The following is a 72,089-nucleotide window of genomic DNA, read 5'->3' as shown; positions in this document are numbered from 1 at the left end:
AGCGACTGTGAAAATGGGGACAGCTACAAGCCAAAGGGCACATCACCTCCGGGCACGATGTCACCTGGGTAGGGACTGGTGACCACCAAATCATCAGGGATGGCAGCCACATGCACCACAGTCACCACCGCTGCTCCGACCACACCCGCCACAATGTCAGTCTGCAACATCCTCCCCAAGGATCAGCCATCCGAGGCTGCCGGAGACGGTATGGTGTCTCCATCCACCCCAACAGTCACTTGCACCACTGGCAGCATCTACGCCGCCTGCACGACCATCAGCACCGCCATGTGCACAGCTGATGCCATTCTGTCAGACGTCAGCCCCATCCCCAGTGTGCATTCATCAGAGTCTGCAGGTGACATCCTGGACCCTGGACATGCCACTTGAGATACCACCTCCAGCACTGACACAAACCAGCAATTGGCAGCCTAAGTTGCAACAGGATGGAGTGTGGCTCTGCCTCCATGGAGTATCATGCTACCTGTTCCGGGTACATCGCGTAGCTGTGACTCCCAGGTCAACATGCCACACCCCAGGTGCAGCATCACTGGGCAAAAAGCTCCTTCCAGAACCAGTGGAGAAAATCATCCACTAACACAGTCCTTGGCAGGATGAAGCACTCTGGGCACAAAGCCCCCTCCAAAACCAGTGGAGAAAAACATCCACTAACACAGTCCTTGGCAGGATGAAGCACTCTGGGCACAAAGCCCTCTCCAGAATTAGTGGAACATGTCACCGACTTGAGAGACTGTGGCTTTGCACTCCCCAGGACCAAGCAGTGGGCAGTGCACCCAATTGAGAGAATTGAGAGACTGTGGCTTTGCACTCCCCAGGACCAAGCAGTGGGCAAACCACCCACTTGAGAGACTGTGGCTTTGCACTCCCAGGACCAAGCAGTGGGCAAACCACCCACTTGAGAGACTTGAGAGATTGGGGCTTTGCACTCCCCAGGAACAAGCAGAGGGTATGGAGCCCCCTCGAAGAGCAGAGGCGTCGTATCATCATCCGGTGAGGTGCCCCTCCTCCCCTCCCCCTGAGGTGCCTGTTTTTTTATCGACCTGATTCCCCTGCTATGTTCTCTCCGTTTTGAGGCAGGTGTCATGTGTGGGCTTCGTCCATTCTTTTTGGGACCACTGGTCCACGGACATATCATTTGACAGTGTATGGACTTGTGTACTTGTTGTAAATATTTGTGTATACTGCTTATCTGCTGTTCTCTTGGGCTATCTGATTGTTCGAATATTACACTAGTTAAACTCATTTCATTTGGTCCTTGCGTTCTTCCAGAGGGTGACGGGGTGCATCTGTGATGTTATTGGATATGTGTGTGTGCATGTTTTTTTTTTTGTGGGTGGGGGTTAGGGGTGTTGCGTTTTGTGTGTGTGTGTCATTCTCTTTTCCCTTCTCCCCTCCACTGTGTGCTAGGTGCAGTACTCACCATGGTCGTAGGCTCCGCCGCCTTCTTTCCACTTCATGGTGTATTGATAGATACAGCAACATGGGCAGGACCTGTATTTCGGACTCCATGGCTTCCTGGTTCTTCGTTGAGTGTCGAGAGGTGAGTGGTTTCCCTTCCAAAGACTGTTTCCGCTCTGCTTTTGATAGCGTTGGTACCGCCCCGGAAAATCTGGCGTATTGGTTACTTGTAATAGTGTGGGCGGTACATTGTCTTCTCCCTGTCTGTTGGCGGTGTCCGCCGTGGAGTTTGTTGCTACCGCCATGGTGGTCGGAGTGTTAAAGTGGCTGTTTGTGTTGGCGGTTTCCACCATGGTCGTAATTCCATTTTTTTGACCACTGGCCTGTTAGCGGTATTACCACCGCTTTATCACCAACCTCCAGGGTTGTAATGAAGGCCTGTAACTTCAGTTGATATTTCAGTAATCTTTTGGACATTGTACATGCCAGCCTTTTACCCTATGTCTATGGACACTAACTGTTCCCTTTAGATTCTCTGTTTTCAGATCTGTGTGCCCCATTCTGGCTCCTGCTTTATGTACTGCTGCCCACCAAAGGTCATCCTGTAGTATATTTCACAGAACATATACATTGCAATGCTTTGATAATGTTGTACTAATACATTTGAGATTCATTACACTGACTCCAGTATGGTATTTGTTTCAAGGGTGTTTATTTTTGTGCCAATAAGTATAGGGGTATGTGCAAGGGGCTTGGGTGATGGTGGAGGAATGCCCAGTTAGAGTCCAGTCTCTTGGTATCATAGGTGCATTGTCCAACGGGGCATATGAGGGCGAGCAATGGCAGTTCAAGGTGGACTGGGTAACAGAGTGGGACAGAAGGGTGACAATCAGGGGGTCTTATTTCCTGGCGGGAGTCTTGGCAATGTTCTCTGTCTTCTGCCTGGATCGCAGGGACCGTGTGCAGGGTGGTTCTCCTTCTGTAGGGGGTGGGGTGCTGGTGGTCTTTTGGTCTTGTGGCGGGGCCTCCTGTCCACTAGCGCCGCAGAGGTGGAAGGGTGTTCCTCGGTTTGGCTAGTGTCAGGCGCCCTTTGTTGTGCCACTGCCTCCCTCATGGTCTTGCCCATGTCAGCCAGTACCCCTGCAATGGTGACCAGGATGGTGAATATTTTTGTTAGGTCCTCCCTGATCCACATGTACTGTCCCTCCTGCAGCCGCTGGGTGTCCTGCAATTTGGCCAGTATCTGGCCCATGGTCTCCTGGGAATGTTGGTATGATCCCAGGATCCCTGCAAGTGCCTCGTGGAGAGTGGGTTCCCTGGGCCTGTCCTCCCCCTGTCGCACAGCAGTCCTCCCAGCTTCCCTGTTGTCCTGTGGCTCTGTCCCCTGAACCATGTGCCCACTGCCACTGACCCCAGGTCCCTGATCGTCCTGTATTCGTGGGGTTGCCTGGGGTCCCTGTAGTGGTGGACACATTGCTGATTTACGTGTCCTTGGGACAGTGGCATGGGCCCGGTGGGTGGTATCTGTGGTGATGTTTCCTGAGGGGGGTGGCTTTGAGGTGTGTTGGGACTGTGGCAGGGGAACCGACTCTCCAGAAGTCCCTGATGGGCCAGGTTGGTCATCCTGATCCAGGCGTGCAGAGCTGCTGTCATTACTGTGGGCCTCTTCTTGGGGGGGCTAGATGTAGCTGGCACCTCCTCTCCGGTGATGTTGAGTAGAGGTCCTGTTGGAATGCAAATGCATTGTTAATGTATCTGCGTTTGCCATCTTGTGCATGGGTGTTGATTGCCTCTCTGATTTTGATTTCTCTGTCGGCTTGGCCTTGTGTGAGTGGTGATTTTTTGGGCTGGGTGAGTCTCTCTATTGGGCATGCTGTGGTGATGGGTGCCCATGCAGATCTGTGAGTGATGTCAATGCATTGGTGGTGCATGCAGGGCTTAGTATTGGGATGGGTGGGTTGTGCTAGTGGGGCATATGTGAGTTGGTGGAGTGATGGGGTGAGGGTAGGAGTAGGAGTTTGTGATGGCATGCAAGTAGGGGGGGATAAAGTAGTAAAGATGTGACTTACCAGAGTCCAGTCCTCCTGCTACTCCTGCCAGGCCCTCAGGATGCATGATCGCCAAGACTTGATCCTCCCATGTTGTTAGTTGGGGGGAGGAGGTAGGGGTCCACTGGCAGTGCTCTGTACAGCAATCTGATGTCTTGATACCACAGAACACACCTTCTCCCGTAGGTCGTTCCGCCTCTTCCTGATGTCATCCCTGGTTCTTGGGTGCTGTCCCACGGAATTGACCCTGTCCAAGATCCTCTGCCATAGCTCCATCTTCCTTCAAATGGATGTGTGCTGCACTGTGAATCGAATAGCTATGGCTCTACCCGGATGATTTACTCCACCATGACCCTTAGCTCCTCCTCAGAAAACCTAGGGTGTCTTTGGGGTGCCATGAATGTGGTGTGAGTGATATGTGTGAGGATTTGTGGGGTGATGTGTGGGGTGATGTGTTGTTGGGTATGCTGTGATGTGCGTGAATGGTGTATGGGTGATGGTGTTTTGAGGCTCTGATTGAGTGGCTGCTCCTGGCTTGTCTGTCTCAGTTAGCTATCTATAAATGTTGTAAAGGTGTGTTAATCTTCACTGTAGTTATTCAATAGATATGTGCAACTCATTTTTCGAACAAGTATTATCCATGGTGTCAACCGATGGCTACAACTACCATGATGGCCTGTTTTCCGATCTGCAAAACAATAGTGCAAAATAATGTTGCTCCACTTACCTTTATGTCTATATGCGTACACATCTCAAAACAAATTGTGTATTTGACAGTCACCATGTCATGCTATGGACAAAAACTGCCACATGGGAATCTCAAGCATGTTGACACCTTTTCATAGCTAGCTTAAAGTGATCAATCAATCAGTGTATTTGTAGAGCGCACTACCACACGTGAGGGTCTCAAGGTGCTAAGGGGAGGTGCTGCTACTGCTCGAATAGCCCGGTTTTGAGCCGCTTCCCAAAAGTCAGCAGGTCTTTGGTCTGTCGTAGGGGCAAGGGAAGGGTGTTCTAGGTCTTGGTGGCGAGGTGGAAGAAGGATCTGCCTCCGGTGGTCGCTCTTCAGATGCAGGGGACAGTGGCGATGGCGAGGTCGGCTGAGCGGAGTTGGCGGGACGGGGTGTAGAAGGTGAGTCGTCTGTTGAGGTAGGCTGGACCGTTGTTGTGGAGCACCTTGTGTGCATGGGTGAGGAGCTTGAAGGTTATCCTTTTGTTGATGGGGAGCCAGTGTTGGTCTCTCAGAAGGGGAGTGATGTGGCTGTGGCGGTGAGCATCGAGGATCAGGCGTGCAGAGGCCTTTTGTATGCATTGCAGTCGTTTGAGTGGTTTGGCCGGGGCTCCTGCGTAGAGGGTGTTTCCATAGTCAGGTTTGCTGCTGACGAGGGCTTGGGTGACTGTTCTTCTTGTATCTGTGGGGATCCATCTGTAGATCTTGCAGAGCATGCAGAGGGTGGTGAAACAGGATGAGGAGACAGCGCTGACTTGCTTGGTCATGGAGAGTGTTGAGTTGCGGATGATGCCTAGGTTGTGTGTGCGGTTGGTGGGTGTTGGCGCTGCTCCCAGAGCGGTCGGCCACCAGGAGTCGTCCCAGGCTGAGGGGTTGGTGTTGAAGATGAGGACCTCCGTCTTATCTGAGTTCAACTTCAATTTGCTGTTCCTCATCCATTCGTGACGGCCTTTATTCCTTCGTGGAGGTTGGATTTGGCGGTGAGAGGGTCCTTAGTGAGGGAGAGGATCTGTTGGGTGTCGTTGGCGTAGGAGATGATGTTGAGGTTGTGCAGCCAGGCAACGGGGGCAAGCGGGCCATTTAGACATTGAAAAGTGTAGGGCTGAGGGACGAACCTTGGGGAACTCCGCAGATGATCTTGGAGGCTTCGGAGTGGAAAGGGGGGAGGCGGGCACTCTGGGTTCTGCAGGAGAGGAAGGAGGTAGTCCACTCCAGAGCTCTGTCCCAGATCCCTGTGTTGTGGAGGCGTGTGCGTAGGATGCGGTGGCAGACGGTGTCGGAGGCGGCCGAGAGGTCCAGGAGGATGAGGGCCGCGGTTTCACCGTTGTCAAGCAGGTGATGTAAATGCTCACATAATTCATAATCTTTTAAATCCAAGATTTCTATCACTGTGATGTGGCATGCTGAATAGAAATTGTACCCATACATAATGTATTTTGCACTGTACATATGATGAATAATTACTTGAGCCTAATGTTTTTGAGCCAGTTACTCTAATCTTCTCATCACTGTGTTGGGTGAATGTCTGCTACATGTAATAACACTTTTGCATTTGAGGACATCTCTACAGTGCCAGTACTGGAGTTGCCAGCTGCTTAAATCAGCTTCTATGTGTAAAACAATGAAATTCACAAAAAAGCCTAATCAGTCTATCACTCAGTGTTTACTTCTTTAGGTTGTCCCATTTGTAGATAAAAACACATAAAATGCACAAACTCTATACTAATTACATATTCGCTGCATCCTTCTCTGGTGCAAACACCTGGGCCAGTGGATCACTATCTTCCATCCAAGACACCTCCACTGCAAGCCAGGAACAAGCCTTCAGTGAGGACTCCACTGCTGCAAGTCTGGATGATCGGTAGCCAGCTGGTTCATCTGGTATGTCTGTCCAGATAGATCCAGTGAGTCACACTCAGCTCACACCTACACCTCCCACCCCAGCTGCAACACCATATCAGCATGAGGACTCCTCATTTCCTGGATACTAAGGAGACATAAAATAAATCCTGTGCCCCCAGTCCAGGCTGCTGTTGAGCCAGAACCAACATCAACACTACCTCCAGTTATGCCAAGACCCAGTAGGATGGGGCACACTGCTTACAGGGCACAGAGTAGTGGGGTTAGGGGCCATGGGAGAGGATCACTAGGCTAGCCACATGAGGCCACTGGGGTCTTTGTCAGCTACACCACCATTGACCAAATCTTCTGACCAAGACAAGATAGGTCAGGCTGTAACTGAGCTCCAGTATATCAAGGAGATACAGATGGAGCTCATGGTGGAAATATGCAGCCACAATGAAAATATGAGCTCCCTCACGGGGGTGCTTTACAGCATCTGTCCCCTGTGAGCAGGGATTTTCCCATTGCATCTTCCCCTATCTGTGTTCTCTCTATATCTGGCCCACATACACCCCTGTCAGCCACAGACAAGGAGGCCCTGCCACATGAGGAAGCTGCTCCTCCCACCCCAGTCCATGCTGCAGTGCTCCCTCCTCCTCTCCAAGAGGACGGTCATCCAGGCCACCAGTAAAGGATGGCAAGACCACCACCACCACCTCCAAGAGGCGCAGATCCTAATTTCCTATAGTGTGTGTCTACAGTTCATTCTGTGGACTATTTCAGGGATACATGTACCTTTTCTGAGGATAGTTGTATTTTTTACATTGGACTCCAAACGTTTTTTTGCTCTACTACCATACCTTCATCCACAATGAAAGACATTTTTTGTTAATTTTTTCAGTTTTTGATTCTCCTTTCTGTTCTTTTGTCTCATGCAAATAAATTATATGGACACTCGCTGCTTGTTGGATTTATTGTGGCATTTCATTTGTCATCTCTTTCTTTCACCATCATATTTCAAATCTGTTGAACATTTATTTGCAAATGAAAATTATAAATGACAGAGATAATTTATTACCCATTTCATTTAAACAAAACCAGTTCATAATGTATTGGGAACATTCATAAGTAGCTAACAAGTCATTGAAGAAATCAGAAATGAGATTCTCAAACCATGCCTCCACGATCTTGACACCATAGAAGAAAGGGAATATTCTGTGGGAACAAAAAAATAGACACACTATCATTGATGCATGGCCTCAGTTGGAGCCATACATCCTGCCTTCACAATATGAATCCTACATCAATAACACAAATAGTCTACATCATGGCAGTAACATCATTTGAAGCCAAATGACCATTAGAGGACACTTTGGCAGTATCTGGCACATTGACACAACCACCATTCAGTGGTGTGCTAAAAAAGTTCTATCAGCTATGAGGAGACCCATCAACAACTAGCTCCACTGTACATAAATTGAAGGTTTAGCCCATGTGAAGGAAAAACAATAGGCTAGGGCTTGCAATACACATGTGGTTTCAGCGAGTTAAGTGGCACATATTTCCTTGATGGCACGTCACACAAAAAACAGGTCTGATACAACCTCCTGAACTTCCATTCTATCAGAGTGCAAGTTGTCTCTGCCTCTGTACAAGATCTTTCCATCCTAAGTGGTCGTCTGCCCCAGGATCCACACATGTTCACTTTGTCCTTTCCGAACAGCAACCAATCACTGTAAATGTCACAACTTTGAAATGTTCAAATGTAGATGACATGGTGAAGGACCCTGAAACAGAATCACAAGGGATAATTAATGATTGCACATATTACATTTAACTCAAATGACAAGTTAGGAGGACCAACATACTTAACACAAGCAAAGTTACTCCATGTCAATAACCACAGTAGTCAATTTAGGGAGACTCTGATTTACTAATATCTTTGCCTTGGGCTTTCCAAAACTGACCACTCCTACCGAATTACTATTGAAAACTGATATGTTCCCTATGTCACAACTTGTTTTGAATTTGGAGATTAAAAAATGTAAAGGTATACTTATGCTTGATTAGGAAGTGGTCAATCACATCTCCCCCCTCTGCAATTTATAGGGATGTTTCATCGCAGGGCAATGTTGTAGAGCATGCAACAGGCAATAATGATTTGGCACAATTTATCAGATGATTAGAGGAAGGCTCTTGTCCAAGCACCTAAACCAGGCCTTGAGGAGCCCGAAAGCCCACAAATCCAGTATAGTTCGCCTATTCAGCTGAATTTTTTAAATTACGTCCCTTTCTTCCATGGTGGCAAGGTATGGAAAGGGCCAGAACACCTGAGGCCCTCATCTCCTACTCATCCCTGGGTTCAAAGGTTTGCGTGTATGGAAAAGAAAATATTAGCTTACATGATCACAACATACTTTGAACATCAACACACATATCAAAACTTGGTAACATTAGGAATTGTATTGTTTAATATATGTACACACATTGTGGAACTTCAAAAAAATTTTTTCATTTTCTTTTTTCTTATTTTAATTATGTGAAAATTATACATTTGAAATGTATTATTTACACATAACATTTTTTGTTCAATACTGTCAACGGATTTATTACTCCCCCCACAGCACTTTTGATATCCCTCACAGTCACCGTTCACATTTGACTGTGCCATATCTTGCCAAGAACAGTGCCATTCACATCTGACATTTATTAAATACACTAGCCTCCATTTTGAGTGCTGGTGGCACACTTTCAATTGAACATTGCACAGCTTCACGCCCTAAAATGGTACCTACCTTACCTTGTGGTCAGGACATTGGGTACCCGATGGCCATTGGCGGAAGTTGACTGCATAGTAGGTGGTATGCTCCATTACGGTCCCTGCCATAGGCTAACATGTGTGATGGCTACGCACAGAAGCCAATCGTTGTGTCCATCTCTGTCACGGATCGCGTCCACTGTGTGATTGTCTGTGGCATATTGAAAAAATGCTCACTTGTCTCCTAACACTGCAGTGAACAAGACCTCCTCTTTTTTTTGTTGCTGTTACCAACTTCTGGGAGCCAGAATGCCAAGCAAACCTACCTTCAGTATTGAGGAGCAGAAGCTCCTTGCCAGGGAGGTCCTGTCTCTGTTCAGCCAGCTCTATGGGTCTCCGGAGGAACAGGTACATGTCTGATTGTGATTTTTTTTTTGTCCACAGCCTAATTTGTTCTTTTTGGTTCATGGGTGAAGTGTTGTGAGTGGAGTGAGCTGAATAATTTTGCTGGAGACAGAATGGTGTTTGCACTGTTCGAAATGTCTGTGCATGAGAATGTAAAGTCACATGAAAGGGGATGCTGTTACACCTGTCCATGTAACTTACAGTTCCAGTTTCATCAGACAAATAGCAGACCCCTTACTACCAGTGACTAGTAGACAGTGTACCAGTAGAATAAGTGACAACAAGCAGCCAATATCAAAATCATAGTGGTTTTAACAACCTCAACATCATCTCATAAACCGACAGCACCCAGCTGATCCTCTCCCTCACCAAGGACTCCGCCAAGACCAACCTCCATGAAGGAATGAAGGCCATCACCGAATGGATGAAGAGCAGCTGCCTCAAACTCAATTGCGACAAGACGGAAGTCTTCATCTTCTGCTCCACCCCCTCCGCATAGGATGACTCCTGGTGGCCTGTCATTCTCGGAACCACTTCAACTCCCACCGACCATGCACACAACCTAGGATTCATCTTGGACCCTTCATTATCCATGACCCAGCAAGTCAACACCATCTCCTCCTCCTGCTTCAACACCCTCTGCATGCTCCGAAAGACCTACAACTGGATACCCACCAATACCAGAAGAACAGTCACCCTAGCTCTCGTAAGCAGCAAACTGGACTACTCAATGCCCTCTATGCAGGAACCACGGCCAAACTGCAGAAGAGGCTGCAACGCATGCAGAATGCCTCTGCACGCCTCATCCTGGACACCCTCACCCACTGCCACATCACAGACCATCTGAAAAAGCTGCACTGCCTCCCAGTCAACAAAAGAATCACCTTCAAAATCCTCACCCACGCTTACAAATCACTGCACAACACCGGACAAGAATACCTCAACAGACGACTCTCCTTCTACACCCCGACACAGCATCTCCCCTCTGACGACCTCGCCCTTGCAACCATCCCACACGTCTGCAGAACTACAACCGGTGGTAGATCATTCTCACACCTTGCCACCAAAACATGGAACACTCTTCCCACCCACTTGCACCAGACCAAAGACCTCCTTACCTTTAGGAAACTTCTCAAGACCTGGCTGTTCGAGCAGTAGCAGCACCTCCTCCTCTTCTCCCCCTCCCCTCCTCAGCGTCTTGAGACCCTCATGGGTGAGTAGTGAGCTTTACAAATTCCTGATTGATTGATTGATTGATTAAGTGGCAGTAAATATTTTACAGTGGAGTTGTCTGATGCTGTCCTGTCAGGTGGGATATACAGCCCATGTTGTGCAATAGGATGCTCTGTGCAGTTTTATACGTCATGGTGCACATATAGGGAAACTTATTTCCTATGTTGAAAGTTCAAATGCCACAGGCTCTCAATTATCCACACAAGTATGTCCCATTCCTACACACACTTGTTCATACATTACTAAATCCCTGCTCTTGCTGACACATAGCTGCTCTACGTCACTGTATGAGATGCAAACCATGGGTTCTGACTCTTTGGAGTTTAGACTTGAAGACATTGTAGCTATGCATGGGGTTATGTGCAGGGATTGTACAGGTTGTTTAGGCTGTAGTCACTCACAATGATTGTAAGTAATCAGCAGTGTTTGTCACAACAGGCACTGTTTCATTGCCCTGACATAGATGATGTTTAGGGCCTAAACTGGCAACTCTTGAAAGACAGTGCTGAGGGTGTTCAAATGAACACTGCAAATCAGTATTTCCTAGGAACCTCTAAAATGTCTAGGAAAAAATGAAGTTACTGTTTGGTGAATGCATTTTAGCAATGTTCCAAAATTGTGTCACAGCACAGCAGACTGAACAAATCACAAAACAATGTCTATTCTTGTTCTTTTCTATAATCCATACAGGTCAATGCCAAGAAGGTATGGAGGTCCATAAGGGGTGCAGCCTGCATTATCAGAAGAGGTGAGAGGACCTGCGATGCCAGAAATGCAAGTCTGCAGAAGGCCCGCTCAGGCAGGTCTCCAAACGATCCAAGTGGGTGTGCTGCACCATGGCCCCCTTAATGACTCCCAACCTTGTAGTGGCCTAACTGAACCTTGATGAGCAGTTGAGGGCGTAAAAGCAGCATCAAGAGGATAAGTTATAGTCTGTAGATATTTTTAAATTTCCAGCAATGTTGCACGGAATAAACAGAACTGTTGACACCCATCGGATGCACCTGAGGTTTTCTGGAGGTGTAAGTTAATTAGACAGTGTCTGATGCTGTGTCTGGTGTATTGTTTTGTGCTGAAGTTTGCTACTAGATCCCTCATTACATGCCAAGAACTGCTTTGAGCAGACATAATGGCTGCATGTGAACAAAGGGGTACCTCCATTTTCTCTGTCATGAGGGGCAGTTGGACCAAGCATGCTCCAATAAATGATTGGGTCAGGTGGGATGTTTCATCACAAAATTGAGTAGGGTATGTAGACTCTATTACTGGTGACATCACAAACTGCACACTTATGATGCAGTTGATTGATCAGACTTGACAATGAAAAGTTTGTGCTATGAAACAATAATAATGAGCATGTGCTCCAAAAGGACTGGAAACATGAACATTGGCATCATTCCTAATCTGCAACATGTTTAAAACGAATTTGTTCAGCCAATTTCTATCCAGTTCACGTGGACAGTGGCGGGTTGGCATGACACCTTATTCTTTCTAATGTGCATGTAAGGAAGATTGGGTGAAACAAAGTGAAATTGTATGCAAATTGTATTGATTGCAACATATAGGAATTTATACTCATTGGTGAGAGAGTTCCAGGTCCCCCCAAACATTATTTTGGCATCCTTAGTTTTTTTCCAGATGAGAAATCAATGATGGTAAGAAATGTGATACTTAAAGGGATATTTGCTGATGGAAGGTTACATCACATAGATATTGTGGCATCCCATCTTGAGAAGTCAAATTCAAGCCCAACACATAGCTCTTTGAGATATGTAAATCTATTGTAGCTCTGTACTGCAGTCGGTTAGAAATGTCTCATGGCATATGTCTTCACACATTCTGTCGAAGCCCGTTGTCATGGAGGGGAGTACAAGAGGATAAGAGACAAAGGCATACATGATATAGAGGTTAGCATGGGGAATTTCTAGACTTGGAGCAAATGTTGTGTGACCAAAGTTCATGTCCAATTGCATTTTCACAGATACCCTCAAACTGTTGTACCTGTCTTTTCAGCATCATCTGTGCAAGGCGAAGGAGACAGTGACACTTCGGTGGGGAAGAAGCTAGCCACTGTGCCTCCAGTGTGGACACCATGGACAATGAGGGAGCCAGAGGTATGGAGGGTGAGAGGGCTGGAATGGAGGCCTAGAGTGACTCTACATTTTCTTCAGAGGCCTTCAATGAAGACAAGTCCCTAGTGATGTTGGACCCTGAAGCAACTGTTATACCTGTTTTGTTTTCCATCACCCACTTTCCTATCTCTACCCTCCCTCTTTCTTCCCCCCCAGTTGGCCTTAGTCGCCCCCCTAAAAGGGATGGCATCACCTTTGCTGCAGACACCTCCCCACTTCCCCGGTGTCCCAGGCAGCACTCAGTCAGGAGGCCATCAATCTTTTAAGGATGATCGCTGTATGCCAGACCACATTACTGGATGCCATTCAGGGGCTGGCGGCCAGATTACCCCGGGGCTGGCTTACCTAGATGGCAATCATGATGCCCTGTCCGGCCTACATTGGTCATTCCAGAGTCTGGCCACTCTTTGAGCACAGCCTCCCACCCACCCTAGCCTTGTTCCCAGATTTCCATCCCTTCCCAATTCTAAAGACCTCCACCCAGCCCTATTCCAAGCAAACTCAAACATTTGCATGCACCCACTACAACAACCACAAGCAGCACATCTTCACATCAACATTGCAAAAAACACGGACACACACATGCAGATACCACACAGCCTACCACCACAACCACCACAAGCATACTCACAGTTAGCACACCCACCATGACACAAACATACACACACCACCAGCACAACTGCAGACACCACATCCACTACAACACAGGCATTCACACTCAAGACCAGCATACCCTCAGTCAGCTCACCCACCACTTCACCAACATCCACACACACCACCAGCATGCACACCACCAGCACACCCACTGTCAGCACACCCACCACTATACTAACATCCACACATACCACCAACATACCCACAGTCTGCACATTACCACTCACCAACACCCAAACATACAGCGCACCTACAGAAACCACAACCACACACATCACCTCCACAACAGACACATCCACACACACATGTACTGAACACAAATGCCCACACTAACCCACCCAACAGACACCCGGTAAGAAACACACATTTAAACATGCAGCACATACACCAAACCCCAGGCACCCACACCTTCATTGGATGCATGCACAACAGACACAGCCACTCTATCTACCTCCCAACCCAAACTATCTGCCAACCACCCTACCCATTTTCCTATGGAGAGCCTACTTTTTGCTCTGGCCCTGATGCCTTCACATCCTAAACCATCCCTCTCAAATGTCTTTCTACCCCAACAAAATCTCACAACACCCTATCCGCATCCCACCCCACCCCAACCCTCACAAATGTAAATCTACCCCCCCAAACGTCTTTCCATCCCTTCCAGATCCCAAACTACCCCTTCAAAATCCCAAATCTCCCCTTCCAAATATCAACCCACCCTCAAGCCCAAACACACTCCTCCAAAAACCAAACACACCCCTGCCACACCCAATAACCTACTCCCAATTGCATAATTGAGGTGTCTGTCAGCTCTATGGATGCCCCCTTCCAGAGAAATTGTATTTTGGCAGTGACATTAGGAGGTACGTTGTGGGCATGCACTCACACTGAGGACTACATGCCTAGAGTCTTTTTGTTCTGTAAAGTTTATTTCTTTAGAATATGAGAGAATCATCTCCGTTTATAAACCATTTTAATTTTTATAGTACCTTTGTCCTGGCCTTATTTAATGATTGTTGCTAATTGTTCGCTGATTATGTTATTTTTGCTTACCTGTATGCCCTGCACTTAGTCTTATTTGTGACAGTGACCAGCACAGTTTGTGGATTTTAGCTATTTTTTAAATACATTAGTGTTGTACATTTGTGAACCACATGTTAATTTTGGTGCAAACATTCATGTTGTTACTGGACCCTTACACCAAAGTTCAATGTGTTTCTGTTATTATGACTGGAGAATGCATGTGTGTTTATTTTGACATGATATGTCACTGATATGCACATATGCATCACACAGGGAATCTGGCACCTTACAGTTAAATGACATCTAATGTTTGTGATATATTGAACATACCAAGGGTGCAGTTTAGAGGTAAGATTGGTTGTACATTATGTGTACACCCACTTGTAGCATGTTGTAGTAGAATTGCTACATTATCAAGGGATTGTTTAGTTCCTATTGGGTATAATGTTTCAGTTAATGTTTCAGTTTTATTTGGGAATTATTGAACACACCTGTCTTGACACATTCATTTTTGTGATTGCTGTGACTGTTTGTGTAGGTGTCCATTGCCATGAATACAGTTTGTGCCAGATTGGTGAGTGTTACTTATATCTGAAGGTCTGTTCTGATACATTTTCAAAACACAATATTATACACATAAGCATTGTGCATCATGTTGGTGTTTGCCTAAAATATATTTACATGCACAAGTCCAGTGCTACTGTGAAGCAACAATTCAGAGGATAGCCGGTATAACCATGACTTTCCTTCTGCTCCCGCAATGACAAAGTTCATTTCCATCTTGCCCATGGCCCAGGAGCAATGGCAGGACCAGTACGAGTGGCAGGAAATGAGGAACCCTTAAAAATGTGAGTTTTATTCTTTTACCCTTCACAACCTGCCAAATTAGGTATGGAGGTTCAGCCACATTGTGATTGGCTTGGTGGGAAATGTGGTTGGTGGTCTCCCACCAGAGGCTTTTGCCTATGGTGCTGTTGACTTGGGTGGAGATTCTTGGAAATGATGGCAGACCATCAACAGTCTTTCGACTATGCTCCCGCTAACATCTAAATAGGGTGGGCAGGCCATTATGGTGGCAGACAGATTTTCAGATGGAAAAGCAACAGAGAGACCATTATCGGCAAGATCTAAATAAGACCAATATAAATATAGATACATATTAACTCACACATTCCTTCTTGTCACCAAAAGGAATCCCTCAGACTCTTGTGATTGCTGCAAAGCCTTTATGAGGAAATTGGCTCCTCCCATCACATTTCACTCATAGCCTTTATCAGTGGGTCAAAGAGTGGAGCAAACACATAGTGAATACCATAAACTTTGAAAAGGGACAAATCCACTCATACGGTCCCACAATGTCCAAAACAGTGGCCACCATTTTAAAGTGTCCACAGTGCCATAGCATACATTTGATAATAGTTTTTTGTACTAAGAAACAGCAAATCAAAATGATAAGAAATTTTAAAAAAACAATAATGATAATGATATATATTGCACAATTCAATCTGAATCTGCCAGATGCCAAGTAAATTAGCTAAAATAAAACATTAATTACAGACAATTATCGGCCTCAACCAGTTTTCTGTTAATGACTCAAAACAACTGCACCTCTTGTATAAATACTCATCAAAATACTCATCAACTACAGTTCTATAGAGAGCGACAGCCATTCTGTCATGGCGATTGCTGATAGAACATTAGTCATTAATACCCTATTGCAACATATATTATTTAATGAGAAGTGCAATCACATTTGTTATAATTGTTTGTCAAATAATAGTTATGCACAATAAGCTTTAGTACATATTATGAACAGCACTGCTTTGGAATATATCACACAATAAAATCACATACGTGCGATCCAATACCTAATAAATCAAACATTCAAGCCCAAGTGGGCAATAATAATGGCACACATCAAACCAAGTTGTAATTAAAATATATGAATTATAAAGTTGTTTAGCTGACAACATTCATATCTGGTCAAGTGAAGATATCTAAGTGAGAAGAAAAGAAAATTAAGAAATAAACTGTTAAAGCAGGTTAAAATCCTCCACATTCTAAAAAGATAGAAAGAAGAAGCATACTTCTTATTATAACACAAATTAATTTTGCCCAAATGCTCTGCCGATCCCTCATCAGACTTTAAACCTGACAGGTTAATATATGGCAGTAAAGAATAAATCTTGACTCAAGCTTCCGTAGTTTGTTCTCTCTGCTACCCCCTCTTATGTCAGACTCAATACTATCCAATACTCTAAACTGGAGTAAGCCATTTTGGAAAGGCATGTCCACAAAGTGTCTGGCTGCTGGTTAAGGTTTATCATTGCAATGAATTGGCCTGATGTGTTCCAAGTCTCGTTTTTTTGCTTTATGTATAGTGCTACCGGTGTACATCTTGTTACAAGGGCAAATCAAACAACAAAGATAATATTCTGAGGTACATGTCAAACTCTTTCTGATCACAAACTCCTTAGATGTATTCTGAACAGTAAATCCGTAAATATTAGAACTATTTTTACAGGCCTTGAAATTTCTGCAGCAAAAGAAGCCACATTCTGAACATGAACTACTGTTTGGATTTATCTCAGTAATCAAATTCTGATTAAGGTTGTCCCTTAATGAGCGATTCTTCTCACAAATAATCTGTGGCGTGGAGCCCACATACGTGCATAATATCTCATCAGTTCTAGGTACATATCAGTATTTCTTGAAAGTCCTCCTGACCATATAAGATTGGTTAGAAAATATTGTTATGAACCTTACTTTTTCCTCTGGATACACCCCAGAAGTCTCATTTGAATGTAATCAACTTTGTCTAACAACTTGATGAACTCTATTTCTAGCTTGTTGAATGCTTTTATGGCCATCCACCTTTCCTGAAATCCGAGCTCCAGTCTCGTCCTTTCTACCTCAAAGGCTTCAGGTGTACTACAGTTTCTCTTTGCATGTAAGGGATCTCCATATGGAATGCTGTAAAACAAATTGAGAGGGTTTGCACTCATTGCATGGTGGAGGTTGTCAGACACTGTCTGCTTCTGAAATAGCTTGGTTTCAAGTTTATCCTTTACAACAGATACTTCTAAATCCAAAAATTCAATGGTAGCCTTAGTGCTATGCCCCACAAAGTGTATATTGTACTCATGGTCATGAATGAATTCCATAGCTGATCTTTCATAGCCCTTCAAATTTACAAAACTATGATCTATAAATCTAGCACAGAGCACTATGCATTTCTCAGAACTACTCACATTGCTGGCTACCTGCTCTTCCCACCGCCTCAAGAACAAATCTGCATAGTTGGGAGTGAAGCACATGCACATGCCATTGTGGTGTCATGGGTTTGCTTGTACAGCGTGTTGTCAAAAAGAAAGAAAATGTTAATCAAACAGCAATAGATCATGTCAGGAATCATCTTGGTGTGAAAGATAAAGACCAGGCCTTATAAAATGCCTACAGGCTACAATCCCTAGGGCATGTTTTGTACAAACGTACAATCTGCTGACACCTATAGTGACCAATGTGTACTCGTCTTCCCACTGGACACCACTAATGATTGTCAAAAAATGTCTGGTATCCTGGATGTATGCAGGTAATGCTGAAACAAAAGGTCTCAAAAAATGGTCAATATATCTTGAGGTATTCGCTAACAATGAACTAATTGAGGACATATGTCACCCCAGGAGGTTGCTCGCATCCCTGTGGAGTATATGCATCAATACTGGAATTCTTGGAAAATCACACTTGAGAAAGAGACATTGCCCCCATTCTAGCAGACCCTTCTCTATCAATTCTGATAACATCTCCCCATAACATGCATTTGCTCTAGTAACTTAACTCCAACTCGACACCTTATAAAACATTTCGGCCCATATTTATACTTTTTGACGCTAAACTGCGCTAACGCAGTTTAGCGTCAAAAAGTTTTGCGCCGTCTAACGCCATTCTGAAGCGCCATGCGGGCGCCGTATTTATGGAATGGCGTTAGACGGCGCAATCAGACCGGCGCTGCCTGGTTTGCGTGGGAAGAAACCACGTAGACCAGACAGCGCCGGCGTAGGGGGAAAATGGCGCATGGGCGTCTTAAAATGGGGCAAGTCAGGTTACGTCGAAAAAATCGTCTTAACCCGACTTGCGCCATTTTTTAACGACGCCCATCCCCCATCAACATGACTCCTATCATTGGAAAGATAGGAGTCATGCCCCCTTGCCCAATGGCCATGCCCAGGGGACTTCTGTCCCCTGGGCATGGTCATTGGGCATAGTGGCATGTAGGGGGGCACAAATAAGGCCCCCCTATGCCACCAAAATAAAATATAAAAAATAAAAAATAAAACTTACCTGAACTTACCTGAATGTCCCTGGGGTGGGTCCCTCCATCCTTGGGGGTCCTCCTGGGGTGGGCAAGGGTGGCAGGGGGGGTCCCTGGGGGCATGGGAGGGCACCTGTGGGCTCATTTTGAGCCCACAGGCCCCTTAACGCCTGCCCTGAGCAGGCGTTAAAAAGTGGCGCAAATGCGCCGTTTTTAGCCACGCCAACTCCCGGGCGTCTCTTTTGCCCGGGAGTATAAATACCACGTAAAGTCCTGGGAGTCATTTTTTAGACGGGAACGCCTCCCTTGCATATCATTAACGCAAGGAAGGGGTTCACGCTAAAAAATGACGCACATTCCGGGAACTTTGGCGCTATTCGCCTCTAACGCCATAGTATAAATATGGCGTTAGTTGGCGTTAGTTTTGCGTCGAAATTGCGTCAAAAAAAACGACGCAATTTCGGCGCAAACGGAGTATAAATATGGCCCTTCATCTTGAAACTGTTTAACCATTCCAATAAATATTTCAGTTTGGATAACACAGCTACATTGCTTTATTGTCTGACTTGTGCATCACTATGTTGGCATCTGATTTTAAATACTCCAGTAAATTGTTCTGCAATCAAATTTCTTTTGGTCTACATGATTCATACATGATTTTCTTCAATTCCTTTGTGACTCCTTTCTCAAACACATCTACTGCATCACGTTATCATAGGTAAAAATGTAGACCTAGCTGTGAAACCACTGGGGCATCTCAAATCTAGGTCCATCTCCAAATTAATCAAATTCAAGAAAGGATCCTCATGATATGTGCATGCAACTTCAAGGAAGGACAAAGTATGCAATAATGCCACATCACCAATACGTAATTCCCTAATGGTAGGGGTACTACAAATGTATGATTGTCTGCTATGATACAATTTTTTAAATTTTAATCTTCAAGTGAAATGGAATAAATCAATTCTACTGTTCAAATAGTCTGATAAAGGACAAAAGGATAAACCTAATGAAAGTAAATCAATTTCCTCATTAGTCAAAATCCAATCCGTAAGATTTACCACATTCATGATGTCTGTTGTCTTCCCCTTGTCATCATCCCTACAGAGGCTTTGTTCTTTTTTCTATACTTTGCTCCATTCTGAACTCTCTCCTTTCTTGATTTAAGAGTTGAAATTCCTCAAGAAATTTCTTGTGAGATCATAACTGTTCACCCTGTACAAGGGTTGCATCAATACATTTGCAGCATTGCTACCTGGGATACCACTCTACCCTGGCTCCGATGCAGACTGGATGTTACCTATTCCATCAGGTGGTACCTTCAGAATCTGTGATTCATTGTGTAAATTATCATATTTCCTATTGAATATAAGTACCCTTCCTGATAGATAATCTTTATAGTCTCTCACAAATGTTCTCTGTTTCTTGTTCTTAATCTCCTTTTCAATTTTATCCAGTCTTATTTGCAAGTTCTTTGTGAAATCTTCAGAGCATTCTTTCAACAACGTTTTTAAGTTCATGACCTAATTTCACAATTTCCTCTAAATGTTTGACTTTATTATACAGGCCATATTTTACCAGTATTCGCATCACTGTAATTAAGCAGCTTTTTGAATTAGTAGCACATTTCTCTAACACCTCAGGATCCTCATAAGTTGGAATTGTGAATATTCTCAGCCCTCTCTGGGCCCTTTCCACATCTATATACTTTTTAAATGACTCAGCGTCCCACCATTTGGCCAGTTCTTCTTAAAATAAGGTTTCTCCAATTTATAAATTTTGAGTTGTATATTTATACCACTGCCATTATTTGTCCTGGCACTGAGAGCATCCATGTTTTGGACAAAAACAATGTATTCAGTGATTCCTTCCTTCTGGCTTCTACAATCAAAACCATCATGTCTTGAATTTAGTCAGTTTCCAAAAAATATCTTATTGTGGTGCAAATCAGGTGCCACCAATGAAAGCATGTCTGCTCTAAAATACTAGCGGCTCTGCTGCCTACAATGCCCACCCACCTTGCATATACTAAAGATAATAATCAAAATGACACTCATTGCTTAATCTGATTGCCCGCATTCCGGGTCATCCAAATTGAAAGCGGTCTTCATTTTGGCCGTGTAACTGGAGCAAAACTCCATACAGCATCAGCTCCTACTCCACCTCCGGTATTATTGTTGGCCTCCATTGCTCCACTTAGTTTTTTCAGCAATGTTGTCTGTTTGCATCGTTGTAGTGTTCCTGCTCAACACGCACTCCCTGTCTTTTCTAGCTTTGTTGAAAAGGAGTTAGTGTCTCTCTTCCAGAATGCTTGCTGACCTCTGCGACTCCTCTTGTTTTTTCAGTGTTAGTGTCTGTTTGCGCTGCTAAGGTGTTATCGTCTGGATGTGCTTCCTGTACTTCACAGCTTTGTAGAAATTGCAGAAAATGGATTCGGTACCTCCTATTATGACGTGTTTGCTAACATAGATGTGCTGTTAAAGGTGTGTTGTTGCTGTGGCTAGCCTTAGAATACTTGGAGATTTTGAAATCACCAACTTTCACAGAAAATTCTTGGACTACTCCCGCAGCTGTCTGAGTCTGGCTCTGGTCGTCCGTAATATTAACTCACATACTCATCCTCATCAGCAAAAGAAATCCCTCAGACACTCCTGGTCACTGCAAAATCTTTATTAGAAAATCATCTCCTCGTTATGTTCTAGGTCAACTATGACATTACTGATGATACCTGAAATGGCATAATTGATGACATCACTAATGGTATCATTGATTACATCATCCAATGAGTGCGCTAGTTTATTTTATAATTTACATAGTGGTGGGTAACTGCCATATCACTTTTCCACCATTTTTGTTTACAGCCTGTGTCGAGATTCAGTGTATAAGTGTTTACAAAATACATGTGCTTTTAATGTATGATATGTTTGTAGAGGTAATGAATATGTTATAACTCTTTGTATTGAAGAGTAAATTTGTGCGCAAGTGTCAGTTGATGACTTGTGTTCAGTTTGCTCCACACAAGTTTTTTTGGCTCTGCAGAAAAAGTTTCCAATTGGGCAAATATTTGATGTAGTAGATACTAAGGAGGCTGGAGATAATGTGGTGTTAGTACAGCCAACAGGCTGGCGGTACTTACCGCCACATTATGACATTGGTGGGTTGGCTGAAGCCAACCTGCCAATGTGCCACTCCGACGGCCATGTTGGTATCAACCGCCGGGCTGGAGATAACAATCTTCATCCAGGCAGCTGCTATTGTACCGCTGCCAGTATCATGAGCCTGCCTACAGCTTTCACTGGCAGGAGGTGCCCTCCCCCAACACTCCCCAGAACCCCCTTCATCCACACTCACCCTCCCTTCCAACCTCCCCCATACACACACACACACACACACAGACACACACTCATCCACACAGACATAAACACATACTTACACCCATGCATTAATTCATTCATGCACACATCCACACACACATCCAAACATACATGCAAACACGTATTCACATTTCCATTCATACATGCACTCACACACATTCATAAACGTCCCCACACACCTTCATACATGCACTCACACACCTTCATACACAGACGCACGCAAACAACACTTAACACCCACCCACATTCACACACGCACTCATACAAACATGGACACACACCCCCACACACACAGAACACCCCCAGCCCCCCCTCCACTGTTGGAAACCTGATTTACCTGCATCCAGGGGTTCTTCCAGCAGGGGACGGGATGGGGCGCTGCTACGGCTAGCAGCGCCCGCCAGCAGAACACTGCGGCGGTCTACTGGCGTGGCGCTGCTGGTGGTAGCAGCGCCACCTTACCACCATCCACCAGTATGGCCACAGCTGGATTTCCGCCCTTCTTGTGGGGGAAATTCGGCTGTGGTCATATTATGGCGGACGGATAGTAGCCACAGCAACGGTCTTTTGGCGGCTATCGCTGCGGCAACAGTCTTTTGCCAGCTATCGCAGTAGGCGTTTTTTACCGCCATTGTCATAATGGGGGCCTAAGTATTGTAAGCAGCCTTGAGATATTAGACATAATCATCTCAGCATGGCAATTTCCACATAGGATACTAACCTATGTACATGTGCTCTCCATAGACTAAACAGTGTTAACAGTACACACTTTTCTGGTCATTCCCACTTCATTTCTCAGTGTAGGTTCAGTGACTTTCAGGGGTTTGATACAGATAATGACTGCCCGTAGTAGGGCATTAGTTATATAATGGGGCATAAGTAGCTGAAGGAACTTGGTTTTCCCTGAACAGTTGTAGGCAGATTGAACACCTTGTGCAGGATAGGTTACCCTTTCATCTGCGATTCATAGTCAATAGGAACTAGGTTAACCATGAAGTGTATGGTAAAGGGTCAATTTTGCACATAACACAAGTCTGCTTTATCAATGGGGGTTGTATGTATGATAGCAGCAATAATGCTTCACATTATTCTGAACTGTTTCGCACTTGCTTTCATCGCTCTAATCTTATACCCGTTTATAGATCAATGTGTACAAAAGAAGCTTAGATGATGTAATTAATGATGTCTTCAGTGTTGTCACAATTTACGTTATAGAACATGTTATGAGTGATGTAATATGTGAGGTCATAAGTTGTGAGTTGTGCATTGCGGGGGCAAAAGATATAGTTAGCTCTGCTGGCTATAACTGGTGAATTTGTGTGTATTTTTTAGTTCAGAGAATTAATGTTGTCCCTGACGTAGTCACCTAACTGTTTTTAATTAATTTTTAGAGTTTTTTTTTTTAATGTAAAGTAATATTGTATTACCATAAGTAAAGCCAATCCCACAAGGCCAGGCCCTGTAGCAACCACCCCCTCCGCAGCACCTTATGTTTACAAAGGAGAGGGGGGTCATGTGCCCCCTCTCCCCAACCCTGATGAAGTCCATTAGGGCCTAGGGACTGCAGGGCCTTGTGTTTTTTAAAGGGGAGGGTGGCCAAGTGGATCCACCCAATCCTTATTGCGCCCTGGGGTCCCATTCCCCAATGTATTTTTTTTAAAGCGCAGGGGGAACCAAGTGGACATACTTCCTGAGCCTTATTAGGCCTTCAGGACCCCAACCCCCATATGTTTAAGAGGAGGAGGCCACACAGCCCTCCTCCCAGAGCCTTTAAAAGGCCCTGGGGACCTCATCGCCCAGGGCAGTGTAAGCCTCATTAAGCCTACCTGTGAGCCCAAAACTTACAAAAGATGGTAGGAGGTTGTGCAGCCCCTCTTCTCAAATCTCTTTAGGCCCTTATGACCCCACCCCCAGGGCTTTTATGAATTACAGCTGAGGGGAACCACATAGCCCTCTTCCCTGAGCCTTACTAGGCCCTGGGGACCTCACCCTGTAGGTCATTCTTTTTAGATTTAAAGAAAGGGAGCTGTGTAGACCCCTCCCTAAGCCATTAATATGTCATGAGGACACCCTCCCTTAGGGCCACTACTGAAAATAAAGTGGAGGGGCAATGCAGCCTCTGTCCCTGAGCCGTTATTTGCCCAAGGCCCCCATCCCCCAGGGCAGCCCAAATTGCTTAAAGGTGGATGCCCTGGTGCCCACCCAGGACACCCACCATACACTCACTGGGGGTTACTAGGGGAGCTCCAAGTTCCCTGCAGCCCACGCCAGATTCTTGCATGTAGCAGGAGTTGGCATTGCTGCCACCCACAGGGAACAGCTACTTATGCTGCTTGTTCTGGGAGGGAGCAATATTTGGAGCTGTTTCCCTCTGTGCATCAGCGAGGACAGAGAAACATATCAAAAGTCTCATCCAAACTTCCAGGAGAATTATCAAAGCTGTCACTAGCTGGGAGAAGACTTTGGCCTTCATTACGACCCTGGCGGTTGGCGGTAATTTGGGGAAAGGTACTGCCAATAGGCTGTCTGTACCTTTTCCCAAATTATGGCATTGGCGATTTGGCTCAAGCCAAACCGCCAATGTACCACTCCATTCGCCAGGGTTGTAACAGCCACTGGGCTGGAAAATTCGGTCTCCAGCCAGACAGCCATCACAATCCCACTCTCTGGATTATGACCCCGCCTACTGCCTTGGTTTTCGTGGCAAGCGTAGCACCACAAAAAACATGGCAGTAGGCACTGTCAGTGCCAGGGAAGTCCTTCCTAGGGAATTCCTTCCCTGGCACTGATAGGGGTCTCCCCGCCCTCCTCCCCCTCCCCGGAGTTCTCCCCCACCCTCCCCCTCACTCTCCTGCCCCCACACATTTACACACCCACACGCACACACATACACACTCATACACACACGCATACCCACATCCACCCACTCATGCACACATACACACCCACACACTGCAACACATGCCAACATACATTGTCACACACACGCATTTACAACACACAACATACACGTACACTCATATTCATACACCTCTCCTGTCAGAGAACCCGACTTACCTGCTTGCAGGTGGTCCTCTGGCAGGAGACAGGATGCAGCGCTGCTGCCAGCAGCAGCGTCCGCCAGCAAAACACTGCCAGGACGTATCATTGCTCATGGTACTGCTGGCAGCAGTCACGTTGCTACCGTCCGCCACCATGACCGACGACGGAATACCACCAGCCTTCTGGTGGTATTCCGTCAACTGTCATAATACGGTTGGTGGCTGGTAGCCACGGCGACGGTATGTTGGCCTTTGTGTTTGCTTCCGAGTGGCACGAGAATCAAAAATGCTCCTGGCAAGTGACAGCAAACACAGGTTTCCCTGCCTGCACTGAGACAGGCCCCAAAACTGCTATGTACTTGGTGTGGGCTCACAGGAACATAGCTAGGGAGCTGGCCCCTTGAAATAGGATCTCTGGGGCAACACAAGGGTCAGGGACAGGGGGTTGTGTGGCCATCTCCCCTTAAATTATAAATAGCTGCTGGATGGATGGGTTCCCCAGGGCCTTTTAAAGGCTCATGGACGGGGCAGCATGACCCCCTTCACTTTTTGAAGCATTCCAGCCCTGGGGATGGACTCCCCTGTCCTATAATGGCTTGAGGAGGGGGACCATGTGGCCTTCCTCCTCTTTAGTAAAGAAATCGACCCTGGGGATGGGGTCCCTGGGGCCTCTGGAACCCTCCTCCCCTTCTATGCAACTTTCAACCCTGAGGTGAACACCCCAGGGCCTTTAATGGTCCAGGGAGGGGTGCCACATGGACTCCCTCTGTTTTTTTCATGATTTTAGTCCTGGAGGTGGGCTCCACAGAGCCTATAATGGCTCAGGGGGGCACACGACACCCATCCCCTTAGTGAATACATCCCCAGAGACGGGTTGCCCAGGGCTTACAATGAAACCCTGGCCACCATTTTGTTTTAGTTTTTTTCCATCCCACTGTAATCCTGTTATATCACTGCAAAAATTGCCAACTTTCTCCCTGCCAAGATCGGCCTCATTTTAATCTTGGCAGAGGGGTTACTCTGTCACAACAGTGACAGAGAATCCATCCGCTGAACTCTAAATCCCAACAGGATATCCTTCACTATTGTGATGGAGTAACCCCTCCGTTCAGATCTAAATCAGGCCCTAAGTCCCCGAGTTCTGCAATGGCTGCCAGCAACATTTTTGTCCTGCTTCTACAGGGAATCAGAGTGCTTGTTCCTGCAGAAGTTTGACTTCTGCAGGAGAGAGATGGCCCAAGGGAAATAAAGCTCCCTGGGCCAATCAGAATGCTCCATTTTTGAACTGGCACTCCTGCAAGAGTCTCTCATGCCTCTTGTAGAATGAGCTGTCCAGATATACAAATATTTTTAGCACTTAATTTTTAAAAACCTATGGAATGGATATACATCAAATAACCAAATACACATTCTGGGTACCAAGGTTGAGCTATAGCTGTAGAAAAAGGATAGAGATTTAGGGCATGATTATGAGGCTCGGGGTCCAAAGACTGCCAACCTCGCAGTGGCTGTTGGACCGCCGCAGATGTGGTGATGTAACTGCTACATTAGTAGTTTGGCAGGTAGACACTACAACCTACCACCGTCCCCACCTGGATCTCAGATCCTGATGGGCTGACGAGGCTGCAGGTTGTGATGAGCCAGGGGGGCACTGAACTCCACGTCGCCCTGCTGATTACAACATTGTGCTTCGTCAACCTGTTCATGGTGATTCAACCCCTACGAAAGGGCTGGTGGAGAATAAGTGCAGGGGGTCACAGAGGGGCCCTTGCACTTCCCAGGGCAGTAGCACAGTGCACATTTCAAGGCATCAGGGATGTCACAGCCAATGCTCTCCATTGTGCTGTCCAGAGTGTTGTCTGCCGTGCTGAAACACATGCGCAGCTACATCATTTTCCATCAGGTGGAGTATTTTCCCACAGTGAAAGGTGACATCTATGTCCTGGGACATATCCCCAAAATCATTGGTGCAATTGATGGTACACATGTGGCATTTGTCCCCCCACGCAGGAATGCACAGGTGTACAGAAACCGCAAAAGCTACCATTCCATGAATGTGCAGATGGTCTGTTTGGCAGACCAGTACATCTCCCATGTGAATACCAAGTATCCTGACTCTGTGCATGATGCTTATATTTTGAGGAATAGTAGCATCTCTTATGCGATGGGGCAACTCTAGAGGCACCGTGTGTGGCTAATAAGTGAGCCCACGTTCCCCACACAGTTTAAATAGGTGTCCGGGTATGGGAGAGTCCCTAAGGGTTGGTGTTTGTCTAACAGTTGTCCCTCGATATTTGCAGGTGACTCTGGTTACCCCAACCTGTCATGGCCACTGACCCCAGTGAGGAATCCCAGGACAAGGTCAGAGGAACACTACAATGAGGCAAATGGGTGAACTACGAGGATAATAGAGCAGGCTTTCGGCCTGTTGAAGGCCGGTACCTCCATCTGACAGGTGGCGCCCTATACTACTCACCGAAGAAGGTGTGCCAGATCATTGTGGCATGCTGTATGTTGCACAACCTGGCTTTGCAATGCCAGGTGCCTTTTCTGCAGGAGGAAGTGCCAGATGTTGGTCTTGTGGCAGCTGTGGAGCCTGTGGACAGTGAAGAAGAGGAGGCAGAAGAAGAAGATATAGACAACCGAAACAACATCATCACGCAATACTTCCAGTGAGGCACAGGTAAGAGACTGGCACTGCTCCTCTCATATCAGACTACAGTAGCACATTGCATGATTCTGCCTTTTTATCTCTGTGTATGGACCCTGACAGTTCACTTTGGCTATCCATTTCACAGATCTGGGTACCACTTTCTGCCTTCTGCTAGGTTTACTGCTGCCCAACAACTGTTGAACATTGGTATGTGAAAATGAACATTGACATTGCTATTTTTCTGAGAGGTTGCAATAATACATTTGTGAAAGTACAGACTGACTCCAGATTGATTTATGATTCAAGGGTGTTTATTTCTGTGCTAATAAGTGGAGGGGGCTGTGCAATGGGCCTGGGTGATGGTGGAGGAATGTCCATGGTGGAGTCCAGTCCATTGGTATCACAGGTGCAGTGTCCATGGGGGCATAGGAAGTGGTGTAATGGCAGTTCAAGGTTGTCAGGGTGACATAGTGGAACTGAATGGTGACAAGCAGGAGAGTCTTATTTCCTGGCGGGGTCTTGGCAATGTTCTCTGTCTTGTTCCTGGATCTCAGGGACAGTTTGTGGGCTGGTTCTCCTTCTGCACGGGGTGGTGGTGGCCTGTTGGTCCTGTGGCGGGACCTCCTGTCCACTAGCGCCGGCTGAGGTAGAGGGCTGTTCAACGTTCAGGCTAGTGTCAGAGGCCCGTTGGTGTGACGCTGTGTCCCTCATGGTGTTGGCCATGTCTGACAGCACCCCTGCAATGGTGACCAGGGTGGTGTTAATGGACTTTAAGTCCTCCCTGATCCCCAGCTACTGAACCTCCTGCAGCCGATGGGTCTCCTGAAACTTGGCCAGTACCGTGCCCATGGTCTCCTGGGAATGGTGGCATTCTCCCATGATGTTGGAGAGTGTCTTGTGGAGAGTGGGTTCCCTGGGCCTGTCCTCCCACTGTCGCACAGCAGTCCTCCTAGCTTCCCTGTTATCCTGTGTCTCTGTCCCCTGAGCCGTGTGTCCACTGCCACTGACCCCAGGTCCCTGATTTTCTTGGGTTGGTGGGTTTGCCTGGGGTCCCCGTAGTGGTGGACACACTGTTGATTGACGTGTCCTGGGGACAGAGGGATGGGCCTGCAGGGTGGGTGCTGTGGTGGTGTTTCCTGAAGGGGGAGGTTCAGTGGTGGTTTGTGACAGTGGCAGGGGAACAGACTGTCCAGAGGTCCCTGATGGGCTGGGCTGGTTATCTTGATCCAGGCGTGCAGAGCTGCTGTCGTCACTGTGGGCCACTTATGTGGGGGGACTGGATATGTCTGGCACCTCCTGTCTGGTGACGTTGGGTAGGGGTCCTGTTGGGGTGTAAATGCATAGTTATTGTATATGTGTGTGCCATCTTGTACAATGTGTGAACTACCCTCTACTCCTGTGCTTGGCGTATTGTCTTTGCCCTTGTGTGATTGGTGATTTTGGGGCCTGGGTGAGTATCTGTACTGGACATGCTTTGGTGATGGGTGTCCGTACATTGGTGTAACATGCAGGCCTTGGTTTTGGAATGTGTGGATTGTGATAGTGGGGTATCTGTGGGGTGTGAGGGTTGAACTAGAAGTTTGTGATAGCATGCAGGTAGGGTGGGGGGATATAGTAGTAAAGATATGACTTACCAGAGTCCAGTCCTCCTGCTACTCCTGCGAGGCCCTCAGGATACATGATCGCCAAGACTTGCTCCTCCCATGTTGTTAGTTGTGGGGTAGGAGGTTGGGGTCCACGGCCGGTCCTCTGTACTGCTTCCTGGTGTCTGGATACCATGGAACGCACCTTCCCCCGTAGGTTGTTCCACCTCTTCCTGATGTCATTCCGTGTTCTTGGATGCTGTCCCACTGCGTTGACCCTGTCGACAATTCTCCGCCATAGCTCCATCTTCCTTGCAATGGATGTCTGCTGCACCTGTGATCCAAATAGCTGTGGCTCTACCCGGATGATTTCCTCCACCAAGACCCTGAGCTCCTCCTCAGAAAACCTGGGGTGTCTTTGAGGTGCCAGAATGTGGTGTGGGTGATGTGTGAGGTGATGTTTGTTGTGCTGTGTGATTTGTTGGTGTGTGTTCTTTGAGGTGCGTGGATGTGTACCTCTGGATTCTGGTGTTGTGTTTGCTATTCTCTCTCTCTCTGCTTCTTCCCAAAAAATTGTTGTAAGGGGTTGTGGGTAGTGTGGGTGTGTGTTTTATAGTGGTGTGAGCGTATGGTGTGTGTATGTGTACCAGGTGTGTGTATTTTGAATTGTCCAATGTGGTTGTGTTTTGTAAATGTGTGTGTATTTTGAGCGTGGCGGTGTGTACCACCAATGGATTACCGCGGTTGAATGACCGCCACCTTGATTCATGGGTCGTGATAGTGTGGGCATATTCCTGTTGGTGTGACGGTGTAGGTTTTGCTATCGCCAGATTATCACTGACCTATGGTGTGGCGGACTTGTGTGGGTGTCTGTATTGTGGCAGATTACGAGATGTGGGTCGTAATACCTGTAGCGGATTTCCGCCGCGGCCACGGTATCTTGACGGCCGTCCGCATGGCAGTAAGCAGGATTTACCGTCACGGTTGTAATGAGGGCCAATGTCTTATAACAGATGAATTAATAAAGATTTGATTTGAATAAAGATTGAACTTACAGATAATTTGAATTGTAAGCAATAGGGAATACAACTTGTTAACCCTTTTAATGAGTAGTGGTTCTTTTTGATTCATATGGTTTCTATTGTGGTTTCATAAAGTGTTTATTTTGTTTATTGATATTGATTACTGATTCAGTGGTCACTGCCTGACCAGGATACTACATGTGATTCAAAAGTTTCATCGACCTATACGCATCCCCTTGTAAGTTTACTTACTAAGGACTGGGTGCACTAGCAGTTATTGGTAGCAGCTTGATGGTCACTTTCCTTGGAGAACTAGTTATGTAGTGATTATTGGTTATGGTGGTAGTTTAAGTTAGGGTTAGTTCATATTTTCTTGAGATTTGAATTTTGTTTTTCTGAAATGGCAATTGTAGCAAAGATGATGTACTCGTAAGCCCAGAAATGACTTTTCCAGATCCTGGATCCTGCTAGAAAAGTTTAGAATGTTCTTGGTGTTTTGAGATAGTATGAAAGTGGTAGGTTGCACTGGCACAGGTTTAAGCAAATTGCAGGTGAATTGTAATGTATGTGAGATAAGTAGGAAGTATGAGTACTCCAGTTGAGGTTAGTAGGAGTGTGCGTACTCCGTGGTATGAGAGTAGGGAAGCCGTCAAACTTCTAATGTGTGTGGCACTTTGTGCTAAAATATTATCCACGTTGTTGGTGGTGATGTACAGACCCTGCGTGGTCTAAGACTCCCTAGCATATAGACAAGTGTAGGAGACACTTGGTTGTATGTTGTAATCTGTCTGGTTTAGTAGGTTGATTTGATGTGGCCAACAAATCGGTGTGTGTGAGAATTGAGTAAAAGAAAATTCGACTGAGATTTGGCAAAATCTATGTTCACCAGTAGAGACCCATTGATCAGTTGAGAGTAAAATTTGCGGGTCGAATTTTGCTTGCGAATGTAGGAGACTGAGAAAGAGGAATAGCTATTTGAGCGAAAGGGCCATTAGTGAAAATCCGTAAGGTCTCTGAAGTGATTGTGTCCCTTCCTGTAGTAAACCAGCAGGTTTGTGTTAGTTATTGGTTTTTGGTAAGAGCTCGCAATAATTTGCATTAGTTGTGTGAATTGAATTGAGGAGGACAAGCCGCAAGACTTTGTCAGCCGCTGTGTGTGAGTGTGACGTCAAAGTGTGCAGTGCTGGGATAGGTCGGTTAGTGAGAAGAGCTGCGAGCGGATCGGCAGCCGTCCGTAAGAGTCAATTGATTGAGTAAGCGGGTGAAGGGACTCTTGGGAGTAAAAGTCATTTCATTATTGAATCAAAGGTAAACAAAGCAGGCAAAATGAAGTTCTTCAAGGCATTTAAGAGTACGATGAAGGTTGATACTTACATTAAAGTGTCAGTGGGGGAGCCGACCCCACTGGAAAATAATCTGGCTTATATTGTGATGAGGAGCGAGGTGTAGCACAGTGTTTGTGGTTGAAACAATGGTGTAGGTTAACTAAAAACCAAGGGTCTTTAGCGTTTCCGGAGCAGGGAACATTTAATTTTGGATCAAGTGCGAATGTCATTGTACAACATGGAGCCATTACCGAGACCAGCACAGTTTGAAGCTTTAGCGGTTTGGGAGCTAGTGGCCAGACAACAATAACAGATGAAGTTCAAAAGGAGAATGACGATTCTGATGTTGAGGATCTCATTATGCAGCTGTTAAGAGACTGACCCCCACCTTTAACGACCTATTCGGGGGGCCCAGGCATTAGTGCCTCTGCCACCACAGCTGCTCTGGCACAAGCTCAGGGAGCTGAGAAAGCTGTACAGGCAGAATGTGGACAAATACCAGGGGTAGTAAAGAGTACACCTAAGGCAGGAACTACCACATGTGCCAGATCTTAAGACATCACGAGCATAATGGTACCAAGGGAGCAAGTGATTCCGAAGCCAATGCTGATTCAGACAGATCCAACACCAATGCTGTTGCTTTCAGCCCAGGTGCAGGGTTTGCCGAAGTTTATATTACTGACAGGAACGCAGTCAGATATTACACCAGTCATAAATCAGGCAATGGGGGTAACATTCCCTCAAGGTGCAAGTGTTAGGGCAGCTCCTGATGCAATATCGCTACTAATTACTGTTGGTCCAGTGGTACCCTTATTTACACAGAAGAAATCAGGTGCTGGGGAACAGAATGAAAAGTCACAGAGTCTTGTGAGGAGGGAAGTGAGTAATCCTGTGCAGATGATGTCATCTGCAGGACAGGCTTTCAATGGATCTAGGCCTTTGATGGATCTTAGTCCACTTGTAGTGCTTCCAGATACAGTTAATGGATTGAATGTGAGTGAGAGTTTGAAACGTTTGACCCCGCAAACTTTAGGTGCAGTGGTGCAACAGCTATCAGTGCCAAATGCGAGTAATATTTCATTTAATGGATTGTCAGCTCACCAGTTGAGTGAGTGGTTAGATAGTCTAAACACTCCTCAAAATGCATCCAAGGGTGAAGATCAGATAAATCATGTAAGGCTGAATATAGAAGCAACGTGGTTAGTTGAGGGGACAATGGGCGTGAACAGATTAGAATCTTACACAGAGGAAGAGCTGAGGTATTTGTGTCCAAAGGTTACAAGAGAAGTGAGTAAAATACATCAGAAATTGGCAGAATTAGCAGACAAGCATGACATTGAGATTGAGAAAACAAAGCATTTAAAACTCAGTTACAGACTAGAATTTGAGGCAAAGGGTTTTGAACATATGAGATCAGCATGCATGAAGCAGGTATGAAGGCACATTTGAGAGAATTGCTGCAGAGTTAACAGATTTGGGGAGCATTAGAGAAGTCGCAAGGAAGATGGACGAAGAAAAAAGATAAACGAAAGCGAGATTCACAAGAAGGGTCTGAAGGTGTAGACAAGAGAGAATCAGTTGAGATGCTTCCAATGAGAGAAATTCCAGGAGGGCAGTTTGGTCATGTTCCGTGGCACAGGAGTGATATATTGTCATTTACAAATGATTACCCAAAATTGAGAGAGAAGCCGGTTGAGTGGTATCAGCAGACAGATAGATTTGTGAAACTTTCCAAATGTTTATGGGAAGACTTGAACACGCTATTGGAGACAGTGGTGCCAGCTGATGTGTGGGTTGAATGTAAGAGAGCAGTGGATTGCCCAACGAGTGAACCAGAAAGGGATAAAACAACAGGTGCACCTTCACCTGAGGTAATAAAAAATTGTTATAAGGTGCTTGAGTTCCTGACGACAAGGATTTCCCCTAAAACCATTGACTGGCAGTGGATTGATAGATCAGTCCAAGAGTCTAAAGAGTCAATACCTACCTACTATGAAAGATTGTTGAAAGCATTTAAGGAGTACAGTGGTAAGGAAGCAATTGACCTGAAGGACAATTGAAAAAGAGTAAGATATTGAGCATGATTGCCTTGAGGTAACTGAGCTGTGTACAAAACCGAGGCCTGATATCAGAGACACACCTTTAGAAGAAAATTACCAAATTGTCTTTGTTGATGGTTCATGTCTCAGAGATAGAGCAGGCACACTAAGAGCACGATATGCTGAGTGAACAATTACAGGCACATTAGAAGCTTCATGGTTCCAGGTGTATATTTTGCACAAGCAGCGGAATTAGTAGCTCTTTCTAGAGCATGTTGTATTTCTGCAAGATTAAGAGTCACAATTTATACTGATAGTCAATATGGATTTGGAATTGTTCATGATTTTGGTCACTTGTGGTCACAGCAAGGTTTTGTGACCTCTACTAGAACCCCAGTGAGAAACGGCGACCGAATAAAAGAGTTGTACTCAATCCAGTTACCTGAAGAAATTGCTGTGGTAAAATGCAGTGCACATCAAAAGACACAGGATTACATTTAATTGGGAAATGGATATGGGGATCAAGTTATTCTGAATGCAATTAAGATACGAAAGTTGTCTACTATTGTGGAGAACATGATGACAAACTTTACAGGGGCAATACTCCTGCTAAATACTGAAAGGCTGTGGATAGAGCTGTGACGCTTCAAAATAGGCTTGCTTTAGACATAATTTTGGCAAAAGACGGCGGAGTCTGTAAAATGATTAATGCTAGGCATTGTTGCTCATATAGGGCCAGATGTAGCAAAGGATTTGCACGTCGCAAACGGCGAAAATTGCCGTTTGCGAGGTGCAAATGCCTCTTTGCTATGCAGAAATGCATATTGCGAGTCGGGACCGACTCGCAATATGCATTTCAGAATCGCAAATAGGAAGGGGTGTTCCCTTCCTATTTGCGATTCGGAGTGGAATGCAATACCATTTGTGACCGCATATGCGGTCGCAAAGGGTATCGCAGTTACCATCCACTTCAAGTGGATGGTAACCCACTCGCAAATTGGAAGGGGTCCCCACGGGACCCCTTCCAGTTTGTGAATGGACCCAAAACATTTTTTTCAGGGCAGGTAGTGGTCCAAGGGACCACTGCCTGCCCTGATAAAAAAAACGAAACTAAAGGTTTCATTTTTTTTTTTAAGTGCAGCTCGTTTTCCTTTAAGAAAAACGGGCTACACTTAAAAAAAAAAAACTGCTTTATTGAAAGCAGTCACGAACATGGAGGTCTGCTGACGACAGCAGGCCTCCATGTTTGCGAGTGCCCATAGTCGCTATGGGGTCGCAATTAGCGACCCACCTCATTAATATTAATGAAGTGGGTCATTGCGACCCCATAGCGAGTTGCAGACGGTGTCTGAGACACCGTTCTGCATGCCAATTTGCGAGTTGCAAATTGCGAGTCGGAATGACTCGCAATTTGCAAGTCGCAAATTGAATTTTTCCTACATCTGGCCCTTACTTGCTAATTTAACTAATTCAAGCAAAGATTTGAAGGATTTGAAAGAACCAGGGTTTGGCAAAAAGTTGGAAATGGATCTGCCTCTGTGGGAAATTGGTTTAGTCAAATTTGGAATGGAGTATTATGGAAAATTGTCCAGGGAATATTAATTGCGATTGTTTCTATATTAGGATTATAGGGTACATGCAAATTATGGAAAAAAATAAAATGACGGAAATCTAAGAATGATCAGAGGAGGGAGGAACCATCTAGGAGACAAATTTATAGGGAAAATTCAAGGAAAAGGCAAAATAAATCTAAGACAGAATTATAAAGTATTGACAAGAAAGGTGTGATTACATATTTAGTCATCAGAGGAGGGACTGATGGAGCAGATATGTTAATTAATAAATGTATTAATGACTTTTATGTGTGTATACTGATGAGAAAAATGCATAGAAAAATTAATAGTAGAAAATAATGTGCGTGTTTAGAAATGTGCCCTTGGGGAGTGGTTACCATATGTACTAAAGTGACTAAATGTGCGAAATAATGAAAAACATATCAGAAAAATGTGCTAATATGTCATAATGAGATGTATAACCTATGTTTTGTATTAATTCAATAGTTTTAAGTTAGACGTACCAGAGACCTAGTTTCACTTGGCCTTGCTCGCTCTGAACTCGAACGCCTTGCAAAGGACTGGTAACTGGAAACAGAGACCTTGAACCGCTCAGAGTTCAAGTTGCTTAGCTAGAGCAATGTACCGACGGATAGGAGATGGTGAAGACAATTTGAAACAATTATGTGTAGTGTAGGCTAAATGTACTTTCCCAGGACTTGAACAATTGAAGCACTGACTAGAGAACCAAATGCAACAATTTTGATACCTGAAGAGCCAGATGATGTCCTCATCAAAAGAAGAACCAATCAGCATTTTGTGAAATATAAGAAAATGATTTGGTAAATAAAAACTATAGGTTAGAGTCATATCTTCCGACTGATTGACCAATTAGCAATTAGTGGGATGGACTAGGAGACCCTAATAAAAAGTCATGGCAAGAGGAGAGGAATCAGAACTGCGAGGAGAAAGTTGATGATGTCAGGAGACGCTCTCCGAGGTGCTGATATTGGGCTCATACTCTGTGAGCTTGATCTGTAGCTGACTATTGATGACCTGAAGATGAAGATTGACTTGTTGCTGATCCATCCTGGATAGGTAGCTATGAAAATGTGACTGACTATTTTGTGCCTTTTCTTCTAGGTACCAACTGCACTGTTTCGCAGAGATTCACACTTAGGTAGATTTTTTCCAAATTAATGTTTTCTCTAAATTGTTTTTGCATGAAGGCCGATATGCTAATGCTAATCTTGGTTAGGTAGGCTGTTAGAGGTGACATTGATGGTGACAAATGTCTGACGAATCTAATTGCTACATTACATTATTAATGTTGATATTCATAGCTTACGGTGATCCTTTGTTGCATATTAATTATTTAAGAAATAATGTCTTATAACTGATGATTTGAATAAAGATTGAATTACAGATAATTAGAATTGTAAGCAATAGGGAATAAAACGTGTTAACCCTTTTAATGAGTAGTGGTTATTTTTTATTAATATGGTTTATATTGTGGTTTCATAAAGTGTTTATCTTTTTCATTAATGTTGATTACTGATTCAGTGGTCACTGCCTGACCAGGATACTCCATGCGTTTCAAAAGGTTCATCGACCTATCCGCGTTCCCTTGTAAGTTTACTTACTAAGGACCGGGCGTGCTAGCACTGTATAGGAGAGCGAATATATGTGTTAATATCTATAAGATTGAGTGGGCATGTGAGTCACTGTGTGGAACAGTGACTGGCCGTGATATTTGTTGTATGGGTGAGTGAGTGGGTGTACTAATAGTTGGCTGGGTGAGTGACTCAATGTCTGGGTGTCTGTATGTCTGTGTGGCTGGGTGTCTGTATTGCTGAGTAAGTGGTTTTATGAGTGGGTGCATAGGTAAGTGGCTCAGTTAGTGGTTGTATATGAGGATAAATTAAGATTGTATTAGCATTGGGTGGGTGATTGTGTCTGAATGGCTTTATGGGTGTAGAAGTCAGTGTGTGAGTAACCGCATGTAAAAATGAGTGGATGCTTGACTGGCTATTTGAGTATTCAAATGGGTTTGTGAGTGCATTTTACAATGAGTGAGTATTTTTGTGTGTTTTATGTGTGTGCAAATGGGTATGTGAGTCGTTGTTTGAGGGTGTGAGTGGTGTATGAGAGGTTTGAATCGGCATGTGAGTGGGATGTGATTTGTTAGGCAGATGATGTAATCAGTGATGTTATTTGAGATGTCATCTGTAATGCCACTGACCATGTCATGAGTGATGCGATATGTGGGGTCATAAACAGTCCATTGTGTAAGTTATAGTTGGCCTGGTAACAGTAACTGCTGAATTTCTATGTTTTTTTGTGAGTAAATTCAGTACCTAACTATAATGTCCTCGTAACTGTTGGTTTTTCAGTGAATTTATGATTTATTTAATTCTATTTTTTTACTATAAAGCCCCTGTAAACTGCTTTTTTTCAGTGACTTTCCACGCTTTTTTAATCCTATTTCCTAACTATAATGTCCCTGTGACTTTAGTTTTTTTCATGTTACCATCAGGAAATAAGAAATCTGTTTATAACCAAACATTCTGAAACTGAAGGTTTCAACCAACTGAAGATGATTAAACAGAACTGTCCTTTAATTTGTTTGCTAGATAAACACTGAAAAACACAGATGGGCACTATTCACAAATACAAATAGTTAAAAGAGAAAAATGATGTCCATTGAAGAAAATAAACTTCAGGGAATGGTAATATGTAACATTTTGTCCATGTTTTAAACACACCACCTATGAGCAGCTATCACTAGAATGTCTTGATAGGAAGTTCAGTCTAATAACTTTGAATGCTCAATCCCTGGTATTATCTGCTCCCGGGTTCAGCTCCTTTTGTGAATTCTCTTCAAATATCATAATTTGCTTTATGTAGGCATTTGTGAGTCCTTTGCAGTGCGATCTCCTAAAATAATCTGAAAAACCATTGTCCCATCAGAGCTTTCCTCTATAATGTTGGCACTAGTGAGGTACCAAAAAGGCATCAAGATACTGAGAAACTGTCTGCCGTTATCGTGATATTGGATGCCCATAGCTCACGGTTGCAAGTACATGATTTAATCTGATTGTGCAGCCAGCGCCCTTTCGGGACAGAGACTCCGACACCCTTCTTTAGTGTAAAAGTGCCATTTATTAGGACAGGCTTGCTCACAGATCATAACATGTAAAATACAAACAGAACTTTATAATAACCTTTATACCTTTATTTTAGTTTTGTAATTCCCTTTCGTCCATTCGCGTTTCAAACCTCCCACTTCTCCTTCGCATCTCACCAAGTCCCCTTCTATTTCCAAGCATCTCCCTTTCCCCTTTTACCCCTTGCCTGACTCTGACCTCCCCACCGTCTGTCATTCTTCCTCTGCTTCTTTCTCCCCCCCTGGAAGGGTGGACAATCCCGCATCTGACTCTCCACCCTCCCTCATCCACTGCCCGTATCGTGCAATCCTGCCCTAAACTGGCAAAAGAAATGCCCCCTTTCACCACCCCCATCCTACTTCTCTCCTTCACATGCCATGAAAACTTGCATCCAACTTTTCCTTACTGCAGGGTGGGGGGGTGCCAACTTCCACACAGGGTGACGAATGCTGGCGCTGAAAGAGGCCGATCCCTCCAAACTCTCCCCTTTTATACCTACACCTATATCCGGCCCCCACTCAGCAAGCCACCTAACGCCTCCGAGGCCATCTACATCCGGCCCGAGAGCTCCTGTGAATAGACTGGACTGCGTCCAGCTATTCACAGGGCCCTGTCGGGACAGAGACTCCGACACCCTTCTTTAGTGTAAAAGTGCCATTTATTAGGACAAGCTTGCTCAAAGATCATAACATGTATAATACAAACAGAACTTTATAATAACCTTTATACCTTTATTTTAATCTTGTAATTCCCTTTCGTCCATTCGCGTTTCAAACTTCCCACTTATCCTTCGCATCTCACTAAGTCCACTTCTATTTCCATGCATCTCCCTTTCCCCTTTTACTCCTTGTCTGATTCTGACTTCCCCACCGTCTTTCATCCTTCCTCTGCTTCTTTCTCCCTCCCCTGGAAGGGTGGACAAGCCCACATCTGACTGTCCACCCTCCCCCATCCACTGCCACTCAGCAAAACCCACTTGGCATTTTGCTGCCCCAACAGAGAACCCACTGCAACTCATGGTCCACCCTTCATGGTCCCCACCGAAAACTTTCACCCCACAAATTTGTGAGCAAAAAACGCAGCTCTATCAAATAGTGGGCATTCCCCATATCAGAGAGGTGCACACCGTCATTCCTGAAAAGCACCTGTTCCTCCTCCTTCAAGCCTTCGTTCCTCAAAACCTTAATGTCGTGTTCTCCGCAAAAAACTTGCATGGCCCTATTTAGCTTCCTCCTCGCCCTCTCAATTCGCCATATCCTTCGTGGCACAAACTCTGTCCACACCAAGCAATTTCCATGCATGTTGCGCCTCATCATGAGCAGATCAAGCTGCATGTGTTGCAGTAGGGTGAGCCCTGAGAGATGTACCAAATCATTTTCCCCTTGGTGTATGACCATCATATCCAGAAATCCCCGAGTCGGCAACAAGGAAGTGATAAAAGGAAGCAGATTACCCCACCTCATACTGCTCTTCCCCCACCACAGCACTTCGTGCCAGCCACTCTGTAGTCCCAAAGATCGTCCGTAGATCTGATTTTCCGCATTTTCCTTATTGCCATTCCTGTGCTGAAAAACCCACTCCCCCTGCGACTCACAGCATGCAACAACCTTGTCCCATTCTTGCACCGGGCAGGCTTCCAAAATTCCCCCTACTTCCAGCCAAATCCACTTACCCTTGCCCAACTGATCCGTTTTTGAGCGCCTCAGCCATATCCCCAATCTGTCTCCTGTGCGCTGCACCTCACCTCTTCTCACCCCGCATGCTGTACCCACCCCCAACAATTCAGACCCTCGGAACACCCAAAAAAAATCCATATCATACATAGCCTTAATAGTGCAACTACATGTGCATTAAAATAACACACTGGCAAAACATGCAGAATTTCTAACAGCAATTCGAAAGTAATAGCTTCCCAAACCGAAACTGAACTAGATCAAACTCTCCCCCAACCCTTCAGCATTTCCCCCAGAATATCATTCTTAGCAGGATCCCAACAAAAAAACAACCTCCCGTAAAAAGACATTCCCGCCAGCTTGCCCCCAGTTGTAGTGGGCGATAAACTATTGCGAATCAGAAACAAAACAAAATGCATGACTCGCGCCTTTAATACCCCCCCACTCCTGGCTCCAAAAATGCCCCTTATAGACTTCAAAATCCTGAAACTCCAACCACTCCAGGTGGTAGCTCCTAAGGGTGGATTCTGCCAGTGACCTCTCCACCAGTCTCCTGACCATCACGCTCCCCACTCCCAAATGTCAGCCGGAACTGCTGTCTTGAATTCATCCGCGACGGAAACATTCCCACTGCAAACGTGACAAAGAATCTGCGATGGAGTTGTTTACCCCAGGAATGTGTGCTGCCTTAAATATTATGTTCAGAGTCAAACAACACAACATAAAGATTCTAAGCAATTTCAGTACTCTCACATCGCTTGCTTTCTGATTGTTGACCAAATCCACCACTGTCAAATTATCCACATGAAAAATCACTGTCCTGTTTGCCAATTCATTGCCCCAAACTGCCAGTGCCACCAGAAGAGGTAAAAATTCCAAGAAAGCAATGCTCCTACTTTGACTGAGCCATTGCACAGGCCATGACTCCGCACACCGCACCCATCCCAGAAAAGACCAAAACCAACTGCCCCAGCCGCATCCGAAAAGATCTGCACCTGCCACACTGTATCCTCCTCTCGGAAAGCCATGGAGACCCCATTAATTTGTGTCAGAAAGATTTCCCAAATCCTGATGTCCTCCCGCAGTCCAACCATCAACCTTATCCTGTGTTGCAGGAGCGATTGCCCTGACATCGCTAGGCCCATGTGCCTGCAAAAAGTCCTGCCACCACGGACCACGCAACATGCAAAATTTAGGTAACCCAGCAGTTGTGCCAATCGAAGTTCAATTTTGCGCCTCACCCTGACCTTCCTTAAGAAAGACAGCATCTCCCCAACCTTTTCCGCCGGCAAACGAGCCATGAAGACCGTTGTGTCTAATTCAATCCCCAAGAATGTCAAAACACAACTGGGTCCCTCCGTTTTCTCTGGCGCCAGAGGTACACCGAAATCCTGAGCCATCTGTTCCAAACAACCTAAGAGCCATGCCACAAGAGCATGACTGCGCTGTTCCCACAAAAACGAAATCATGCAGGTAGTGTGACACCGTCCAGTGTCCATTCCATTGTACAAAAACCCACTGCAAGAACGTACTGAAGTCTTCGAAAAGGGCACACAAAATCGCTCACCCCATAGGAAGGGCTCTATCCACATATATCGCCCCCCCATTTGCATTCCTAGCAAGGAGAAATCCTCTGGATGGATCGGGAGCAGCCGAAAAGCTGCTTTGATGTCACATTTGGCCATTTCTGCCTGTCTTCCACACCCCCAGATGATCCGGATGGCGTCATCCACTGTAGCGTATACCACCTTGGTATCTTCTGATACAATGAAGTCAATCACCGACTCCCCCTCAGGCCAAGACAAATGGTGTATCAGCCTAAGATCTCCTTTGCTCTTTTTTGACACTACTCCCAAAGGTGAGATCATTAGGTTCTCCAATGCCCACCCGTAAAAGGTGCCCGCAATCCTGCCTTCCAATTTCTCCTTATGCACTTTCTCTGACACTACCTCCGGCATGGCTTTTGCTGACTGCAAGTTCTCTGCCCATCTCTTCTGCCGCAGACCCTGGTAACCCACTCGAAACCCCTCTCTAAAACCCCATTCCAATTTGAGCGTTGTGTCCGTGACAGGGTACACGTGCAGCCAGTGCAATAATGCCTCAAGTCTAATTGGAATAGGTGCCCTTTGGTGCAGTAGCGCCCTGGCTCCCTCTACCCCTTGCCGCTCTCCACTGCTCTGCGGGACTATTGAGTGCAAAACACTGCGTGACTTGATGTTTTCTCCCACATTTGGAACACTCGTACTTAAACCTACAAGGGCGCCTTGAGCAGAATCCCTTGTTGAAATTCCAGCAAGTTCCCGATGTAACTCCCTGTGTTCTCTGAGGTACTCTCGCCCCTCCCTCAGCGGGACGCTGCTGAAAAGGCTTATACACTACTGGGAGACCACTAGTAGTATGTGTCAATGCAGCCAAATGCGACGATGCCATCCATTGCATCCATAACTCAGAGTCCACATCTCCCCATGGTTTCTCCGGGTTAATACTAACTCTGGCTTGGAACTGCTCATTGTAATTTAACCAGGCAAACCCCACAAAATGTAGTTGAGGTTTCCTGATTATGTCCATGTATTTAAACATGGCAATTGCCCAGTCAAGGTATCTCTCACAATATATACTGGCATAAATGAGAAAAGCTTAAGTCCAATTGTCCATGGTAATCGGAACTCTGGGCCTCTGTACCAATTCCCATTCTTCCTCCTTGGAGCCCTCATTAGCCTGTATATCCCTGTGCAGGAGTTTGAAAACATCGACATACTCATGCTTCCAAATTCTTGCCTTCGTCTTTTCAGCCACATGAAACCCTAAAGGCATTGCGAGACCCATGTAAGGTAACCTCTTCTTGTGTCCAACCAAAGCTTTTTCTTCATCCTCCTTGCTACCCCCCCTCTGTCCTCACCCCACTCGTTTGTTGCATCTACTGTATCCGTCCCTTTCCCTGCTCCGCTCGCAACACTGCTACCTGCCCCCAAAAGAGGGTGCACTGAGTCCTCCCCTACCCCTACTGACTTATATCGGGTTGCGCACCCTGGACCCTTCGTGGCCTCCAATGGCGCCCACCATTCTCCTTTACCTTGTAGCCCCCGAGCCGTCGCTCCAACGTCCATTGCCAACTTGCCTCTTCCACCTTCCTTGTGTGTCACCACGTGTACTTGCCCCGACGAAGGCACCTGTAAAACAGAAATAGCAGAGGGGGTTGCGCCGCTCTTGCACCCTTTTCCCTTCCCTTGTACCCCGCTCACCTCTTTTTCCTGAATCTCGCCTTCCTCCCAATCATCCAGCTCCTCTTCGTAATCGAGCTCAAGCACCACTTCTTCATCCATCCCCATACCTTCATTTACTCCACACACTTCCTCCATGCAGTATTCAGCCCCCGCACTGAGCCCCCTCTGGCGCAAACCAGCCGTGTCCTTCTTGCGTTCCCATGGGGTAGAGAAAGCCGCCGGGGACCACTCTGTTGCTTCTGACCTACTTCCTGGAGCCGTAGTGCGCCCTGTTGTCTTCGCCACCTTTCTGCCTGCCTCTGATGCAGGCATCGCTTTCCTCCGCCGCGACTGGCCGTGTGCCAGGCACTGCTGTCACGCTGCCAGACCCACCGGCCGCACCAGCCTCCTGCCATGTCTCCTGTTCTTCCTGCGGTATCCATACCCAACTACCTTTTTCTGGCCAAGAACATTCATCTGGGCACCCTCCCGCCTCGCCAGCCTTCCTCTTCGCCTTCTTGGACCTGCTCTCCGCCTCACCTCTTGCAATACATAACTGTTCCCACCGACGCTCTGTCTCCTCCACCAACTGCCTTTGTTCTAGTATTCGCGCTTTGATATCTACAGATGCCCAATCCGCACATGGTTGGTGGCCTGCCCCTTTCTTGTGTTGCGAGGAACCAAGACTCGCAGCACGGCCCTCCTTGCTCAACTTACCTGGACTACCTGCTGCGCCAACTGTACTTCCTTTAACTGCCCCTGCCTTACCTGCCTTTTGCACCTGTACTGCACTGTCCTCAGAGTTAGCTGGCGTGTCCGGGGTGGTCCCTGCCACTGTGGCCCCCACCCTGGTCAGGTCAAGGGGCTGCTCTATCCCCACTGGTCCCCCTGTCACCTGCCCTATTTTGCCTGGTGCACCCTGGCCCATCAGCACTACCCCTGAAGGCCTGCTGCATCCTCCTGCTGACCTTCACCTTCTGTGGCCCCACCTTCCTGCTCTGTCCCTGGCTGGGGCTCCCCTTTGGGGCCCTGGTGCCGTACTAAAGGAAGGGGGGCGGCCGCGCCGCGCCCTGACCTTTTTTTTGCCTGCTCCCTTTTACTGGGAAAACGCAAGCGGCAGTCGCAGCTGCCACGCCCCGCGCCGCTACATGCGATGTGCGCATCAAGCCTACCCAGGCTTCATCCAGGACGCCGGGCCTCAAGAGGTCCCCACGCCCTGCTTCGCCCAAAATCCTCAAAGCGGCCTTGACCTCTTCAATATCGTACCCCCCGGCCATGCTCCCTGTTCAGCAAGGCCTTTCGCATGCGCTCGTTCTCCAACACGTGCCCAGCACTGAATTGTGTGCAAATATTAAACGCCAAAAGTTCCATTCTTAAGAACGGAAAAGAAACACACACCCCCGATGGTCGCTGCACCAGCGGGGGGCCCAAACACTTGCCTGTCTTCCTAACGGGCCAAATACCTTCCCTTCCACCTGGCCAACTTCCGCGCAGCGTGACGAATGCTGGTGCTGAAAGAGGCCGATCCCTCCCAACCCTCCCCTTTTATACCTAAACCTATATCCTCCCCACCCAGCAAGCCACCTATCGCCTCCCAGGCCGTCTACATCCGGCCCGAGAGCTCCCATGAATAGACTGGACTGCGTCCAGCTATTCACAGGGCCCTATTGTGGCTTTTTGGCGGGAGCAGGATTTTTTTCCTTTGACCCTTCTAGTACCTCACCTACTACATGTTCTTTTAGTGTATCATATTTACAGCAGCTAGGAAACATTGTTGAAGGCCTGCCGGTCTCCCAGACTAAACTTGCTGAAGCCAAGGTTGAAGTAAGAGCGATTCAGAAAATAGTAGATACGGCTTCGGAGCCAAAGCAAAGGGTTGGGGACCCCGAAGACCACCAGCAGCTTTCTTTGTCCTCTGTAATATCCCATTCCAGCAGGGGGCAGAAAGGCAGGAGTAGGTGAGAGCAATTAGGAGGGGCTGGCCACCAAAGGAAGTACGCAGACAGGCGCCTGCATCCAGGGCAGCAGCTGTTGCTATATAAAACAAACAAGCTGGGACCAGTCCCGATCACGTGCTTCACACAAGCTCAACACAACACAAGAACACAAGTGCCATTTATGAGGCAGCCTTAATGAACCTGTAGGACACCCTGCTCGGCTTCCAACAACCGGATAAAGGTGCACTTACAGCTCTTTTCCTCATAACACACACAAAAGGCCACAGCCTTCCACAGTGTGATTCTGGCCAGAAGCACATGGAGTGTTTTTTTTACTTCACATTTCACATGAGAAGCATGACTTCAAAATCCTTGCCAGTTCACCCTTTCACAGCTGCTAAGTTTTCAGATTGCTTATGTGTGACATATCCATGATTTAGCTGTGCAAATGACTGACATTCCATCGTCAAATGTGTGACACTTCGAGTGACGCTTCACAGACAAAACCAAGCATTGACTGACACCCATGTAAAGATATAAATATCACCAATTACTGACTTTTGAGAAACAGAAAACTATGAAAAGCTTAGAAACTTGTAAAATGTCTCAAATAGAAGTTTATTATACAAAGCTAGTGAATTTATCATGCACTAGCAACCCTTGAAAGCTTAGCACTGACAGAGGAGCTAATTTGGGTAGTGGGCGCACTGCCCAGTAAGATCCCATTGGGGAAGTTACTGTTTCAGCCATTCAGGGTTCCCTGGCTAGTTACATGAGTAGGAAGTGGACCATTGCACACTGCTGCCATGTGGTGATCAGTAAAGCCTTAAATGGGATTAATATCTAAGGTCCCAACACCCTACCCTTCCCCTTGCACACCCCTGCCTTACTTCTGTAATGGAAACAAAGCCCAACTCATAAATCAATTAAAGGCTGGTATGTGAGTCAGACCCACTGACTGTATTGCTCTGTTTAACGTTTTTTTTTTTTTTTGCAATTTTATATCTTGAAAACTCCATCTGAAGGTATTGGAGCACTTTAAATGGGCAATAGTTACATTACACAAGGAAGCATTCAGTTTTTTCCAGACATAGGGAGATAAAATGATTTCTTGGGATTCAACGTATGTTCAGTCAATGCTGTGATTGTGACTAATATTAAACTGAACATCTCAAAAGTTACAGGGCATTTTGTATCACACGTAAATGCACCGAAATAAGGACAGTGACAGAGGTAATGTGAGATCGCTAACGGCCGCTTTATAATTATAATTGGCCTTGTGTCAGATCATAAATTCATGATTGCATGTGTATTGCCACTTAGTAGTGCTGGGTAAATGTTCCTTGACAGTGTGAGCCTTAAGGGAAGGCAGGTATGGCAATGGCTGGGAATTCAAAACATCTGGTCAACAATATAGTAGTATAATAATGTTAATGTTTCACCTTATAATACTTGCAATCTGTTTTAGCTTGTTGGAGCAGCATTCACTGTCAGGCAGATGCTATCCTCTTGCCACACACTCTTGAGTGCAATGGTCTCTGTTGAATAGGACCCCTGTCAGATCTCTCACAACAATCTGGGGGCCATGGGATATCAAAATGAGACACCCAAGGTCGCTGGTTCAGTAGCTGAAGTGATGCGTGGCAAGCAAAAATAAAGCTGCTCCAGCCTGACCACCTTTGATGTCAGAGTGTCTCTGGCCAAATAGACCCTGCATGCTCAAAATGGGACAGGTTCCTGTCCCGACCCTCTATGGGCTGATGAGGGCACACATTGCCTGCAGGTCGGACTTTGTTTGTGGCATTTATAGAAATGTTTATTGTGAATTTGCCCGCGACTGGACTGTGCTTCACTGCAGCAGTTACTCAAATGGACTGTAAGTTGTGTCTGTCTTTACTTAATCAAAATTGATCGGCGCTGCACGTGACATCACATTCTGCTATTTTTGTGCAGCCTTTGCTCCTCCAGTACCTCTGGAGTTTAGAGAACACTGTAAATTGTGCATGGCTGCCATTTTGAGGACGCCTACTCACTGTGTCTAATCCTGGCTAAGTCAGAGTCCCAAGATGGCTGCCAGCATTTACTGGTTGAAGTGCTGGCAGCCAATGCAAGATCTGCATGAGATTTCACTGGCTCCGTGGACCTAGAAATACAAATTTGGATTTCATTTAATTCCTCCTAAACTACTGATCGGATTTACAGCAAATAACAAAAAGCGTACTCTATGGACCAAACACTAATGTTCTACCAAATTTGGTGTAACTCCACCTAGCAGTTAGGGCTGTATTCATGTTCAAAACACCTATGGGAATTAACATAGGAAGCACACCTTTTATGACCCACCCTCCTTTTTCTCTGCCCCTGCTTAATGGATTAATCCAAAACCTTCCGTCCACCAGAAGAATCATCTGCACACATTTTTGGGAAAATGTTGTGATGATTCAGCAAATGGCACCAAAGACGGAGTTGTGAATAATGACGAAAAAAGAAAAAAACATTCACACTCATTCAGACACTAATTGAATCACTCAGAGGTGCACTCAGAGACTCATGCACCTACTCACACATCCACTCAGAGACTTATGCCCACTCACGCTCCCAGAGACTTATGCATGTGAAGTTGGGTGGTTTTATGGGGTTGGCCAAAGGCCATGTGTGGTTATCAGGGGTTGCATGCAGGAACTTTGTAGTAAAATTAATTAGCAGAAAACTGTGCATGGTGGGGGCGCGAGTTATAGTTACTTCAGGGAACGATTATCTGAATTTACTCACACTCGTGCCCTAAGGTAACTATAACTCGCGACCCCTTCAAGCACAGTTTTCTGCTGAGTAATTTTACTGCAAATGTTACATTGATATTATCAATCATTTTATCAAAGATGTCATGAGTGATGTAATATGTGGGGTAATTAGCAGTGCATTGCCTTCAGTTGTGGGTGGCGGTGGTTTGATTAATTGATAGTAATGAAAATTTCAATATATTTAAAAAAAAAAAAATACTGAAAAAAACAAGGTTACAGGGACATTATAGATAGGAAATAGAATTTATTAAATGATAGAAATACACCTTTAAAAAAACAAAGGTTGAAGGGATGTTATAGTTAGGCTCATATTTTAAATGTACAAAACCATAGAAATTCATATGTTATGGTTAAGGTTATCTCAAGTAGCCATAACTCGTGCCCTAAGGTAACTATAGGTTGCACCCTCACCATGCACTGCTAATTACCCTGCAAATTATGGCTCTCATGACATCTTTGATAACATCATTAATAATATCAATGTAATATCTGCAGTAAACGTTTTGACAAAAAAATTGTGCACGGCGTGACATGAATTATAGTTACCTTAGGGCACTAGATATAGTTACTTGAGATAACTACAGGCTTCCCGCCTCCTACGGGAGCCAGCATTCCTCCCACAGACAGGTAGGAGCTAAAAATGCTGCTCCCTACATGTGGGAGCAATCCTTTCATCTACTTTCCTGTCCGCTTGACAGCAGGCAGGAAAACAGATGAAAAGTCTGCTCCCAACAATCAGGAGCTGTTTTCATCATCTCTAAATTAGTAACTATGTAGTTGCTAAGTACTTAGTAAATTGATTGAGATCCTAGCCTGCAAACATGTGCTTTTTCTGATTCACTTGCACTTGTTCTGACCACTGCAAAAGGGCTTTGACACAGTTCATTGAGTGTATATAGGGAGTATACTTTCAGGGTTAATTTTAGTACAAAATTGATAAATGTTTATTAATTTTTTCATACATCAAACTGTCTTTTTTATATTTAATCATCAAACCAGTGAATGGTCTTAAAGTAAGTGTTTAATTTGGCAAAAATATCTACTTTCTGCTTTGTTTGCTTTGGCATATGAACCTTTGGCAATCTTGAAGCATAGTTGGCAATATATAGGGATTTTAGCTTGGGACATATTGATTAAAAGATTAAACATGTGGATGATTCATTGATCTTGACTGACTGACATGTCTTCATCCAGTGTTAGAATGCAGTTTGTTGCTTTTCTAAAACTAGGAATGAGAAATGGCACACTTAGCACCAAGCTAAGCAGTGATCTCAATACATCTCAAGACAAGTAAAATATTTGTTAAAACTTTATTTATCATTTTCGTTAAGCCACAAAAACATACAAATTAAAAAGACCATATCGTGGCTAATATTGAATAATAATGATAGTAGGTTATTGTATTCCGAAGGGCCTGATGTGACAGTACGCACGTCACAAATACATGACTGAGTCAAAGAAATAGAAGGGAGGGAGAGAGGGGGTGATGTTGATCTTGTCACGGATTAGAATGGTCACAGCACTATGGCCCTCATTATAACCCTGGCGGTTGGTGACTGCCAGGGCTATAGTGGCGGTAGTACCACCAACAAGCTGGCGGTACTGCCAGCCTTATCACAACCGTGGCACTTCAGCCATGGTAATATTGCTGGGACCAGCGGTATACCGTCATGGCGGTCCCGGCGGTCGTAATCCTAAAGGGCAGCGCTGCGCGCTACTGCACCCGCTGCACATCAGCATTGCCGCCGGCTCTATTACGAGCCGGCAGCAATGTTGATGTGACTTTTCTGCTAGGCCAGCTGACGGTAACACTGTTACCATTAGCTGGCCCAGCAGAAAAGTCAAAATAGGGAGCTAGTAATACCGCCACCACTGGTGGTATTCTGGCACCTGCAGCCTCAGTGGTCTTAATGAGGCCCTATATGTCCGACTATGGTGCCATACAATTGGTGGCACATACATAGTTACAGTATCAGCACAGTTCAGTCCAGGTCTGTGGGCTCTACAGATAATAGGTAACCTCGAAGTGGCTGCTAGATGCCTTTAGGCTGAGCAGAGGGGGGCTATTATATAGCGTAGATTTAAATGGTAGTATCACACTACATCATACTGCTCAACCTAGCAGTACTGGTTGGGCAATGTTTACTGCCCCAATATAGTGCAATCTCTTGCTTTTCCAGCAGTAAAGCAATAGCAGTGAACCTGCAGACTTCCTTTGGTATGTCTTTAACATAGCCTATCCGGGCCAGGAATGGGCGAAGTTCAAACCCTATCATTAAGAAGAAGAGGGAGAATACAGTATGTCAGAACCTCCCCTCCCAATTTGGCTGCATGTCCATGTCAGGTGTTCAAAGTCAGCTCCGTCATCATGGCAATTCGAGTTTCTCACTGGGTCAATTCAGGCCAGTGCACTAGGTGTGATGTATGCTCTATGTGGAAGCTTATAACCTATGAGTTTGTGTCTGTGATTTAGGGCGACAAGCTGGGTTTGGTTGCAACAGTAGTACCAAATTTTGTCAGACGGGGGACATCCCACTTTGGGCTCCCAAGTCTCCCTGAGTTTCTCATCTTGTGAATTCAAGAAAGCTATGCTGGTGTGATACAGTTTAGAAATCAGCTTCACAACCCCCCCCCATTGTTTGTTATGACCAAAGTCAATGGGGTGAATTCTTTGGTGCCAATAGGTATGAGGAAACCTGGGCTTGCAGCGCTCTATGTATGTGCCAAAATATAGAAAGGTCCATAATGGAAGCCCTTGCAAACCTACTATTGTTGTTACGTGAGAGGACATGACCAACACGGTGCACTGTACTAGCTTCTCCTGCATGATTTTAAGCCATTATTTATCCATCAGTGGCAGAGCAGGGGAATAGAGAAGTGCCCCGAAGCAATCAGGTGAGAATTCTCCATGCCCAACTGGTAGTTGAAAGCATTTGGATATCAATGGAGTCCAACTGGAGGTCCATTGGGAGGATTGGAAGCAGTGGCACCTGTCCTGTCTGGTCTCTCTCAGGCTTGGCATAGGAAAGGTACGCACCTGCATGGTACAAATGGTAAACAAAGTAGAGTCGAAAGTTGGGTACACTAAAATTTCCATGGTCATACAGGAGTTTTCCAGACAATCTTTGGTCTATAGCCAGCCCAGATGAGCCACAGCAGTAGGCTTTCCAGGGCAGCAATGAAGTTTGTAAGAGGAATGAGTATGTTTAAGAAGAGGTACAAGAATTGGGAGAGTAAAAGCATTTTAATGATGACATTATGACCTGCCATGAAAAGTGGGAGGTAGAGTCACCGTTCAAATTTGCGAAGTTAACCTCTCTGTGGCCGAGCCATAGTTCAGACGTATTCTTTGTTCTTTTTCGCAGTGTGGTATAAAGCCTAAATATTTAACTGTCCCATCACACCACGTCAGGGGGAATTTGCATGAAAGAGGAGTAGGAGGTCTGTGAGTGGGAATAATTCAGACATGTTTCTGTTTACTTTAAGGGTGGAAAATCCACCAAACCCAACAATTTCCCAAACAATTGTCTGCTGCATGTCAGACGAACAGCTAAATATCAGCATATAGGGAAAGAAGTATGGTTCAGGTCTGAAGTATATGCAATAGTGGAGGTGTATCATCAGGAGATGCCTAACCATGGGTTCCATAGCAATGATGAAAAGGAGCGGGTACAGGGGACAGGATGTGTACATTGCCAATAGATGTGGAGCAAGGAGATTGTCAGCATCATTGGAACCATATGTGACATCACAGTCGCCTATAAAGGCACCACCCAGGCACACTTATGTCAGTTCTTTTCCTTCCATGTGGGTTGAGAGCAGATCTGGAAAAGAGCTCCTCTCTGCCTTTTTCAACCTTTTTGTCGAGATTAATTGTGTCTGTGCGAAGATGGCCTCAAGAAAGACTGGAATCAAGCCTTGTGGCCCCTGCCATTGTTCCATTTTGGTGATGGATCCACATCAGGTATATTTATGATGTCTTGAGCATGACCACGATTTAAAGTCATATTTGGACTGCCCGGCCATGGCTCTGAAAACTTTGAGGGAGTGGTTTTGGAAGCCTATGGTGGCCTGGCACCTAGCGCAACTCCACGGAGTTCACATTACCGGTTGAGGAGAAGGTTGCGGGACTGCCTCAGGAGCCCAAAGTCCTCTTCGTCCCACTTGAGGTCCTTTGGGCACTCAGGGAAGAGTCATAAGAAGAAGTCCAAGTGGATTTTGACTTCACCCCACCCGTCAGCTGACTTGGAGACTCTGGATCGTTGACGTTCCAGGCACGGTTCCATGGAAGCAATGTCAGGGCCGACTCTGCAACTTCCTCCTTTTTCAGAAGCCAGAGGGACCCCCGCTCAACTTAGAGTGTTATGACGCCATGCATCTAGTGTTTGGGTGGCAGAGCACTGCCAAAGTCGGGCCGGCAGAGGTGCCATCAGGTTCCACGCTGGCGGCTTCAGCCTCTGCTTCGATGGGACCTTAGGGATACAATTCTGGATCGGAAACATTGCTGGCCTCACACAATTGACCTTCTCCGGCACCGCAGCCAACATTGAAGCTCCCGGCACCCAACAGTGGGACAAGCCTCATTCTATTCACTGACGGTACGGAGCTGACAGCAACCACATTTACCAGATCAATGTCTGAGCATTTTGTTTTGGACAGCCGGGCACTGGTGAAGAATGGAAGGAGTCTTTGGACCATTTAGAGACCCCCATGGAACCATTGGGCTGGTATGAGGAAAAAGGAGAGGCCAGTGGACTGGACACCGCTACAAATACTGGCATGCTCTCTCATCCTACTGTGGCTATGGAGGAAGATGTATTATATGCAATGGTGGTGCATAGGGCAGCAGAGGTCCTGGACCTAGATCTGCCTACGGTGCTGGTCAGGACTAACCTCCTGACGGAGGTGCTTCAGCAGGGGACTTCCACATCAGAAGCAATGTTGTCCTTTAATGAAGTCATGTAAACAGGGCAATCGGCTGCTGCCATCGTCCGGCTCCAGGTGACGCTAGTTTTCTCAGCCAACATCCTACCACACAGAGCTTGGTAGGCCAAGCATCTACATCCCATGGCATCTTCCCTTCTACACTTCTGGATTAGGAATCCAAGAGGCTGGTTCTTCCAACAGCATGGCATTGAGGTGGGTAAACACCTAATGCCCATTGGGTTGATTTTCCCACACTTTGTGGGTTTCAGTGGTGCAAGTGCTGCCTCAGGTCTCAAAGGACACAATAGCCATTCTTTCCGAAGTGGTAAGGACAGGAGAGATGCGGCAAAGTATACCATCAGGTGTGATTTGGACACGACTGACTCAGTGGGTATACCGATTTTGTCGCTGGTGGCCCTTCAACAGCACGTCTGGCTTTGTACATCTGGCTTTTCTGGGGATGGAGCACTTTAAGGACTCCCAGGCTACTGCCAAGTCTTTGGGCCTCTTGGTGAACTCCTCACCAACAGTCTGTCTATCACCCCTTTGGAGGCTTTGGAAGGGGTGTGGACCCTTGCCATTCACAGACCATCCACTGTCCCCCGTCAGGCCAGCATCTTGTGCGGCGATGAGGTTGTGGTGCCTTCAGACCCAGAGGGTCTGGCCAGAAGTCATCCACCACCCTGCCCCCACCTCTACAGCATCCAAGCCCTTCTAGTGTAGTTCTGCAAGATAAAAGATATGTACAGTTGGAGGAAGGATTGAATTTCATCTCCCTGACTGGTGGTCCATTAGTCCATAAAATCAGACAATTGGGTCCTGCAGATCATAAAGAAGGGCTATTACCTCCCCTTCCAGTCTTTCCCTCCCCCACTGCCTCCCTCAAAAGATTGGATGATGGAGGATCACTTGGATTTGCTCTGCAAGGAAGTTGTGGCTCTCTTGGCAATGGGAGCCATATAAAGGGTCCCAATATCAGAAGTAGGTAGTGGTTGTTATTCCTGCTAATTTCTGATACCCAAAAAGAACAACGGCCTTCGCCTTAGTTTGGATTTATGGGATGTCAATCTCTTCCTCAAAAACAAAAAAAAATGCTCACTTTGGCTCAGGTCTTGTCTGTCTTCGACCAAGGAAACTGGATGATAGTGTTGCACTTGCAGAATGCATATTTTCACACCCCCATTCTGCCTTCCAACAGGCGCTACTTGCATTTCAGGGTAGACAAAGAGCACTTTCAGTTTACCGTGATACCCTTCAGCCTTACCAGTGCCCCTCTGGTGTTCACCAAGGTAATGACGGTGGTCGTAGCTCATCTGCTCAGGCTAGGGGGTTTCAGTTTTCCCTTGACTCGATGACTGGCTGTCGAAGGCAGCTTCACCCCAGGCAGTCATCATCCACTTTCAGACTATGGCAAACCTCCTGCATTCTCTGGGGTTCACTGAAAACAAGCCTAGTCACACCTGACTCCTTCTCAGATGCTCTCTTTCATCGCAGTAGTTCTGGACACAGTGCAGTTTTGGCCTATCCTCCCGAGCAGCAAGTCCAGGATATTCAGGCTATGATTCTGATGTTTCGGCCTCTAGCCTGTATTTCGGTGAGACAGTCTCCGAGGATGTTGGGCCTCATGGCCTCCTGCATTCTGTTAGTAAAACATGCAAGATGGCATATGAGGGCTCCTCAGTGGGAACTCATTCAGGGGGCGCTGAATCAGGGAAATCTCAACAAGGTTCACATCTTGGAGGGAATTGCAAAAGATCTGCAGTTGTGATGAATGAATCACGAGTGGGTCAGAGAAAGACTCCTCTCCCTGACCCACCAAGATTTTACAGTTGTGATAGATGCTTCACTTCTGGGATGGGGCGGCCATCTGTGTGAGGTGGAGATCAGAGGCATATGGTCTCTGGCGGAATCCGGACTTCACAACAACTTATTGAATATCCGGGTGAACCAGCTGGCACTGATTTTTTCCAGTTGTCAAAGGGATGATAGTGCAGGTGTTTATGGACAACAAACAGGGCAGTGTGACCTTGCATCTTTGGACATGCTGGAACAGCAGGTCTTAACCCTGATGGTTTAACACCTGGCAGGTTCTATGAACATAAGGACGGACAAACTCAACTGTCAATGTCTAGTACATCACGAGTGGTATCTCCGTCTGGGGGTAGCACAGGGACTCTTTCAGCCGTGGGGCGAGCCTTTGTTAGATCTGTTCGGCTCCGCAGAGAACATGCAATAGCAGCAGTTTTATGCTATGGAGTTTCCAAGGTGGCACTCGATCAGTGATGCTTTTCCTCACAGGTGGAGCTCAGGCCTCCTGTGTACCTTTCCACCCATACCACTTCTACCCAGATCTCAAGAAGATCAGGAACAACCAGGCCCAAGTAATCCTGGTAGCTCTAGACTGGGCACGGAGAGTCTAGTATCCCGAGCTTCTGGAAATGAGCATTGATCCTCTGATCAGGCTGCCCCTTTAGGAAGATCTTCTGTCACAGCAGTAGTGGAAGGTTCTCCACCTGAACCTGCCAACTTGAGCGGTGGCAGTTGACAGTCTTCAACATTCCTCCTGAAGTCTGTAAAGTTATTCTGGCAGCCAGGCGTCCCTCAACCAAGATGGCATGCGCTTGCCATTGGAAACCCTTTGTAAATTATTGTACAGGAAGATCTATTGATGCTCTTTCTGCTTCTCTTTCTGACATTCTTCTCTTTATCTTGTTCTTTGCCCAGCAGGACTCTGCTTTGGGCACTCTTAGAGGTTATCTTTCGCCTTATCGCTTTTCTACTGCTGTCTGATCAACCTTCATTATTTAAATCTCCTATTGTAAATAGATTCCTTAAAGGGCCTGTACATATGTTTCCTCCTATGCCCTTTCTCATGCCTTAGTGGGATTTAAATCTGGTTCTCACCTATCTTATGTGTGCTCCATTTGAGCCTTTACGTAATTGTCCTCACGGCTGCTCGGCATCAAGACAGCCTTCCTAGTGAACATAACATCTGCCAGGAGGGTAACTGAGATGCAGGATCTCTTGTTAAAACTTCTTTATCTCACAATGTTTTCAGATAGGGCAATGCTTCGCACTCATGCCTCTTTACTCTCTAAGGTGGTGACCCCTTTTCACCTGGGCCAGAACATCACCCTATCCACTTTCTTTGCTCCACTTTACCCCTCTAAGGAAGAAAATTGACTCCATCAACTGGACCCAAAAAGAGCGTTGTTGTTCGACTTTGACCACACAAAAGATTTCCGGGTGGATGACCAACTCTTTGCAGGGCACATGGGAGCAAAGAAAGGTCGGGCTGTGGTAAATCAAACCATTTTGTGCTGCGTTGTGCTCGGCATACAAATATGGTATTCTCTGGCCAAAAAGCAGCCTCCTGAGGGCTTAAGGGCCTACTCCATCAGGGGCAAAGCTGCTTCCACTGTGTTAGCAAGAGGTGTATCAGTCCTGGACATCTGTCAGGCTGCAATGTGGGCACCCCTGCATATGTTTGCCAAGCACTAGAGCCTGGACAGTCAGGTGTGTAGAGATGGGCATTTTGCCTGTTCAGTCCTACAGGACTTTTTAGTTTGAGGACAATTTGTCCACAGCCCACCACCAGGAGGTTATGGCTTGGGTGTCTATTTTAAGGTAAGGAACCCACAGTCTTTATCAGATTAACAAGTTACTTACCTTCGGTAATGCATTATCTGGTAAAGACTCTATCTAGCTGCAGATTCCTTACACCCTCCCATGCCTCCCCACTCTGTGGACTTATCTCCTAGAGTTGAGGGTTGTCCCTTTTAGGGCCCTAGCTTTTTTCGCACAGAATAACTAGTGGTTCTTTTCAATGCTCTGAGCTTCCTCTGTGGAAGCTTATGGAAAAACACTGAAGTACGCGCTCTCGGGCGGTGCCTTTATAGGTGCCCGTGATATGACAGGCGGCTCCAACAATGCCCCGTGGATCCGATTGATGCCATTCGATGGCACACGCAGTGGTATTGCTCACCAAATGTTCCAGATTCCAAGCTGACAACTGGAAATTCTAAAAGTAAGGAATCTGCAGCTAGATAGTCTCTACCATATAATACTTTACCAAAGGTAAGTAAATTGTTCATCTCATCACTCAAGATAGGTTCACTTAAAAAAATTGCCTCTGAGAATCCATGATCCAGAACTCTGCAATTTCTGAGAGGTAGTCCACCAATGCAGTGTCATTTATAAGTGAGCAGGAAGTGTACAAATTTGTATAATATCAAAGAAGCTCAGCAAGACTGCCACTGCTGTCGGCCACTCTTGGCCCATCTGATGTTTGTAGCTCTGGTATGTATCACCAGGTGGGCTTAGTAGTCTCACCAATGTACGGTCCAGGTGCTCACCCTTCCTGTATTGCCTGACCCTGCTGTTTTCACCATGTAGGACTTTTCACACTTGGTCAACTCTTGATTCTCCTCCCAGAGTGTAGACCAACAATGTAACTGGGGCCCTTAGCACTGTAGAGAGTCCGCTCAATCGATAGTTGGGCTTCTATACGAGTCAAACTTCGAACTATTAAGTAGATCCTGTAGCACTCCTTTATATTTGGATATGCATACCCCTTGAATGTATGCCTTGAAGACCTCCCACAGGGTGGCCAGTTTGGTTACGGAAACCGTGTCCATTTCGAAGTATTCCACAATGAAGTCATGCAACTCAGAACGTAACACCTTGTCATGAAGAGCAGTGCAAGGAAAGCACCACTGGCAGTCTAAGCCCCTCCAAAAGGCATCTTTAGTACCATCTGGAGTGGGGAGCGCTCAGAGAATGTGCATGGAAGATGGGTCGCAGTGTCCAACCATTGAGCAACTGTCGCTGAGATGAACCAATTGTTTACATGGGTCTATGTGTGGTGGGGCGTAGAGTAGAATGTATATCCAGGAATACAGGCTTGGTGCAGGTACCAGGTGTCTTTAAGGGTATACACATCACAAAGGTCTAGGAGTACATGTAATGAATGTGGTTTGTCACTGGGCACTGAGGTAGTGATTCCTAGTGAGGAGCATGGTTTGCTCATTGGCACTGTGGCAGTGATTTCCAGTAAGGAGTCAAGAATCATTTTGAAGTCACCCCCTTTAATAATGTGATTAGTATCTATTCGACCCAGTAAGGAACAAAGATTTCAAAAGAAGTCAAGGGAGTCAATGTCTGGAGAATACATCTTAACTAACAACAAATGTTGACCTCTTAATGTTCTGGCTACTATGGTGTACCTGCCCTTGTAGTGGTGAAAGTTGGCAGAGAGGTAAAAAGGGAGACTCGTGTCTTTAGGTGCATACCTCCCTAGAGTAGGTACTGTAACTTGAGAAGCATCAGTTGGGCCCCCAGGTGGATGCAAATGTAGGAGATCTCCTTTGAGGGAGATGTGTCTGTTGTAAGAATGCATTTTTTTGTGTCATGAAGGGTAAGATACTATAGTACTTGCTTGCCTTTGCAAGAGTTGTTAAGGTCTCCAATGTTCCACAAGAGACATGTGAGTTTGGCCACCAACTCCCTACTGTTACATGTTGATGTCATAATGCAAAGTGTATGTGGTGCATTGGTATTGACCTGTTTTAGTGACTCCTTCCTATGAGACTAATCAACAAACAGAAACAGATAACATAACTACAATTGCCCTCCACCCACACTAAGCACTAAGCCATCTAGCGAATCCCAGAACATGTAACCAAAAAGAATCATCCCAAAAATCTCAGGAGCAGTGTATGCCTCAGGAGGTGAGCAACACTGCAGCAAACAAGCTGTTGTTGCAAGTGCGTACTAAGCCCAGGGGTTCAGAAGTGGGTCATCAAGTGTTCTTGAAGGAAAGACAAAATGTCAAGCACTAACCCGTTTGTCTCATGGAAACACAATGTTGACCAAGCTGCTTGTTGTCAATTCCACCTAAACGTTGCATGCCTCCCACTTAAATACACGTGACTTACACTGCAACGTCCTGGGTGAAAGGGGATGGATGAGTAAAGAACAGAGACATTGGAGTCGCAGGGCTGAATCCGGATGCCTAGTGATGGTTCTTGAAGAGCCAGTCTTTCCTGTGATAAATTACACACTAGTCAAATAACTAATATCACATAACCCTTGTATAATTTACTGTTAAACTATGACATGTGAGCTAGATATACCTGTTGGGGTCCTCTTTCCTGTTTTTGATGGCTCTCCCTCTCTCTAAGAATTTTCGGAAACAGTGTGGATTACCTGTAATTAAAGAAGAGCATAGAACCTTCTATACTGTCTATAGCTACTCCCACTGTGATCCAAGATTAGTCCCTTGTCAACTCAGTTAGGCCTACCTGGAGTTTCCTTGATGTTCAGTGGATATTGTGTGTGTTTCATCTTGATGAGATTTCCAAGATGCTGACTCACTCAACTCATAGACATTTACATAGGCAACAGTGATAAGAACAAACTCTCAGGGAATTATATTCTCCAGATATTCATTGGTTAATCACTGTACTGTGTTAGTATTGCGAGGAACACAATTCAGTGTTTAAATCACACCAAAAACACAGGGCTAATATCAAGGATTTTGGTTCACCTTGTATTACTATGAAAACATAGGGTTTATCAAAGCGTTCAACTTTATGAACAACCAGCTTATCACTGTTACATCACAGCGTCATTTTGAGCATGGCAAACATAAGCTACAACTTTGATAAGTGCTACAGAATGTTCAGTATCACCACCCACTTTGAACTCAGTGATAATAACTGTATTCATAGTACATCGTTATCAGTACCAACAATAGTAATGCCACATTAAACTCGGAGATAATAAACATATTCACAGTATATTGCTTTCACAATAATTGTTCAGTAGAAACTCTTTTCTGTGGTATAATGCAAGCAACTACAATAAGCGTTGTAGCAGGACATGCCTGCGAACATCCCGATTCTCTTAAAAGCCAAAGGTGTGCCCTTTTAGGCACATTGCATCCTGGAACATTCGCTTATCAAGTTTCAAGCCAGTAAGTATCAAGTTTTAGCAATAAATGTTCTTAAATCACGCACAGCGCGTTATCGCCTTTTTAATGGTTAAGTGCCTTGGTTTCTTCTTCATCCAGAAGCGGCCTCCTAGATGCTGGGCAGAACAGAACATGAAGATCAAAAGCCGAGGAGCAGAGATTCCTTCTCTACAGCAGGTGATCTTTACAGCAAGCAATTCACTCAGGTTAGTGTGGTTTAAATACCTGCTGTATCCAGCCACACCCAGTCTGAGTCATAGGAAGCCACACCTAGTCTGAGTCATAGGGATTCTGGAGCCTTTATGCAACATGTGTTCCCAAACATGCATTGGTTTCTAACAGGCATTAGTTTCAACAAGCATTGGTCTCTGCAAACAAGCACTGCTGTCTGAAAACAAGCATCCCTGCAAAGGCAATTGATCAACTCAGACATTTTTTCCTGGGGCACATCTGGGTTTGCAGGCCTGACACAAAATTGGGATGCATAACCACGTAAGGCTGTATCATATCATAGGTGGAGCAGCCAAGGGAGAGTAGCATTATCAGGTACAGATCTTGTGAACATTGATGTCCATCAATCCTGCGGAAAGAGGTCCAAGCTCACGGGGGTGTGTTGGTAATGGGGGGAATGTTCATGTGGGTTGCAATGTGGTGAAGTTCACTCCATGGTATATTACAGAAAGTGACTGCATCAGCTGGAGTATCAATGCCATTTAGATTAATCTGGCGACGAGTAGGTCGTCGGGAAGAAGCAGTTAGTGACACCTTGGTATTTGTATGGGCCCTGTTTTCGTGCCAGCCAGCGTGCTATATCAGAAGTTAAGAAGCTGGGCAATCATCAGGCATGTCAAGGGTCCGGGAAGAGGATGTGGGCCAAGAGGCAGGTGCGCTTGCTCCACCATGAAGGTTGATGTGAAGCTCTGGCGGCCACAGTTCAGCAATAAGGCAATCAACAAACATTAGGGTGGCCTGTATCCATGAATTCCACTACGCCCATTATGCAGAGGTTATTGCAGTGGGATCTGGTCTCCAAATCCTCATTTTTGATACCAACAGTTTATAGAGGATGCTATTCTTTCTGCAGCCGCTTTGTAACCATCGCATCACCATCTTTGACGCTAGAAATGTGCTCCTCCACACCATCTAATCTGATGTTCTGGTGATTGAAGCATTACCCTACGGGATTGAGCCTAATCATAAGGGAGTCAAACCAAGCCTCAATGGAGTGAAAGCCCACACAGAGCTCCACCCTGATGGCCTCTACAACAGTCATCTGATCTAAACTATTGGGTCTGGTTGCATCCATTTCTATGTTTGTCTGGGCCTCGGGTTTTTCTGTAGGTCTAGGCAATTCTAAAGGCAACTTTTGATGCTTAGGTTGACCACTTACCATGGTCAGGGACTTCTGAATATGATCAGTGAGCAGGAGGGATGGGAGAATCTGTGGTTCAGCGTGATAGAGGTGCCCATCTGTGTGTCTGTTTTTGGAAGCCCACTGGTGCTCAGGGCCCCCTTGGAAAGCGGTGCCAAGTGGACTCGGCTATGTGTAGAACCAGGGGGAACTGTGTATGCTTTCCAAGTCTTTCAGCATGTTGGCAGGTGAGTAGGTACTTATATCGGGCCCATGTTGCCTACACAGCAGTGAGCAGTAGCAAAGGCTGCAGGCACCTTACATGGACCAGGCAGAATTTGACGACGGCTGTCGGCCCATGAGGGGATCCAGACTGTACCCCACATCCAAGCCCCACTTGAGAGCACCCAGCAGTACCACCAGTTTGCAGGGCCTGCTCAGTGGGCAACATGGCTCTCAGCTGTTGCAGCCAGCAAACCCCCCTCTCAGGTCTGATCCTCCAACACCAGGGGGAGGTCATCAGGATGGTGAGCGAGGCTTGGGTGGCCCAGCAGGGCTCATCAGCTCCAAATCTTAGATTAATTCATTACCCTTGTCGCCATGAGGCCTGTGATGTAGAGGCTGGGCCGCTGACCACACACACCAATATGCAGCTCCCCAGGCAGTTAAGCACTCTGAATCACATCATCTCGTCCCGCACACAGCAGGGTACACTGGCCTGCCTTCCAGATGGCATTGGATGAAGGGGATGACCCAAATTTAAAAAATCTGTGGACGTATCTGCTGGAGCTTCACTGCCAAGTGGCCATCGTGGTCACTGGTGTGGCCATGCCCCTCACAAGCGAAAATATTTGTGAGTGTTAAGTGGGTTTGCCAGATTCTGTAGACCAGAATGAAATCAGTGAGATCATTTGGTGCAGTTTTTAACGTTATGATCCAATATTAGTAATAGGATGCTGAAAAGGATTATAAACATATATAAAAGTAAATATGTGTCTGCTGCTACATATGTGGCAGGAACAGTTGATACTAGGATTCTAAAAGTTATAAAAAAATCACTTTTGCTGGTAAAAGTCAGATGCCCAAAAAGTACCTCTCATTTTATTTGTCATGAGGAGGTAGGCTTACCTTATTAGGAAGACAAGATATACCTAGCTCATCTTCTTTTATGGATTTCTATTTGGGTGAAGAGTACAAGTAAGCTCACTCAGATGATCATCTGTGACTATCTAAGTCTTAATATAATCAATATAGTTTCTTAGATAAAATATATTAAGATTAGTAATAATTTGATAGGATTCCAAGATGTATAGATTAATCCACCTAATATTTGGGAGGATGATAAATTTCTAGTTATAAAACTGTTCACTCAGCATAGGTCTCAATGCAGAAATAATTGTAAACTAGTCAAATATTTTTTAGATCTAATCTGTAAATAATACCTGTCCCACACTATGGTATTCCTGGTATGAATACATGTGAGTTTGATTTTTTTTTAATGGAGATTCAGGATATGTATCATGCACCATTTTTATCATTTCCCAGAGTCCTACCAGTGTCTAACATTACTCTCCTTTGTCATCGCCCATTATCAAAACAATGTTGCAGTGTGTTTTTCTTACTTGTGAGTGATAATGCCTGAGAAAGCAGATTACTATTTTGGGTAAATTATGTAACTAAATGGATAGAATAAAAATATGTGTTAGAATCATTGCATAATCCTTTCTATAACTGGTATGATCTATTGTATCAACATTTTTAATCTCCGTAAAATAAGACTTTTCTTCCTGCTTTCATGTCATTGAGTTTTGTAATCAACTTAAATTTCTGTATTGAGACTCATTTATCTGAACAAATAGAATCAGGCCATGAAGGTAAATTTACTTCCATGAATTTACTCTTAAAGTTTTAAGTAACTTTACTACTCTTGGCTATTCACCACTTACAAGTGTAAAGTTACTCAAACGTCCAGGCTTACATGTCTCCAGCTTATGAATTCAGCAGGTAGAGCCTAATTCAAAGTGTAAAGCTGCTATCTGTAACCTTTCACATGTAGGTCTTCTCCACTTGGCGTAGATCTTTCTATTACTAAGTCCAGAAAAACATTTAAAATGTTTCTAAACTTGAAAAACAAAGTACAAATATTTCTAATTAAAATAGTAATGTAAATACATTCATAACATTTTTAAAAAATGTAGAACAAAAATGAAATAATACCACATCATTTTTACCTTAATTTGGATTTAAATATTTATTTTGAATATATTCCTTTAAAGTGCTGTCTTTCAAGATGTAAGAAAAAATTCCACCTAAGGAATATGATTTCCGTTTATTAATTTTGTATTAAAATTATTCAAAGTTATATGTAACTTTTTTTTTAATTAGTTTCATTATTAATTAAATAATATAGCATACTGGATTAACTCGAGCCTTGACCTGGTGTGCATCTATTATTGCTTGGGGTCACTTTTGGTTGTAATAACTTTAGAAGTTCAGTTTGTGAATAGCAATGGACTTATTCTTGTTTGAGTGAGTGCATGTCCCTCCCTTAACCCCTACTTAATACCTGCCTAAATTTCTTCTTACCCCTCACTTAATCCATTTAATTTTGTGGTTAGTAGCACCCCATTCTGGCCCCTCCTCCCTGCCCCTTACATATTTACTACTCAAACATATACCTACATTTGAGGAGATCGCTGCAGTTGAGGTGGTGACCTTTGTATATAAAAGATTGGATAGGTGTAGTCTCTGACCTATGCATGTAGGATTGTGAACATTATTTTGCAGCACATTAGTAATATTATAGTAGTTCAACTAAATGTACTACATAATGTTCTCTTAAAGGAAGTATGCCCTTCTGCTGTCCACACTGTCCATGCAAATGTGCTTGTTGATGTTTGTTTGAGGAATTATTTCAGTATTACTACCTGTGAAATTCCTGATTTGAGTCCCGACACAGTGCCATTCAAACATTTGACATTTTGTTGAATGACAGGTGATACTATTGTCCCAATCTAAGTACAGCATAGCAGCCTTACAGAGGAGTTCTGATATTTTACAAAGGAATGTAAAGCAGCCACGCTGTGAGATTATTTATGCATAATTATGAAGAGGACTTCATCTTGGTCAATTTATTATTTGGCAATAGTCATTGTGTACACATACAAGTCAACTGTGCAGTACAGTTAATGCAATGTCTTTAAACGTAGGCAAAAAGAACAAATGATGGATGGAATGATAAGCAATGCAAACATTCACCCTCAGTCACAAAGATCTTGGTTTAATCCATAATGTTTTGCCATTCACACTACCCCAGTTTGGACACTGCCATATGCAAATCAGTCTTGACACTGCTCATCTTGGGAACAGTCCAGCCTGAACTGGCATGCCAGGTCCTTACTGGACTGGAAAGAAGCACCCTGGGATTGGTTCCAGAGTATCACACATCATCAGCCAGGCTAGCTTGAATCCAGTGGTGCAGTGAGCACAGGACCCACGTCTGGGCACACCCTTCCCACTTAGGGTGACAAAGGCAAAAAGAACAAATGATGGACAATGCTGGACAATGTAAACATTCACGCCCAGTCATAGAGATCTTGATTTAATCCATTATTTTTTTGCCCACCTTGCCACCCAAGTTTGGACCCAACCATATGCAAATCAGTCTTGACCCTGTTCCTCATGGGAACAGTCCAGCCCAAACAGAAATGCTAGGTCTTCCCTGGACCAGAAACAGGCATTCTTAAACCGGTTTCAGAGTATCACTCCTTATCAGCCAGGCTATCTTGACTCTAGTGGTGCAGTGAGGATGGGACCCACATCTGGGCATACCCTTCTCACTTAGGGCAACAAAGTCAAAAAGAACAAATGATGGATGGAAGGCTGAACATTGCAGACATACACCCCCAGCCACAAAGATCTGGGTTTAATCCATTATTTCTTTGCCCACCATGCCCCCTCAGTTTGGAATCTTTAAACAGAGTCATAGATAATTGTGGGCAAGCGTGCAGAAACATGATCTACGAATAGTATTGCTTCTGCCAATATTGCAATTGCATGTTTATGTAACAGCTAACTTTTCCGTGGACACACTGCCACGTGTTGGCCAGAAGTATATGCACAGGCAATCAATCAATCAATCAGGAATTTTTAAAGTGCACTCCTCACCCATGAGGGTCTCAAGGTGATGAGGAGGGGACGTGGGAAAAGGGGGGGGAAGGTGCTGCTACTGCTCGAACAGGGAGGTCTTGGGAAGTTTCCTGAAGGTAAGGAGGTCTTTGGTCTGGGACAGGTGGGTGGGAAGAGTGTTCCACGTTTTGGCAGAGAGGTGCGAGAATGATCTACTGCCATTTGTAGTTTTGCAGACGCATGGGACTGTTGCGAGGGTGAGGTCGGTGGAGCGGAGATGCCGGGTCAGGGGTAGGAGAGTCGTCTGTTGAGGTATTCTGGTCCGGTGTTGTGCAGTCCCTTGTGAGCATGGGTGAGGAGTTTTAAGGTGATTCTCTTGTTGACTGGGATGCAGTGCAGGTTTTTCAGGTGGTCTATGATGTGGCAGTGGCGGGGGATATCCAGGATGAGGCATACGGAGGCGTTCTGGATGCGTTGCAGCCTCTTCTGGAGTTTGGCCATGGTTCCTGCGTAGAGGGCATTGCCACAGACAAGCTTGCTGCTTACGAGGGATTGGGTGACTGTTCTTCTGGTTTCGGTGGGTATCCATTTGTAGAATTTTCGGAGCATGCAGAGGGTGTTGAAGCATGAGGAGGAGATGGTGGTGACTTGCTGGGTCATGGCTATTGAGGGGTCCAAGATGAATCCTAGGTTGAGTGCTTGGTCGGTGGGAAGCAGGTGTACACTCATGGTTAACACATAATTCCACAGTTCAAAAAATAAGGGGAATCTAGAGTTATAGAAAGGGACCTGGGGTGTAAGTTTTTGTCAACTCTCAAGAAGTGCTGAGATTTTCCCCTTCACCTTAAATTGTCTTCCTGATATAACCTTTGCTTTTGTATTTTATCTTTATGCTTAAGTCACAATAAATAATTATATATTTTACACTTTCACATAGATTTCATTTTATCTATGTGTGTATTGATAAATACATCTGACTAGTTAAGGGATCCTTGTTCTTGATAATGAACACATAACTTAATGTCATATGGGGCATCGTGTTCCAGTACTCACTTTTCCTAATAAAAATCATTGTACTGACCTGTGTTAGTCCAATTTTTCCATTGCAACGAACCACGATGACACATCCCAGAATGCATTAGGTTTTTAAAGACATATCAATAGAGAATGGTGTTCTTGATGATATGGAGTTATTCGATAATATTGATTTAAAGTTAAATGAAGTCGTCGTTGACCCCTTGTGAGTTGCACAAAGAGCCACATTAACTTCGGAATAAGGCACCTTGGATTTTAGCAACAGCAACTCACAGTTTCAAATTACTGTATTTCTCAAAACGAGTGTGCACTCATTTTGCAAATGGGAAGTGAAGCAATGAGCCCTACACTGCATAGAAGCGCTGACAAAGCCATGAAAATGCCCATGGAATTCTGTTGCACAGGAAACGGGTCCTAGAACCAGAAAATGCATGGGTGTATGCAGCTTTTCCTAAACGCCACTCACACGTCAACACTGTTCTCTACCTAGAATGGAACAGAAGTGAAAGGTGTATGTAATAGTTTTAAGTCTGAAATGAAATATCGATCAAGTAATAACAAGAAGGCAACCAATATCTTGTCAAATGATGACTGTGACATGTCACAAAAGCCTGCCTCTCAGTCCATATTGATTAGTTAACTGCATTTTTTCTCTATCATCCACAACCTGTTCTTTTTATCGGATTACTACCCACACTTTTCCTATTTATAGAAAACATTGCTGTAATTCTCTTCCATTGTCAAACAAGGTTTTCTGCACATTTTAGATGTGTTTGTTGAGGCTCACCGCAATACATCTAGGCACTGCTAAAGAATCCACTGGCACCTTTAATTTAATTACAAATTTACGTTACGCCGCGTTATTTCACACATATGATGGCTTTACTTCACTACACTGAAATATACATGCCTCGGTACAGGAAATACATACTAAACGAGGCACATGCACTCTCAGTCTTTTTATCTATATAATTGATAGTAAAAAATATAACTGATTATAATTACGTAATTTCGAGGATACTCTCTGTCCACACACACACACATACACACACACACACACACACATATATATACATATATATATATATATATATATATATATATATATATATATATAGTGAACTCTTGCAAACCTGGCACAACAGTTTGGAAAACAATGAATTCGAAGTACAAGGTATTTGAGATGTACTAAAGATTTATCCAAAATCTGTGCTTGATGATCTCATGATAAAAGCCAGAGGCCCGTATTTATACTTTTTTTAGCGCCGCATTTGCGCCGCTTTTTGACGGCTAACGGCGCAAAGCTACAAAATACAATGGTATTTTGCAAGTTTGCGCCGTTTTTGCGTCAAAAAACGACGCAAATGCGGCGCTAAAAAAAGTATAAATACGGGCCAGAAAGCTCAAACAAGAGGAACTGCTGATACAAAGACAAATCGGTCTAAGAATACGGCTAATGAGAATGACATACGCTATGTAATACAATTTGACACTGCCAGCCAACAGACTAAGGAACTCCTTAGAGATAATTGGAAATTGCACCTCATGGTTAGACACTCAAAACAATATGACCAGATTATACAAAAAAAACACCTACAAGAAAACAGCTTCACTGGGTGAGTATCTAACATAGAACTATATGCAAACACAAAAAATGATGGCTCAAACTGGTTTAAAAAGAAACAACTAGATTTTTGAAGGCATGGCATGTTCATTTGACAAAAATGAGACCTCTATTAAACTACATGTTGAAAGGTTGATGCAAATCAAGGAATGGATAAAATGTGAGACTCCTTTTGTAGTGTATGTATTAGAGTGCAGCTGTGTTAAGCAATATGTTTGCAGCACAATTAACAAATTGTAACTACATATTTTACAACACTTTCAAGCCATTAGTAACAGAACATTAACTTAGTCAATGGCTAAACAGATTTGGGAACATCATAATGGAAAGAGATCTGAATTAAAATACTTTAGTATCCAACATAATTCAAGGACCCAGAGGGGGTGATTGTGAACTGACTCTTCGTAGATTGAAATCAAAGTGGATCATCCTGATAGGGACTCAGATACCATGGGGACCAAATGAAGATGTAGAGTTACATGTGCATTTGGGATAAGCTGGGCTGTAATAGCACACGTGTGTTAGTTCTCATTAGCTGTTTCCCTCCACTTTCCACTTTAATTTCAATTGTTTCATGAGTATGTGCTGTATTAATGATTTTTTTTTAAATTGCAGGCGGTGGGTAAAAGAATTTGAAGAAACCAATGTAAGAACTATTAGCAACTTCCTTTGAGATCTCTTTATAATATTTTGATGAGTGTCGGTGATTTTACATTTGCTTTTTGTGTTTTTCTTCTATTAGAGTTGGTTTAAGTTAGGCACTGGCACTTTATCCTTGTGGAATTTGCACTTTGGAGATCCATGGCAAAAGAGTGGGGACTCGTCCCAAATGGTAATTGTCACTTTTTTTACTACAAGAGGTGTATCAAGAGAACAGAAGTATTAGTATATTCTTTTGGCAGATCCTCTATAATATTGACAATATTGGAACTCTTATACTACGGGAGAAGCAGCAAGATAGTGGAAACATTTTCTCCTTGTTGATCCTTTGTGACATCAGTAATATTTGCACTTTAGGTTTTTGCAGTGACCCTATATTCATATTTTATTTATCATTCCTATGCACTTTAGTTTCATCACAAGCACTGCAACTTGGCTTCTGCTAATACATTGGGATGTTACAATTTGTGAGACCATCACTGTTCTGAGAAGCAGACTGAATTATGGGACTGAGAGAGCGTAGCTTGTATAATCCATATTGACATGAAATGTTTATGAATTAATGGACTATAATGTTCTGTATTAACATGTTTTGCTAAAACGTGCAGTTGAAATGCGCCCACAGGGAGTGGCCGCCAATGAAAACGGGGACTAATAAAATTGACTAATGTTGATAAATGATTATGGTTTTACACTAATTGCCAATAATTATGTTATTAAAACTTTGCTAATAAGTATTTTAGGCCTTAGCATGAGTTGAGGCCTAGCTGCCTGACTCTCATATTGAATGTATTTTGCTAACGTGCAGTGTGCTGACTTGCTAAAGGACATCAACTCTTGTTTTTTCCAAAAGCAGGAAGCTGAATGTAACTGTAGTAGATCTGTTCTCATGAAAACCATCCTGCTTGTAGTAACATTTTTAGTTGAATGCAACAGTGTAGATTAACAGTATGCACAAGGTCACCTAAACCGGTACGGACAATGGAGCCACTGACTGAAGATGCGCAAAGGACCACAAAACGATGAAATCATACCGGACATTCCACCCGCTAAAGAAGTCAATCATAAGCACCAATAAAATATGTGTGAACTGTTGTGGGGTAACAAATTCGATGAGATAATCTGATTTTAATTGGTTAAAGACAGTGGGGTGCAACCCCTTGTCCAATTAGATTTTAGGGGAATGTACAACGAAAAGGGGATAAAAACCCTTGACACCAGTAAGTAAAACAACAGAATTAGAGAGTAGGAGACTGTGAGAGGGGAGATGCTGATGCGATTTATAATGGTCCAGAGGCTTTGTCACTTTGCTTGGTGACTTGCTGATTTTATTTAGAACCATCCTTGTCCTTAGGCTGCCCATTTACACTCCTTATGAGGGAAGTTCCCCTTTTAACTGAGCCGAGTTCCTGACTGATGGCGAACCAACTGATGTCCTGAAGACGAAGACCGAACCTGAGTGCTGACCCAAACTTGGAGGGTATCTATATGACAATGAAATTGTGATTGTCTGTTTGCTTTTCCTTTCTAGGTACCAACTGCTTTTCTTTTGACTGAGACCTTAGTTAGATGTTTTCCAAATTGATGTTACTAAATTGTTTTGCATGAAGCCCAACATGCCAATGCTAATTCGAGGTTAGGCGAAGGGGGTTCACTAAACGGATGCAAATAGACAAATGACTGAATCTATGCTTTGTTGAACAATGCACTAACATACTCTGCTAAGGATAGTCTATGTTCATGCCGTGCTATATTCTAATGTTTGTGATGCTTGCTTTGATGAAATCTAATCAGAGTTGCCATATTGTGACCATGCTATTGTGTTTCTTGGTTTTGAGACCAATAAACTTGCTAGTAGTATTGTAACAAATAGGGAATTAATATCACTAAATTTATACTAAATTGGTGTGGTTATTCATGACTGAAAGGTCATGGTGGTGTCTTGAGTTTAACTAAATGTCATTAACTAAGGTGAAATGCATGGTGGGAATAAATATTGATGATATTATTGATGTATTGATTGACATGTTGATTAGCTATCTCATCCTAAGGTGTCTTTCAACAGGGTCAAAAGATTCATTGGCCTAAAACGAGTCCCAATGTGTAATAATTAATCATAAAGGGACGCGTTAACAGGACCAAGATACACCTGCAACAGAAAAGATAATATTTGATAGTGCGGGTATGTAGCTATGTCCTGGGTCGTTGCCTATATATGAGAGAATATATAAGATAAGCACCCACAATAATGTTCATATTTGCCCATTGAATCTATGTTTCCAATGCCTGTATAACTGCCCCAGGAAGTCTACTACATGAACTTTAGGTAAAACAGAATCACTGGCACTTTATTTGAATGTTGTTGGTGTAGAATTGATACTCACCCCAGGACGTTAATTTCCAGCATTGTAGACAGACTGGAAGTACCGGGTACAATAACAAGAATATCTGCTCTTTGAATCAACATTTATAATGACCTTGCCTTTGCTGCAGGAAGTCCACCTTAAGCACTTTAGGTAGAACAGAAGCACTGGTACTTCATTTGAAGGCTGCAGATGAAGAACTTTTATTTATATCAAGAAGTTGATCCTATGCACTTTAGATAGAATAAAAGCATTGACACTTTGTTTGGATAGTGCTCCTGTATTGGTATCTATTATCGGGAATAGAAAGATTGTCAAAACACAGTCTGACATATTGGATGAGACCCTATGAGTTGTATTTCTGTATTTACACTGCTTATATCAGGTCTTTTATTGGCACAAGTACTTTAACATCATTATGATGAGCTGCAGCTTTGGTAGGATCATTTTATGAAGAAAGCTTCTGTGAAATCACATAAATATCTTGGAGATATTTTGTAATTTAAGAACCTTGCCTTGCAATGCTAAACACAGTATGTCTCACTCGGAGGATGACATGATAGCCTAGTGCACATGAAGTACTGGCCAAAATACAAAATATGTTCAGCTTCAAAAATATAAATAGGATATACCAAAAGAGGTAACCCACTGTCGGAAATATATGCGAGGGGAGCAGTCTAAAGTCACAGGATGCTGCTGTCAATTGCACTAGGTGATCATTACCCTGGTTAGTCATTTTGGTCAACAATCATGAACTAAAATAACTTTGTTTGAGGAACTTTATTGTGCTAGCGAATTTCTTAGTTCAATCGGAGCTTCATATGAACTGTTCTGCCTTTATAGTAACAAATGGGTCTCCATCAAGAAACATGCATAACAAAGACTCAGGTGCTTTACTGTGTACCAGCCTCTTACATATGTACTTTTCCCCCCTTTGGATGCTGTTCACTATAATAAGTGTACTAATAATGGAGCACACTCTTTGGACATTCAATTCAATGATTATGGGTATTTTGGTACGAATCTTGGAATTCAGCAACACATGTCTCATAGGCATTTTACTGTGCTTTGAAGTGTGATGTTCATATGTTTTGAGCTACGA

This window comes from Pleurodeles waltl, chromosome 12 (genome assembly GCF_031143425.1).
Source record: "Pleurodeles waltl isolate 20211129_DDA chromosome 12, aPleWal1.hap1.20221129, whole genome shotgun sequence".
NCBI lineage: Eukaryota > Metazoa > Chordata > Amphibia > Caudata > Salamandridae > Pleurodeles > Pleurodeles waltl.
This window is presented reverse-complemented; position numbering follows the sequence as displayed.